We start from the raw sequence: 56555 nt of genomic DNA on the forward strand, positions 1-56555 counted from the left end.
AGTATCAAAACTTGTATTAGTTTTTGTATTACTTCATGTCTTGCACTTTACAATTGACTGGTAACTGGTCTAGACCCTATAAATTGACTGGTAACTGGTCTAGATGCATTTCTTTTGTATTATTATTATTCTCAAACTTTAGATAAATGCAAATATTATATTTTGTGTATTTTTTATACCTGGCTCGCAAGCTTAACGAGCCGAGCCGAGCTGGCTTTCTGGCTCGTTAGGATAACGAGCCGAGCCGAGCTAGCTCGTTATCTTAACGAGCCAGAACGAGCCGAGCCCAAACGAGCCGAGCCGGCTCGTTATCCAGGGCTATATACATGTGTGTCTCCTTTTTCTTTTTGCTCCATCTTCCTTTCCTCTTTAGCGATGTTATATTATTCCTTATTTGCCTATATCATATTCATATAAAACTTATCATCTATACCATTTTATTTAATATGGTATAAATGTTTTCACACATTTTGGATATGTCAAAATTGGTGTCAACAATCTTAGGGCTGGATTCAACCAGATCCGATTGTCCCCAGGCGAAGAGCACAAGACTGCGTTTCAAATGCATTGGGGACACTTTGAGTTCACTGTTATGGCGTTTGGATTGACCGGGGCTCCCAGTACCTTCCAAGGCACCATGAACTGTACCCTCGTCTTCTCTGACGACATCCTTGTCTACAGCAATAGTCTGGAAGAGCACATTGAGCATCTCAGGCAAGTATTCAGCCTCCTGGCAAAAGACAAGTGGTTGGTTAAGCTGTCCAAGTGTCAGTTTGCTAAGCAGCGGATATCCTATCTCGGCCATGTTGTAAGCGCAGATGGGGTAACGACCGACCCGGGCAAAATTCAGTCTATCCAATCTTGGCCGACCCCGACTGATGCCAAGCAGTCGCGCAGTTTTCTGGGTCTCGCCGGGTACTACCGTAAATTTGTGCAGCATTTTGCCATTATTTCCAGGCCCCTCAATGACTTGCTGAAAAAAGGGACAGTTTTCCTTTGGACATCAATCCAAGAAGAATCCTTCCAGGCTCTTAAACATGCTCTGGTTACCGCTCCGGTACTTGCTCTGCCTGATTTCTCTAAGGTTTTCCAGCTGCAGACGGATGCCAGTGATTTGGGAGTTGGTGCAGTTCTTCTCCACCTTGTTTAGTTTGGCGAAATTTTTTGGAAAATGATACTGTAATACTTTCGTTGTTATTTGGCAATTAGTGTCCAATCATAGTCTAATTAGGCTTAAAAGATTCGTCTCGTGAATTTCGTCTAAACTGTGTAATTAGTTTTATTTTTTATTTATATTTAATGCTTCATGCATGTATCCAAAGATTCGATGTGACGGGGAATCTTGAAATTTTTTGCAAAATCCAGGGAACTAAACAGGAAGATGGCCATCCACTGGCGTTCATCAGTAAGGCCCTCGGTCCTCGCACCCGAGGCCTTTCCACCTATGAAAATGAGTTTCTGGCCATCATTGTAGCTGTTGAGCAGTGGCAATCCTATCTGCAGCATGCCGAGTTCGTTATCTTTACCGATCACAGCAGCTTGACTCATATTGCCGATCAGCGACTCCATACCCCATGGCAGTTGAAGATGTATACCAAGTTGGTCGGTCTGCAGTATAGGGTGGTTTACAAGCCGGGAAATTCAAACACTGTCGCTGATGCCTTGTCCCGCCATCCATCTCCTCCAGCACAGCTTCAGGCCATTTCACTTTCAACTCCTGAGTGGTTGCATGCTGTAGTTGACGGATACTCTCAAGACCCGCCGCGTCGTCTCTCATGCAGGAGCTTTCAGTGTCTCCAGACTCCCACAAGCCCTTCACGTTGAACAATGGAGTCCTTCGGTACCAGGGCCGAATATGGATTGGTGCGAACCCGGCCTTGCAGATTCGCATCATGCAAGCGTTGCACTCTTCACCTCTAGGCGGCCATTCTGGGTTTCTGGTCACCTACAGCCGCGTGCGCAAGCTGTTTGCGTGGCGCGGACTCAAATCTTCAGTAAAGGAGTTTGTCTCCTCCTGCACAATCTGCTTGCAAGCTAAACCAGAGCGTTGTCGTTACCCTGGTCTTCTGTCCCCCTTGCCTGTATCTTCGAAGTCTTGGCAAGTGATATCGATGGACTTCATCGAGGGTCTTCCGCGTTCCGGATCAGCGAACTGTTTGATGGTAATTGTCGACAAATTCAGTAAGTTCGCCCATTTTATCCCTCTGCTCCATCCTTTTTCTGCCCAGCAAGTCGCACAACTTTTCCTTGATAACATCTACCGATTGCATGGCCTTCCCACCCATATCATTTCAGACTGCGACCGCATCTTCACTAGCACCTTTTGCCGCGAGCTGTTCCGCCTTGCTCAAACCACCCTTTTCTATGAGCTCTGCTCACCATCCTCAATCGGACGGCCAAACTGAGCGCGTCAACCAATGCCTTGAAACCTTTCTTCGCTGCTTCGTGCATTCTTGCCCCAAACAGTGGTCTCGCTGGGTGTCCCTTGCGGAGGATTGGTACAATACCTCTCCCCATTCCTCCCTTGGCCGTTCCCCCTTTGAGGTCTTGTATGGCCATCCACCTCGCCACTTTGGCCTTACTGCTGATTCTGCAACTGATTGCTCCGAAGTCGAGTCCTTCATCTCGAAACGTGCCACTATGCTTGCTGCTGTTCGCCAGCATCTTCTTCGCGCTCAGCAACGCATGAAGTCCCAGGCGGACAAGAAGCGCTCTGATCGTTCATTTGCTGTTGGCGACATGGCGTATCTGAAGCTTCAGCCATATGTGCAAAGCTCTTTGGCTCCCAGGTCCAACCAGAAACTCAGTTTCAAATATTTCGGTCCCTACAAGATTGCTTCTAAGATTGGAGAAGTGGCTTACAAACTGGAGTTGCCCTCAAGTTCGGCGATACATCTGGTTTTTCATGTTTCACTGTTGAGGCCAGCTCCTTCCCCCAAGTATCAGGTATCTACCAACCTCCCTGAGACTGACTTTGGCCTTCAGATTCTAGAGCAGATCTTGTAGCGGCGCCTTCAGCCCGCCGTGATGGTTCTGTTGCACAAGTGCTGATCAAGTGGTCCGGTCTAGATCGTGAACTGGCTACTTGGGAGGATGCTGAGGCTCTGTTCTAGCAGTTTCCCAATGCGCCGGCCTGGGGACATGCCGGTCCTCAAGGGAGGGGGGTGTCAGCGCCCACCATCCTGGTGATACTCAAGGCGAGCACAGGCCCAGAAGAGGTAGACGTATCCGGCCCAAGAGCTCCAAGGTGTTCGGCCCACAATGGGCATGTAATCAGCTGTGCCTGTGTGCCAGCCAGGATAAGTAGAACCTGAGTGAACGGAGGAGATCATCCATGCAATGAACCCAGTTATACTTTCGTAATATTACCAATCCTGCCATCGTCGGCAGGGAGACCTCGTGAGCTCTCTTCTTCTTCTCCAGACTACTCTTCCTCTCCCCGATCTCCGACCACCGCCGCCGCCGGGGCTAACAAATACCACCCAGCGTGCATACACCCTATAGGTCCCTAGGCCATAATCTAAGCTAAAGCTAAAACTCCTGCTGAAATGTGTTAAATCAGCAACCCACCGAAGCACACCCCCTTGCTTTCTGGCTTCGAGACGTGCGCTCGGGACTACTACTGGAATGACCAAACCGCCCTTAGACCATCCGCAGAGTGTGCGTCGAAGCCGGTTCTATGCATTTAATGTAGGTATAGGATCCGGTACCATACACTGTGGGGTTGTTTCGATGGAGGACCAGCTTCTAGGTATAGAACCCGCCCCTTGTGCAATAAAAAATATACTACTCTAACACATGACACGGCTCCAATTGCCATGAGCGGATGAGCATTCAGATTTCAACGGTCAAGTGAAATGCAGAGTCAAGTGAAATGCAACGTCACTTGACCGTTGCCTTCAAAAAAGGAGCCCTAGCCTGCTTCCTTCCTCCCAACAATCCTCCACTGCCTCCTTGTTCCCAGCGGCCTCCACTTCTGCTACCAGCAATCTTTCCCTGCCTCCTTGTTCCCAACAGCTTACGTAAAAATAGAGAAGCAAAATCAAAACAACTCAATACTCATATTTCTTAGTTTACATGGAGCCCTCGGAGGGAAGTTTTGGTAGGTTGCTCGCCACTTATCCCAGAAATCCAAGAGCAGATAACACAAGCTTCCAACACATGCCAAAATTCGTACCCAACACTTTCAACCAGACTCAGTTCCCCACCCCACCACCACCATTCAATCACTCCCATTATCCCCAACATAGTCAACCTACTCATGCCATGCACAACTTGAATCCCTTTGGTGGTGTAGGCAACCTTCAACAGTATGCCCAGTTTTCACCAAGTTATCAAGGTTTTCAACCACTACCCAACTTTGGCTTCCTAGGTGGAATGTTTGTAGGTGCTGGTGGTGGTGCATCTTCACATGGCTCAGATTCGGCAACCCCACAATCGCAAATAAGAGAGCGGGAGCAAGATGAAGAAAAGGAAGATTCAAGCGCCAACAACCTGGATGAAGGAAGGAGGGCTGTGAGAATTAATTACACTGAGGACGATAACCTACACCTTGTAAGTCTTTGGATTAAGCATTCAGTAGATCCAATTCGTGGCACAGATCTGAGCAGAGAGGCCTACTAGAACAAGATAGCAGAAGCGTTCAATTCGGGCCTGCTGAAGGTTCAAGAAGAAGGTCAAAGGGACAGCTCAAAGCCATTGGGGAAGAATTAATGCAGTTGTTACCAAGTTCAATGGGGTCTATGGTCGAATGACCTATTGTAGTGGGGAATCTGATGACATGCTGATGGACAAAGCACATGCTGCATTCAAAAGAGAAAACAAGAAAAAGCCATTTACACTTGAATATGTGTGGAACATTCTGAGGAAGGAACCTAAATGGTATAGAAGTATACATGGTATGGATTGTTCAGAGGAAAAATAAAAGGACAAAAGTAGATGAATCTGGAGCATACACTTCATCTTCCAACCAAGACACAGACGAGGGGGAGACATTCAAAGAAGTGCGGCCAGAGGGGCAGAAGAAAGCAAAAGCTAGGATGAGAGGAAAAGGAAAGGGAAAGGCCATACCACAATCTCCCCTAGGCTCGCAGCCAGATGAAGACATGGTTTTGTTTCACGATGCTATGTTGAAGAGAGCAAGTGCACTAGAGAAAACAATGGAAGCATCAAAGGAGCAGGATAGAATGGACAAGATAAAAAAAACTACATGCAATAGTTGGATAAGGATACTTTGAAAATGAGTCCAGCAATACTGAAGCTGCATGAACAACTCTTACAGGGTCTAGCCAAGGAGCTATTTCCATCTTCAGACAACTAAGCAGATCATTATGGATCAGTGTGTATTGTATGTGTTGTAGTAAATGTATGTGGCACTACCATTATGTATTAGTGCGTGGATTTGTTTTGTACTAAATGTATGTGGGACTACCATTATGTATTAGTGTGTGGAATTTGTGTTGTACTAAACGTATGTGGCACTACTATTATGTATGATTTTTCATTATTGGTAATATCAATATTGGTTTGTACCTGTTTATGCAATGTGCCACCTGCTCTCCTTGTTCTGAAGATCTGAAAAAAGGAGACATGAAACTCAGAACTAGCTGTTGGAGAAATATTTAATGCACAACTGACATGAAAGTTGCAGCAACTAGCTGTTGCAGAATCTAGCTGTTGAAAAAACTAGCTGTTGGAGAATCTAGGTGTTGGAAAAACTAGCTGTTGGGGAATCTAGCTGCTAGAAAAGCCAGCTGCTGGAGAAGCCATCTATAAATACAATCTGAAGGACAGCTAACACACAACTCATTCATTCGCATATGCTACACTTCCTTCTACTCCATCCACCAAACCAGACCTCTACCAACAAATGACTGAAGACTTTGAAAACCAATCCATCACTAGTGAGGACCTCCAAAAACTCATGTTGGAGGAAATCAATGACCCAATGGTGGATCGTGTTGTGGCAAAAATGCAAGCTCGGATTGAAGCTAAACTTCAAGCTCGGTCAGGCAGCAACATCAACTCACGAAGGTACATTAATAGGGATCATGAAGTTGGTCATGCAAAATTAGTTGTTGAATACTTTGCTGAGAATCCTTTGTACACTGAGTACCAATTTTGTAGAAGATTTTGGATGAGAAAGCACATATTTTTGCACATTGTGGAAGCATTAAAAAATTGATCCCCGTATTTTCAGTTAAGGAGAGATGCATTCGGTAAGGTGGGTCTTTCACCGCTGCAGAAATGCACGGCTGCCCTCCAAATGTTAGCATATGGATCACCAGCGGACCTTATGGATGAAGCATTTGGAAGTGCTGAAACCACAGCTTTAGAGTGTCTAATCAAGTTTGTTCAAGGTATTAGACACATATATGGGGAGAAATATCTTAGAAGACCTAATGATGAGGATATCCAACGGTTACTCCAAGTTGGAGAGGCACGAGGGTTTCCAGGGATGTTGGGAAGTCTAGATTGCATGCATTGGCGATGGGGAAATTACCCAGTTATATGGAAGGGACAATTTACCCGTGGTGGCTACAAGGTACCCACTATCATGCTCGAAGCTATTGCCTCCTATGACCGCTGGATTTGGCATGCCTTTTTTGGCACATCTGGTTCCAACAATGATCTAAATGTGTTGAACCAATCACCATTGTTTACACAAGTGCTGCAAGGGAGAGCCCCAGAAGTTAAATTTACAATTAATGGTTCAGAGTATAATATGGGTTACTACCTAGCTGATGGAATTTATCCTGAGTGGGCAACATTTGTAAAAACAATTACTTTACCTCTTATTGAAAAGGATACACTCTTTGCTCAGCATCAAGAGGGAGCAAGAAAAGATGTGGAGTGCACTTTTGGGATTCTACAGAAACGATGGGCCATTATACGTCATCCAACATGTCTATGGGATAGGCAAGAGCTAGAAGATATTACGATGGCATGTATTATTCTGCATAATATGATAGTTGAGGATGAGAGGGACTCCTATCAGTTGCATCTGGACACCACATATGAAGAGGGTTGAGCTACCAGACCAATTGAAGGACTTGACTATGAACCAATTAATGGATTTACCAGAATTCTAGAGATCAATGATATGATTCATGACAGAGAGACTCATAGACGTCTGCGGGCAGATCTAGTGGAACATATATGGCAAAAATTTAGTGGTCGGCGACCTTAGAACATGTAATCTGTAGATGTCCTTTGCATGTATCTTTGTTATTTTTAGTTTTTTGTATTGTTGCTGTGAACCTAAATCAATGAAAAGGTCTATTTGTAACTTCAGTCAGATGTTAGACAGAAACAATAATGCAATGCCCAAAGCTACTATCACACAGCACCAAATCTATTAGACGGGGAGAGACAAACCATGCCGCAGATCCCGAAGGTGACGCAGCACGCGACTTCCACGCACGACACCATGGACGCCCACGCCGCATGTCCTCCTTCGCGCTGCCTCGTCCTCCTTGTTGCACGCCAACGTCGCAGGGCTAGGGAGGGAATCCCGCGATGCGCGATTCCGGAGCAGATCGGGCGGCGCATGACGAAGAGGCGGTGGCGCACGACGCGCAGAAGGTGGCCGCCACATGAGGGAGACGAGGCAGCAGCGGATGGGGAAGTGCAGGGGGCACCACACGATGCTTGGATTGGCCGGATTTGGTGGATCGACGAACTCGGACGAGGAGCCGCAACAGATCGGCAAAACGGAAGACGAATGGGGAAAGAAGCCTGACGAAGATATTGGGTCCGGCAATCGAGCCGGATCTAGTTCTATCCACTATGAGCTGAATAGCAAGACGCGTCATGTCGTTTGTGGAGCCCGGTGCTCCACACTGTGGACGCTCTTATTCTTCTCACGCCCACACACGCGCGCCCAGTCCCCTGCTGTTGCTGGCACGTTGTACGGTTCTAGTGTAGCCCCGACACCAGCCAACAACACCCAACAGCTGTCGGATGGCCGACTATCAACTGTCAACGCTAACTGTAAGCTACTGCGCTCGTACAAAAAAAATATATAATTTTACAGCGTGTTCGTTGGTCGGTGCTGGTGCTGGTTTGGGTTGGTTGGTGCTGATTTTTTGTGAGAAAAAAACATTGTTGGCTGGTTGAATAAGCCTGGCTGAAACCAGCAAGCGAACAGGGTGTTAGTTTAGAATCAAATCAAGTTTTCTTAAATTTAAGAACAGTTACTAACAATGAAAGTTTTCATTTGAATAATTTTCTATTGAGATGCAGGCTGTGGTCACGAATAATGGTGGGTGCATTACACTAGATATAAGTTGACATTGAACAGGTCGTCTCACGAAGTTTACAGCACAAGTTTAAGGGAAGAACAACATGCTCATCGTACAACGAAAATGCATAGTTTCATTACCAAGTTCTCGTAATTAAGTACCTACAAATCCATTCCATTTTACTATTTTAGAGATTCACCCATTTAACGATACTTTTTATTGCACGGGTCTACAGATCTGATGATCTTCAATTGTTAATGTGACTGCACCGTCCACCCTGCAGTACGTACGCCATCTTGCACACTCAAGTCGCAGGTAGGAGGTCGAATGCTAGCTGAACGTACACATCCTGCTTTCTCTCCGCTCGCACAAAAAAAAAGGCACACCTGATTTTAATAACATAAAACTTAACGAGCTAATAATATTTTTAATAATTTGTAATGACAAACAATGCTAATAATAATAATGAAATACGTAGCAATGGCTGCAGCAGCGTCACAATGACAAGGAAAAACCTTTCAAAAAAAATGACAAGGAAAAAGGAGCCCATACCAGCAAGCTTCTTGCAAGTAATGTTTTGTTTTCTCCTAAAAAAATTAATTTCTGTTTGGTCGTAGAAACATTGATATATATGTTACATATAGTTTCTAGCTAGTCCGTGATCAAGCAACGCAATGCAATCAAGCTACTCAATGGCACGATCGATATATGACGAACAACAAAGTCACGTGTTAGTTAGGCGTACAGCACTCATGTGTAGGTAAGTGGGTAATGAGTACGTATAGTCAGTGGGTAATGTGTAAGCAAGTACACGCGACTTCTGTAGCACTGCACGTTCCTGTACAGACTTATTCTTGGTACATGTATATATGTATCTATACACTGCATGTGCATATATGTTTATTATATCTTGCTAAGTTCACTATAGCACATATATACTCCCCTTTTATTTTCACATGTTGTATTAGCTGTCTTTAAATCAAACATCCATCTTTGACTATTAATTTCAAGAAATCTATATAGTTTCACGACATGTAGATTGTATATATTATGAAAGTATTTATCATGGTGAATTTAAAAATGCAAACCTTATGTTAGTTAACATGTATACTTTAAAAAAAATTGATTGTCACAGTTAGAAATGTTTGACTTAGGACAAACTAATATGACATGTAAAAGAGAACTGGGAGTATGCCTTGTTAACGTTAAATATTTTTGTGTATTAGTAAGTTCACTTGTACGTACATGACACGCTTGTTAAGTTCACCTAAACATATACGATACGTGTTCATGTTAAGTCCACTTTATAAACATAAAAAATGATATTTCATCTTGTTAAGTCTACTTAAATATAACGATACTTAAGCTTCCTTAGTTTATTAAACATAGGTGATACTTAATCTTGTTATTATGTTTCACTAACATGTTTGATAGATTCACTTTGAGACATCTGTGACAACTAAACTTGCAAGTACACTAAACACTTAGATTTGTTATATTAACTTAAAGTATATGACACTTAAAATTATTAAGCTCGTTTAAACACATATATGACACTTAAGCATATATGTAAATTACATTACATTTGTTCTTCCAAAAAAAAAACGATAGTTCTGCCAGATGCTCAAAGAAAGAGCTTCATAATACCCCAGACCCAATGTTCACCAAAATGAATATCCCGAAACTAGTAGTAACTAGTAAGAGGTGAATAAACATGTCACGCAGGGAAAACAAACTGAGTGTAGCATGTCTCAATTCTACATGCAAACAAATCAAGAGTGACACCTGCATAGCATCTACCACATAAACAGGCACCAGGTAAATTCCAACGCTCAAGAACAACCAGCACAACCGCACAGAGACAAGCATTAGGTTTACAGGGTTGTTGTTATTAATGCGAACGAAATATTTACTTAAGGCTGAACACCATAGCAGTTAATCCTCAGAAAACTTGGCCTAAGAGTCAAGAAATGAGTCGAGGGGATCAGCTGACTGCTGACCCATGTTGGCATATACTACAAAGAAAAGATGTATGTGTCATGTATCTATAAACTGCATGTGCATGTGTTTATTATGTCTCTTTTTTTTTTTGGGAACAATGTGTTTATTATGTCTCGCTAAGTTCACTGTAACACGTATATAGTACTGTATGTCCCTTAGTAAGTTAATCACTTGTACATACATGACACTTGCTTAAAAATATATGATGCATGCACTTGTTAAGTTCACCTAAACATAAAAATGTCATTTGAGCCTGTTAAGTCTAATTAAATATGGGGCAATTATGTATTTGGCACCGGAACAAATCAGTCTTCTTTATTTAGCACTAAAAATTTTGAACTTTCTTATTTGGCATCGAGTTAAAATTTTCATCTATAAATGGCACTACCGTCCATTTAGTGCATCCATCCATCAGTTGACTGCGTTGACCTGTCATGTTTCCTTCGAAAGTACCAAAATGCCCCTCTATACTCGCTCGTGGCCGGCGGCTCATCTCCTGCCCAGGAGCTCGCGGAGGTGCGGCGGCCTCTCGCGCCGGACTCGGCAAATCGAGGCGCGGGGAACGCGCCGGGAGTTCCTCGCCGCCAGTGCTGATCCCGTGCTCACCCGCGAAGTCAAGCATCGCCTGGCACTCCCCGACGCCGCCGCCGGCACTCCCGGCCACACACTTCCCGCCCGTGACGAGGCCGAAGGCGGGCACCTCAAGAGGCTTGCTCGGGAAGCCCACGACGACCATCTGCCCCATGGGCTTGAGCAGGTCCAGCAGCGGCACGACAGGGTGGTCCGCTGACACCGTGTCGACGATGCCGTCCATCGTGCTCGCCGCGGCCTCCGTCTACGCGGGGTCGCGGCTGACTAGGAACGCGTCGGCGCCGAGGCGGCCGAGCACCTCCTCGCGCTTACTCAGCGACATGCTGATGACGGTGACCGTCATCCCGAACACCTTGCTGAACCTGACGGCTAGGTGGCCGAGGCCTCCGAGCCCCCACAATGCCCAGGTGCTTGCCGGGGGCGTTGAGGCCATACTGCACCAGCGGGCTGAACACAGTGACGCCCGCGCACGCGGCCCCGACGGGCCGTAGGCTGGACGGGACCCGCACCACGTAGTGCTCGGGTACGACGAGGACGTCGGAGAAGCCCCCCTGGGTTGTGGCGCCGCCGTCGTCCAAGCCCACGCCGTTGGAGGTTGGCACGAGCTGCGGGCAGTAGCTCTTGTACCCCTTGCTGCAGTTGTCGCAACCGCGGCACGAGTCGACGAAGCAGCTGCGGCGATGCGGAGGGTGCGACAGGGCGAGCTCCGCGACAGCCGTTCATGCACAGCGTGCGTCTCGGCGAGGAGGAGGACGTCGTCGAGCAGCTTCTCTGTCCAGAGATGACGCGATGGCGCTGGAGCTCGACGCGACGCCGGTCATGTGGCTCCGGGCGTGGACGAGCGGCGGCTGTGCTGTGCAAAAACGCGGCTTCTCCTGCGCGCAGCAGCAGCACGCGGGTGAGCGGAGCTCGCGGCCTGGGCGGCGTGCGGAGGACGCGGCCGGCGTGCTGCTGCTGCTCGCCCGCATGACTGTGCTGCATGACGTCGGAGCTCCCAAACCGACGTGCTGCTGCTTACCCGCATGGCCATGTGGCCGCCGCCGCAGCGGCTCGCCAGCTCGCCCGCTCCACGCCGTTCGCGTGCTCCGTGCGCCGCCCAATTCGCCCGCTTCACGCAGGCCGCGTCCTCGGCGCGCCGCCCAGGCCGCGAGCTTGGTGCGTCGCCAATGCAAGCAGCAGCAACACGTCGGGTGAGCTCCGCGCACCGCGCGCCCAGGCCGCAAGATCCCCGGCTGCTGCTCCGCGCGCTGCCAAGGCTACGAGCTCCGCGCGTTGCCCGGGCCGCGTGCTCCGCTGGCCACGTGTGCTCGGCGTCAAACACCGGCCGAGCCATGCACAGTGTGCTCTGCTCTTTAGCCATGACGTTACGATGACGGCATATACTCTCCTTTTCTTTTAGAAAACTAAAAGATAAATACTTTGAAAATATAAGTTACGTATTTCAACCAGCAGCCATCCTGAGCCATGCATCCTTGATCTGTGGCCGAGATGAAAGGAAGAGTGAGGGGCATAATCTGTACCTGCTATTACCAATTTGAAATTTATTAATTATTTATTTGCAGTCTTGAATTATCAAAAATCCACATTTTAGTTCAAAGTATATTTATGATATTTATGATTTTCTTATTTGACAACCTGTGTATTTTTTTTTCCCTATTTAGCACCATGGACTTTTGCTACAATCTAGGGCATTTATGTCATTTTGCTAGCCACTTGACACCGTTACTGGTCTAAATAGACGGCAGTGTCATTTACGAAAGAAAATTTCAACTCGATGCTAGATAAGGAAGTTCAAATTTTCTAGTGCCAAATATGAAAGACCGATTTGTTTTAGTGCCAAATACATAGTTTTCTCATTAAATATAACGATACTTAAGCTTCCTGAGTTTATTAAACATAGATGATACTTAATCTTGTTATGTTCCACTTAAACATGTTTGATTCACTTCGAGACATCTGTGACAATTGAACTTGCAAGTACACTTAACACTTAAATCTGTTATATTAACTTAAAACGTATATGGAACTTTGGCCCTGTTTGGATGCTCTTTTTTTTTTTTTGAGTTTTAGATCAATACCGTAGTTTTTTAAAATACCCAGGTATCTGAAAGAAAGAAGGTGTTTAGATGTAAATAATTTGGAGTTTTACAAACTACGGTATTAACAAAACCGTAGTTTTTTTTTTTTGGAGTCCAGAAAAACTCCGTCCCAGACCTCTATATTTTTTACAGAGGTTCGGCATGCGCGCGACGCGCGTCCACCGCGTGTCTCATTTTCCCTTCGCGCCCTTTTCCTTTCCATGCGCGCAGTCCTTTTGTTTCCATGTTTCCCTTCTTCGAACCAGGAAACAAATTGCCCACCTTTGGCTTCCATGGCAAGTGGAGACAAGGACAGCATGACTAGTAGGAATAGAAATAATTGTGATCCGTGGATAACCTTACATGGCAGTTGCAGTTGCAGTTAAGCCAGATGCATGCATTAAGGATCAAGTTTGACTACTCATAGTTTCATTATTTTTAAATAATAGGTTTCTCTTGCTGTATAAAGAGCAGATGCTCTTATATTTGTACGTCGCCGGCAGCCGGACCATTTGAAATTGTCGGCAACAATACTTAAAACAGAGAAAAACTCTAGTTTCTAAATACTATGGTATTACATGGTTGTGGTCTTTAAAACTGTGGTTTCTAGATACTACAGTTTTAGAATACTACAACATCCAAATGGGGCCTTAAAATTATTAAGCTCATTTAAACACATATATAACACTTAATCATATATGTAAATTAATAGTTAACTTTAATAGCTAAACCACAGTTTTAATGTAACTTTTGAATATACACACACACATTTGCCAGGTCCCTTGCATAGAAAACATCACAATAATAGCTAAACCATAAAGAGCAACACATACTAATCCACAAAGACACATGATTTATAAACAGAATATAGGTTTTCCACATGTTGCGACCTCATCCTAACAGTGAAGCAATGCCAAACCGAGTACCATGGCATGGGTTTGGCCATGGAGGCCTGCAACTGCAATGTTGACTTGGATACCGTGGTTCGGGAGCAGAGTGAAAGACATACCCCTCCCCAATGGACACAGTGAAATAGTGTGAGGTCTCAGATCGAGTGACCTCCATTGAGGACTGGTACAGGTACTAACCACCTATAGTGGTTGGATGAGATCATTTGTTTTCTAATAACAATAATAATGCCGACGACAAATCCAGTGACCTGCACTGCACAACTTTCCCTGCCTATTTTACTTGCCTTTCCCCTAGTTTTCCCTTTTTCAGATTGGCATAGGGGAAAAAACAGATCTGTATAATATCTCAGATTCCTTACATTACATTTGTTCTTCCAAAAAAAAAACTGCGAGAGTTCTGCCATATTATGCACAAAGAAAGAGCTTTATAATACCCCAGACCCAATGTTGACCAAAATGAATATCGAGAAACTAATAGTATCTAGTAAGAGGTGAATAAACATGTCACGCAGGGAAAACAAACTGAGCTACACGCAAACAAATCAAGAGTGACACCTGCATAGCATCTACCACATAAAAAGGGCACCAGATAAATTCCAACGCTCAAGAACAACCAACACAACCGCACAAAGACAACCATTAGGTTTACTGGGTTGTTATTATTGCGAACGAAATATTTACTCAAGGCTAAACACCATAGCAGTTAATCCTCAGAAACTTGGCCTAATAAGAGTCAAGAAATGAGTCGAGGATCAGCTGACTGCTGACCCAAATTGGCACATACTACAAAGAAAAAGAAGCCATTCCACAGATATAGCTTGAAATGACAATTACGGAAAGTCCTAGTTTAGAGCAAACTCAGATCTGTCGCCGCGCAATGTAGCCACTGTAACACCGTGCAGAGAGAACAGTATCTGTTAAAGAAAATACTGCTATCATGGAATGAAACGGAACAGGGAGCATTGTCTTCATGATGTAATTTAAAGTGCGATTGTACAGGAAAAACTCTCTTACTTCAGGTCAAGGATCAGCTCAACGATCAGCACTGCAATATTTACATGGTGTCCAGTGGCCACAAAGCTTGTTACCTACCTACAAAGACACTAGATGAGGCTACTAGCATGCAAAACAATATTGAGATTGAGAGAGGGAGGGGGTTCACCTTCTATACAGAGCTTTGATATCCTGGCGGCTTGCTTTAGTATCCAATAGTTTGTCCCCAGAGTCATCAATATCAACTTGACCAAGCTTGAAGTCTTCCGTAGTACAGTGCTCACTCCATTCAAACCACAGCTTCGGTATGACTTCTTTCTTGAATGCTGTTTCATGGACCTTTTCCTCGTCTGAATCGGCAGCTACAAGCCTGTATACAAACACCTTCTTCTGCTGTCCAGGCCTGAATGCACGCCCAATCGCTTGACGGGTGACAGATGGGTTCAGGTGTACATCTAGAATGACAACTCTCGATGCACCGACGAGGGAGATGCCCTCTCCACATGCCTTGATAGAACCAAACAAAACTTTTGCATCGGCAGAGTTGTTAAAATGGTCCACTGCCACTTCTCTGTCTTCTTGACTAGTATCACCAGAGATCATAAAAATCTCTTTCCCCACATGCCAGCCCTTCATCTTAACCAGCAGCCTTTCAAAAAATTTCATGGGAAGGATATACTGACTGAAAGCAAGTACTTTCTCTCCTGCAGAATTAGCAAGTGACAGGATATTCATGAAAAAATTGGCCTTCACACCATCTTTCACATTGATAGAATCCAGCAGACTATCAACTAAATCATCTCTCAAGGTGTTAGCCCTGTTCTCAGCATTAACCTCTGAAAGTTGTGAAAGACAAGGATGAATGTACAGTGCAGTCCCTACTGCACTTCTTTTGAACCTGTCATGTGATTCTAACTTGTTGCGAATAATGTCTTTCTGCTTGGGTGTGAGCTTCAAAAACACGCTGAAGTCTACTAAGCCAGGCAGTTCATCTAAGATATCGCCCTTATAATAGTGAAGCACATCCTTTGTTAGTTCTCTAAGACCTCTAATAACATGTGCTTTTCTCTTGAAGTTTTCATCATTCAACAAGGTTCCTTCAACTGCCTCAGTGAATGCGGCATCAGCAAACCCTTTTGAACCTCTACCAGATATCTCAACTTGACTCATTATACGCCTGGCAATAGGGCGGGATGATTCCATCCTGAGAAACTTTGGGCGAACAAGATTCAAGATATTGAAGACCTCCTCAACGTGATTCTGGAAAAGTGTACCTGAAAGAACCACTTTGCGTGGTGTTTCCACTCTATTTAGCGATTCTAGTACATCAGTCTCCCGATTTCTAGGTGTATGACCCTCGTCAAGTATCAGAAGGTTGGGAACCTTAAGCAGCCTGTCCCGACATGCAGCTGTGACGTTGCTGCCCCCATCATCAGTGACGATTGTGGCGAACTGCTTGTATCCAAGAAACAGTATACTCATCTTGTCTTCCCAAGATTTGAGGATTTGCAACTGTTCTACTCTTTTTTCAGCCTTAACAGAGTAGAAATCATACAATGGTATATCCTGCACTTGCCATCTTTGAATTTCTTTCTTCCATATACCTAGTATCCCTTTGGGCAGCACAACAAGGGGCCTTGCAGATGGATACCTTGCCATGAAGCTCTGAATGAAGCTTATAAGCATAAATGTTTTCCCTGAACCTGGGGCATGAGCAAGAATGCAACCTCCAGGCTTGTCTCCAATCAAATTCTTAACCAAAAAGTTGAAACCTTCCAACTGATGCGGTTTCATTGTCTGAGCATGTCGAGGATGAATAGCAACATCTGCGATTATAAAATCTTCAGACAGTTTAACAGTACCACAGTCTATCTCATCAGCATCCTTTGAATGTCCTCCATAGCAATTCGTTTTTCTCCTTGAAGCCTGAAAAAAAAAGTAGTCATGAAAATCACTCGCTTTCTCCAATTCTATTCAGACTTTACACGCATGAAGTTTGAACTTCATGATTATAATATAAAATTGAAGTTACTTTATGAAGTTGCCAAACAGTTGCTCCTGAGCCAATACTAGCATGTTGTATATTATGTCATAACTCATGTACATCTTGACAGTAAAGCCATAACATCGACGAAAGGACAGCCACTATATCATACACAGTAACAACCATTACCCAAACAAGAGACAAATGGTAAAATATCCCCGATTGCTAAAGAGTAAACAGTAATAACAAGATCAAAGAGATAATAGCAAAACACACCCCCTTAAGTTAGCAAGTTATTCAGGGGAGAAAAAAAAACACAAGCGCTCCTGTAGTCTCAGGCTTCCAGTAAAATGCCCTAATTTCAAGGTTAATCTGCAAGCAAACATTTATTTAAAAAACACTGAGTTAAATCCCAATAGTTTTCTATTGTTTGATATTAGTTGGCATTGCCGACGATGATGGTTTTGATATTCTCGATAGTTTATATTCACAAGCTTTCCATGTGCATACAAGGTGAGGATAACCAAATTATCAAGGCAGACTATAGAACTTGTGCATATCAAGTAGAATAGGAAGATAAGCTAACAGTGTCCAAAAGTTAAAACTGTAAAGAGTATGTGAACGAGTATGGAACTAGTGCATATCACATGAAATGAGCAGATAGGCTAACAGCACAGGTGTTCAAAACTAGAAACTATAAGGTGCATGAAGTAGAACTAAAGAATTAAAATTAACTACCAGACATTTTGCCAAAAAAAAAAGAACACCCCAACTCGGTGACTGTGCTTAGAATTTTCACATGGCAAAAACTATATGCATGTATAAAAAAAAACTTTATTGCAAAATGAACTAGAGCTGGAAAAGCCTCATATATCTTAAACAAATTACAAACCTTTTTCCACTGATAATCAATTATTGAATCAGCTCTTCTCACAATCATACCACACACACGGCACACATGGCCCAAATCTTCATGAATCCGAATGTCATGATTGCAGTCGGTGTCCTCCATCTTTCCATCATCTTCCTTTTCATTTGCCGCCTCATCAACTTCGTCAAGCTGGACCAATAAATATAACCAAATCACAAACAGTACAAACTGGTAACCAACAATTGAACTGAACAGTAAGGGATGCATTTTTTAACACTTTAGCCAATGAATCTCAGTGCATTATTTAAACACTTAGCTCTTGTATAATGAGATACCCCCTTTTCTTGGGAATTATCATTTCACAATACAAGTCACAGTTGTAATCAAGGTGTAGTCGTTGTTACGGTCATCCATGAAAATTACCACAATACCAACAGCCAAAAAGTTCTTGGGATCTTTTGTTTACTTGCAGTTACACATGGTTGACTTGACCTTACATTGAAAAATCGAGTGTATTTCTTGCCAGCAAGCAGGCAAAATATGATGTATTAGCAAGAAAATGCTCCACAGAGATCAGTGTTCAGTCTTCAAAAAAGATACAACATGTACTCACAAGCAGAACTAGCAGTCAACTGGGGGAAAAAATTAAAGATTTTCATGTGGTGCTGCAATATAAATCAAATTCTGTGGTTGACACTCATACCTTTGTGCTTTCAACAGCCAATGCAAAATCTTTCCAATAATCCTCAAGACCATCACTTTCATTTTTATGTTTCTCTTCTTCCTCTATAGCCATGTCAGGTTCTGGTGATGTAGCAGTTTGTTGTAAATCCAATGACAAATCAGCTGCTGCTAGACCTGTGTCACCTTTTCTTCTTTGTTTAGGGACAAATGAGTCGAGCATCAGCAAACTGAGGTCTGATCTCTTTCGCTTTTTCTCCGTAGGAAGTGAAAGGAACATTTGTGTTTCTGCTCTCTTCTCTGCAATGCTAGCAGCCTAGAATGAGAAACACGAGTTAAGAGTTGGAATGCAGAGTCTTTCATCATGGTACACATATAGTAGAATAATCACAACAACAAAGATTTATAGAAGTTAATATTAGTTTTTTTCTCAAACACGTAGAAGAGCTGCACATCATTATTATTAAGAAGTAAAAAAGATAATATTAGTTTAACAAACTGGAATTGGAAGGTCATACCACAAGATCTTGCATTCGCTGCTCCTCAGGCCTTTTCTGCAACACAACTCTCTCAAACTGAATAGATGGTTGCCAACTGGTTTGCAAAGGAAACTGATTCACTAAAGCAGAACCTTGACCATATGGAACAATCTGCGTGTTCTTGTCTCCATAAGCATCAATAGTTTCAAATGCTTGGCTCTTATTAGACGCCATCCTTTCTGTGATATTACTAGCCACTTCAGATGTTCTGAGTTCTTTGTTCACCCCAGATGCCAACTTATTGTATTCTGAACTGTTTCCATCCTCATCATCTGAATCAAGAACTATTATGTCACCCTTTTCTTTTTGTTCAGTTGGCTCCACGATTTTGCCAGCTAGTGCAGAATTTCCAGAGGCGCTTTCCAGACCAGCAAGGAAGTTGACCAATTGAAGCTTGCGGTGACGAATGTTGTCCCAATCCTTCTTCGTACTACCAAATACCAAATTGGGGCTCCTATTTGCATCAGGAAGTGCATGACCACCGGAATACATTGCAGCTATGGGTGTAAATACACTGCTACTGCGCTCAGAAGGTTTCCTCTGCCTGCTGTAATATATGCCTACAAACACAGAAAGTTGGTTACATATCAGTATCACAGGAGTATTTGTTTTTCCATACACACAAACACACACAATAGGGGACAACCCCTCCGGTTTCCTCAGAGAAAAACACATCATGTCATAGGAGAGAAAGGTCAAGAAAAACTATTGAATATGCAGGTAGTGATTGTGCTGATCATTTATTTTCTTATATGACAAGCATCATCAATCTAAGTACCAATTCTGCCAATTTGTCATTTCACAAAGAGAAGAGCAGGCATTGTAATAAGTTGCAAATACAACAGACTTTTTGTTCGCAATGTCCTAGTGGTTAAGACAATCTAACAGCACTTAGAGAAAATATTTGTGCTTAAAAACTAGAAAACGAAAAAGCTACACTTAGAGAAGATGAAAGTTAAGACATTCTAACAACATGACGTCAGCCAATTCAACCCACTGCCTACGTAGCAAAAGGAATGACCAAAGAATAAAAAGGTGAAAACAGGAGCCGACCAAACAGGAGCCTACGTCAGACAATCTAACATATTCCATGCATATGTTATTAATTCTACTTAGTCTAGCATAATAACATGGAAATGGTGAAAACAGGAGCCGACCAAACAGGCAATCTGCAAGTGATGAACGTAGTCACATTACTGCTTAGTGCTTACACTGTTGCTAAATTCATGTCAGTACTTCAAATTTGCGGTAATGAAACCAACCACCGCAAGATTTGCGGTAATGAAACCTCAAAAACCAACCACCACAAGATTTTTGTTTTGAAAGAACAAACCACTACAATGACCAATGCAGCTAAAGAAAACTACGTACAACACAACACACGCATAAAACAAAAACCATCGTAATCTCTATTTCATCAATTTCAAACCACGCAGATTCAATCCTTACGAATCCTAAAAAACTGTCTGCAATATCAAACAGATAAATGTATATTCAAGAGTTGCCAGGGCATTCATCTAGAAGCAGATAACGGATACCGCACGCGGTGACAATTCCGTTCCGACATAAGCGGATAACGGATAGCATCTGCTAATTCACAGGCAAAGTATCAGGATCAGGAAGTCTGCACACAACAGATGAAACTCTAGCAGGCTCTCTGAATTAAACAGATTTCTTCAACCCTACAACATGGAACATGAAAGGGGATGAATAAGAATTCGACCTAGCCTGCATTCTAGCATCGATGGTCTCGATTCCTGATGATGGCTAAATACATACATACAGAAAGCGATGCAATCAAAAACTCTTCACACACAACGGCATATTGGCATGGACGAACCGCTTCCAGATGAAACAGAGACGAGAAACGGATTCTCGGTCGCTCCGGAGACAGGGTTTTCTAATACCGGGTATTCCCGAGACCAAAACCTCGAACCAATCGATCTACGCTTCTGCATTTGCCAAAGCTCCACGATCTAGACCCCCCCCCCCCCCCCCCCCCCCCCAAAAAAAAAAAAAAATCGAACACATATTGGTACTGATCAACATCGGGGTAAACATACCTTCGCGTCCTCCCGGTGACTGAGACATCGTGGGTTGATTCCCGTCCTCTTGCCTGCGTCTTGCGGTTGCGGCCACACGTTCCCGTCGCCCCGGTGACCCGGCGTCTGCGGCTCTGAACTCCCACTCTCCCAGGGATGGGGGCGACGGTCGACGCCGGGACAAGGGCGGGTTCCGGGGGGGCTCAGAAGTCGCGCGGGCGCACCGGCGGCCTGGAGTAGTCGCTACCCGGTACCCGCCATGGCGATTAGGGTTTAATCGATTCGAGGATTGGGGATTTTAGGAGGAAATGACGAGCAGACACAGCAGAGAGAGTGAGTGCAGATGCTTGAGAAGAAAAGGAATAATAACAAGGTGCAGAGAGCGAGCATACCTCGTGACTCGTGTGTCGCGTCCTCGGGACAAGGTGCCATCTGGGCCGAAGAATCTGGGCCGGATCCGAGCGAATCTGGGCCGGTCAGCACGGGACCGACTAGGGCGGCGCTGCGGGATCGAACGGGCCTGCTCGTGCTCGTTGAGCTCCCGCCTCCTGTGGCTCCTGCTTGCAGTTGCAGACGGGCGGGTAGGGACTGTCTCGCGGGCCCGGGATGGCAGAGAGACAAGGAAGAGGAGACTAGACTCTACAGGCACTGGGCAGCTGCGCGCTATGGGCCGCGGGAGGTGCTCGAGGAAGAGAGAGGCAGGGGTGCGAGGCAGGCTGGGCTGAGGGAGGCGGCTGGGCCTCGCGGGCCACGGGCAGAAATAGGCCGGAAACAAGGAAGGAAAAGAGGAAAGGAAAAGTTTTTTTTTCTTTTAAAATAGAGTTTTACCTACTTTTCCAGACTATTTAAATCTGAAAACTCCCAAACTTTTATAAATTATTTTTGAATGCACTTTTTAAACATGTTTCAAATATTTGGCCCTTTATGGACGTATTTTTAGAAACCTTTTTAAAATATGTTTTGAGAAATAGTTTAAAATATCACTTTTGGAATATATTTTAAACTATATCTTCAAAACACACTTTATAAATCTAGCTTCCAATGATCATTTTCAAACAATTTTTAAATCAATTTTATTTGACTTTATTTTTCAAGCCAAAACAAACTATTTCTTAAATATTTTTGAAACTAAAGTTTGTAACAAATTTGAGCTTATTTTTGTTACCGGTCTTTAAACTATTTTAAAATTTTAACCCCTTTTTTAAATATTCTTTAAAACATATTTAAAATATAGCTTTAAAATTTTTGCAACTCAATATTTAACATATTTTGAGAACTATGTTTGGAAATAAAGTTTTGAAACTTTATTTTTTAAAACAACACAAAACCTATTTAGGGCATAATAGAATTTTAGAAGTCTATTTCCACACTATAAAATAAGTGCAAAGGCATGAATGCAAACAAACAAATTACATTGACTTTTTAAACTTCTATAAACCATATCTTCACTCTTTGAATTATCAACCGACTAAATAAATTTTGGAAATTTTATTGTATCACTGATTTCATTTAGAGTTTTTTATTCACAGCCTAAAATAGGAATTTTGGGATGTGACAATGTGGTGACTACAGAGGTGAGCAGTGGCGGGGGCGGAGCGTTCATCGGCGTGGAGTGGGTGGCGGCGGTAGGGGCAGAGCACGGGCTAGTCAGCCATAGTCCACAGAGACCCAGAGAGAGAGAGATGGAGGGAGAGGAGGGGTAGTTTACATGTGAGCCCCATATATATCAGTATGTCACATTCTATTAAGCACGGATTTAGACCCGTTTGGAATTCCTGATACGCCATCAAAACATATACTTATCCTCCCTTATATGTCATCGAAAACTCTTTAATACCATCATTTTTTATTTCTCTCTGCTTATTACTAGGGTCTATATTTCTTATATATATATATATATATATATATATATATACAGAACAATATACCATCGATAAGATATACTCAAATGACTGAAGCCCATCAGCTGATGGCCCATACATATTATTTTATATATGCTTCCTTCAGCCCACCTGTTGAATGTGTGGTCTAGTTATATCCAACGAATTGGATTATCCAATCCACACATATTTTACTTTTTTTTAATTAACAGATATAGGGTAGAACTCAATCCCAGGAATTATCTAACCCACACATATTTATTTATTGCTTTTCTAATCAAAAGGTGGAGCATTGGATTGTATATATCGCTTGTGTTCATATTCATTGTTCCATTCAAAATATTTTTTGTAATAACTACTCTCTCCATTCCAAATTATAAATCGTTTTGACTTTTTTGGTACATCTATTTTGTTATACATCTAGAGATAACGTATGTCTAGATGATCGGATGTATACAACTTTTTTTTTAAGTTGCGGACAGCAGGCGGAGGAGTTGATGAATAAAATCTTTTCCTCTCCTCATTGACACTGTTCTTTGTTTTTTTGCGAATATCTCATTGAGACTGTTTCGTTAGCAATTCTCATCAGTGATAAACATATACACACGTCCAATCAACTTGAATACAGAATTCGATATTCTATTAGTTATAGTACTATTATTAACATATATATATATATATATATATATATATATATATATATATATATATATATATATACACACACACACACACACACACACACACACACACACACACACACACACACACACTAGTAATTATTATGTACATGGCATTTACACCATGCATGTGAAGGCTTACAAACTAGGTCGTCATATACATGGTGTTGCATGCCACACGCCCACACATATGTGCACGACTCTATCTCATCCAAACCATCACATATATAGACGACACGTCACACACACACACGCATGCATGTAGTAGTACACACGCGCGCGCTATCTCTCACGAAGAAGAGAGATAGCTTTATTCCGGTCCGATGATGCATATAGATCCTTGGTTCTACAATACGTTGATAGTAATCTGTATATATGCTTCTTCCCATGGTAGTTTTGGTTGGTTCCTGTCTTAATCATATCGTCGTCGGCAACGACTGGCGGCTGCCGACGCCACGATCAGAACAGGTACGCCGTCGGCGCGAACGCTGGCATGGACGACGCGCTCTCAAGGTGCCTGTGCAAGCAAGCATGCATCGTGTTCTCATATTAGATCGAGTCATCGAGAGAGAACAGGGAGAAATAGCGTCGACAAAACTTATAGAAAATGGCTGCGGAGAGAAAATCAGTAGATGAATGTCCGTCCTATGCCGTGTCCGACGATGCAACTGACGATAATCTTTCATCGATCATATGCGTTTTGGACGGGTTCCAGAACCGCCTTGTCCAATATTTAGGGTAGATCATTCGATTCGTATGGACTGCTCTCTGGTTCCAATGTTCGACAAGAATCTGTAGAGCATCGACTGCATCGAGAAAAGCCACTAGAGAAGAAGATTGAAGAATTTGGATGTAATATTGTACCTTATTTGTTTCATATATTTTTCATGTGTAATTTGGGTGCTGAAGTTTAAAATACATATAATTGAGAGAATTCCTTATTTGACACTGGGAAAATGAGTCATTCCTTTCTTGGCTCTGAAATTTTCTTCGTTCCCTATTTGACACTCACTTCAACTTTCATCCCTAATTTGACACTACCGTCAAATCCGTTAGCTAACGGTGTTAACTGGCTGTTAAAAAGACGTTTTTGCTCCTAGAAAAAAAGCGGCGAAACATATTTGAGAGGAAAAAAAAACTGCGCCTTTTTTTTGCAGCTGGGCGCATGCATCAGAGGCGGGCGCAGTTTTTTTTCCTCTCAAATTTGCTTCGCCGTTTTTTTTCTAGGGGCAAAAACGTCTTTTTAACAGCCAGTTAACACCGTTAGCTAACGGATTTGACGGTAGTGTCAAATTAGGGATGAAAGTTGAAGTGGGTGTCAAATAGGGAACGAAGAAAATTTCAGGGCCAAGAAAGGAACGACTCATTTTTCCAGTGTCAAATAAGGAATTATCTCCATATAATTCCCTCTTTCTTTTGGAAAAAAAAACTCATAGGAAATGGTGTAGTGTCATATTTACCGGTATTCATCGCTGCGAGCGCGGGGCAGCACCCGGGCGACGTCCCAGGACGCCGCCTTCCTGGCGAGACTGGCCCTCGCCGGCCTGCCGGCGGCTGCCTTGGCCGCGTCGGTGCTGTACTCCTCGTAGATGTCCCCAAGCGAGGGGCGCCACTGCGCGGCACCCACGGCGGACCTGTTGGCAATCCTCCTCCGGCGCCTCCTCGCGGCGGCGGCGTCGTCGTCTCCGGCAGCAGAGGCGTGGTCCTCGGGCGGCGCGTCGTCGACGGGTCCAGCACGGCAGCCAAAGGGCACGAACGACAGGAGCCTCATCAACTTCCTGCGCACGCTCCCTGCCTCTATCTTGGGCCCCGGCCCGCCCTCCGATCCCCTCTCTCTCTTGCCTCTCTTTCTTGCTCTATATTTCTCGATTTTGGCCAGTTTAATTTTCTCTCGAGAGAGAGCGCTGCGGCGGCGGCGAGACCTCGTCGGCGCCTACTGACCGGCCGGAGGAACGAACGAATGCCAACCGGCAATGAGTGGCCCAGAGAGCTGAGCGACGAGCGAGCTAGCCGAGCGGCTGTGTGTGCGGGGATTTCACGTGTTCAGGTGCTGCTTTATAGAGTTCTCGAACGGGGTTAAGATGACCGAAATGCCCTCAGATCCTGTGGGGCCGCCAGGGTCAGTTTTGGGATCGTGAAATCTGCTGGCGTGGCGACGATGAAGACGACCACGGACATGGATGACATGCAGGGCAGGGCAAGGTAATACATTTTTGAGGGAAACTAAACAACATTTATGCGCGTGAATATACAATATCTGTAGGTGATTCGCTTTCCTAAATCATGTGACGCAAACAGTGTTACACGTCGACCGTGGGGCCCGTGGCATGGGCATTGGGTGGGACCGTGCATGCGTTTGAGGTGTAAGGCCAATGTTAGCACTACAACGCTTATATACGATGGTTCACTGGCGACCTTTTAAGAAATCATCGTAGAATTCTGTCGTCTATTACGGTTCATTTCTAAACTAATGTTTAAAATCAAATTAATTATAACACCCTAGGTGAGACTCCGGAAAACCCAAGGAATTAAAACAATTTCATAAATGGAAACAAGAAATATAATTACATAGAAAGAGAAATAAAAATTAAAAAGAAAAGAAAAAAACACACCCGTTTACACGCACATCTCCTCTGATGACTTATATAATATCTAAGATATAAAAAAAGAGCAGTTCAAAGAAAAGAGAAAAAGAAAAGAAATAATAAGAAATAAAAAACACATAGAGAGGAGGATACATGTCGACACCCAAATTCTCCATCCCCATCAAAGCCCACGAGCTCTCCCTCACGCCTGACTCCCTCTCTCCCTCGGTCTCCCTCACAGTGCCGCCGCTCCTTGCTCCTCCCTCACACGCCGTCGCCTCCGCCTCCGACCGCCGCTGGCGCCCTCCACGTCGGTCGTCGCCCAGATCCAGATCCAGATCTGCCTAGAGGTGATAGGGTTGCAATGGCGGTCGAGAATGAGCACGCAACCAGAGGAGACTAGGGCGTGGTTGCGACCGAGAACAATCCCACACCCGGTGGTGGCCGAGAACGAGCATGCGGCCGGAGGTGCGTGCAACAGCAGGCGACATCTTCCGTGATGAGCGACCCAGGGCGGCAAACTGCGAAAGGTGACTTTGCTACTAGCTACCGGTACTATTAGGTCAAGAATTGTGTTAGCATCATTGTTTTAGTATCGTTTGTTAATATGAAACTTTATATTTTCCTGGTATAAATTATTATCTTTACAAGGCAACTAGTTTTCTGAAGGAACGTCAGCTAGTTCCTGTAATTGAGTTGCACGTGACTTTGCTTGATGAGTGGCTGCTGAACTTGGACATAACTATGCATTTTTACAGATAACATGTGGTGTCCCTTTGCTACAAGTAGTGCAACCCCCCCCCCCCCAACAATTTTGCTGCTGCAGTGCTCAAGTGAGGCGCCCCTATAGTTTAGGATCCCCACAATAAATCAATTGCGGACTGCTAGAGCCCAAACGTCCGATCCGGGCGCTAGCGTCCGGACGCCCCTCAACGCTCGACCACCCTCATCCGCTTCCCAATCCGCACTCCCCAAGCGCGCGCCCCTTCCCAGTTCCGCACGCCCCCCCAGTCCAGTCCGCACACCCCCAGATCGCCCCGCAGCTCGTCGCGTCCGCCCCACGCCCGCGACGAGCATGCTACATGCCCAGCGCCCCCATTGCCACAGCACCCGCGTCCGCCGGCCCCAGCACCTCTGCTCGCTAGGCCTCAGCGAACCACGCGCCCCCGTCCGCCCGGTTCGCCCCTCCCCGGCCGAACAATATAGAAAGCTAGAATAAAAACACGTGCAACAACGCGAAACAACTACTGCAACATTATACTGAAGCAGCTAAAGCGCCATGAACATATTATTGCAACAACACGGAACAACTGCTGCAACATTAGGCTGAAGCAGCTGAAACTCCATGAACATATTATTACAACATTGTGGAACAACTGCTGCAACATTAGGCTGAAAGCATATGAAACAACACTCGAATAAAAATACTTGCAGCAACATGGAACAACTACGGCAACATGATACTGAAGCAACTGAAACATTTCAAAAAGTATTGTTGCAACATTTGTTAATCATATGAAACATCCAGATCAGAATGATTGCAACATCGTCTAAAAATAAGTAAAACATTTTGAACACAGTGCTTGCAACAAAATCTTTGAAAATCTGTTGAAACATGGGCAAAACATCCCCCAAATCTACTTGTGCAAACATCCTTACGATTCAACTGCAACATACCTCTGAAGCGCCTGAAACAACTAAAAGATACAATTGCAACATACAGGGGGGAGAGTGCCCTACACAGGGAACGTCATGGCCACCAGATCTGAGGGCGTCAGGAGCTCCCTATGGGGGAGGTCACCGGTGTCGGGGAGGGGCGGTGCCAGGGTGGGGAGGAGGGAGCCAGGGTAAGGGAGAAGGACGCCGGGGATGGGGAAGGAGACATCGGTGTGGGAGAAGGAGCCACCATGATGGGGGAGGACGTCGGTGTCGGGAATGGGCGCTGCCGGGGTGGGGGAGGAGGACGCCGGAGTGGTGGAGGACGGGCGAAAGGCGGAGAGGAGCGCGGCCACCGGATCGCGGCGCTGTGGAGTGCAGTTGGGGGCGCGTGGAGCTCCTAGATCCATGGGGGGAGGAGAGGGAGAGGAGAGGAGGAGCAGTAGCGAACGTGTGGACGAGCTGTGAAATGAACTGTAGTGCGAGTGGATAAAGCCGTGAGAGACGAGTAGAGGAGGACGCGCGGCCGTTGTATCCAATAGTTATCTGACACGCATCAGGAACCGTCGGATGTCAGAGTCATAGCATTACCGAAATCAACTTGGACAGAGCTTGCCCAACATAGATTACAAGCTGTTTTGCGCCCCCCCCCCAATAGCTTCTGTTATGCACAAGTGACACTGACCTACAGTGTAAGATCCATACAGTAAATCAATTTGGATAGGAGGTGATGTTTTGTGATCTACTTTTGCTTGTTCAAAGTGCCTTCTCGCTGTCCAGTGGTTCACAATTATAGATATATATATAAGCTATCTCAATGCTCCATGCTTCCATTCGGTCGGTTAATTTTGACAGGGTGCTTTGGTTTTAAGATCTAGTTCTATGCTTTACAAGTTCACTTCGCAGTAATGTAAATGAGCTATCGCACTGACAAACAGTTCCTCAATTACTTTGCTTACTGAAAGTGTTGCCTTTTGATTGCCAGCAAATGATGGGGCGACCATCCTGAAGCAGATGGATGTTGACAACTAGGGCCCTGTTCGCTTGTCTTATGAGCCGTATGAAAGGATCAAGATGCCCAAGAGGGGGGGGGGTGAATTGGGCTAATTCTAAATTTTCTTGCAATAATCAAATCCTACGGATAGCCCAATTAACCCCTTGTGCCTAGAAAAGTGTTTATATCAAACTAATGCACAACAACCTCTCAATCTAAGTTCCAAACTTACTCTAGCAAGCAATTCTTATGGAAATGAAGACAAGTATTGAATTGCTCAAAGTAAATGCTCAAAGTAAGTGCTCAAAGTAAATAGAGAGAGAGAGAGAGAGGAACGCGGCGATGTTTTGCCGAGGTATCGGAGAATCGCCACTCCCCACTAGTCCTCGTTGGAGCACCTGCGCAAGGGTGTAGCTCCCCCTTGATCCGCGCAAGGATTAAGTGCTCTCTACGGGTTGATTCTTCGACACTCCGTCGCGGCGAATCACCCAAAACCGCTCACAACTTGAGTTGGGTCACCCACAAGCTCCGCCGGGTGAACACCAAACTCCCAATCACCACCAAGCCGTCTAGGTGATGGCGATCACCAAGAGTAACAAGCACGAACTCTCACTTGACCACGCGAAGCCTAATGAGAAGATGGATGCACACTTTGCTACTCTTGATTTGCTAGTGAGGCTACTCTCTTGGATTCTCAAATCACAAACACCTCACTAGGACCTTGCTCTTCTTGGCACTCACAAACGTGTTTCTCAGCTGTTGGAATGAGCAAAAGATGCTCCACTCACGAGTGGAGCTTCTATTTATAAGCCAGCCTGAAAAACGAACCGTTATGAGCTTCTGCGGGATGACCGGACGCTCCGATCGTGATGACCGGACGCTCCGGTCAGTTCAACCCGCGAACCAGTTTTCAAGTGATGACCGGACGCTGTCAGGGTCCAGTCAGTACCGACCGGACGTGTCCGGTCGCTCTTGGATGCTTACTATAAACGACCGAACGCTGGATACACAGGGTCCGGTCACACTGACCGGACGCGTCCGGTCACTCTTTTCCAAGTCTGGACCCTTACTGGAGTCGACCGGACGCTGGCCCTCAGCGTCCGGTCACATGACCTCCCAGCGTCCGGTCACACCAGACTTGATCTTCTCGGTCAAATGAACTGACCGAACCCTGCGGCCAGCGTCCGGTCACACCGGAGCCAGCGTCCGGTCAGTATTTGACCCTCCATTCACTTCCAACTTCCGAACATATGTGAATGAAGTTTGCTCCAAAAGATCTTAGGCATTCATAGGAGCTACCTAGAGCTAGTTTTAACAAGTGTGCACCACACCTAACTCACTAGACTCAACTAGGTCAAGCTACCCGTTCATACCCCCCTTCATAGTACGGCCAAAGGAAAAACAAAGTCCTAAACTACTCTAAGTGTCTCTCCAACTCCAATCGACACTTAGAACTAGTTATCCTTAACCTTGTCGTCCATCCTTTGAAAACCGAAACGATTTCCATCGTAGGGGCATGACAACCTCGATTGCCCAATCGATCTCTATTACCATGACCTAACTTAATTGTCTCTGCAAAACACACATTAGTCATAGTAATCTTGTATTGACATTAATCACCGAAATCCAACTAGGGGCCTAGATGCTTTCAATCTCCCCCTTTTTGGTGATTGATGACAATACCACCTCGAGTATGTTATGGAGTGAGGTTTTTGACGGGCTTGGTTCATATAAGCTTTTGTCAATAAGAACAAAAGAGTTAGTCAAGCTTATATGACCCAAGCCAAAACAATGTACTCAAAGGATATGAATTGAGCATGAGTACCAATAACAAAGCTCATTTGCTTCGAAGTGTAACCGCGGAAGCAAAAGCAAATGAGCATTCCACAAGTGATATGACATAGAGATAAAGCAAAGTAGAAGTCACACATGTCAAATATCACAACCACGTAGATAGCACTATCACATATAAATAAGAGTATGCATGAAAGTAAACACACGAATGCATAAGTAATAGTGTATCACACAAATAAAACTCCAAAAGTATATAATAAGCTAATACTAGATAACTAGCTCCCCCTGAAACTCGCTCCCCCTAAGTCTACATACTCAAACCCTCTCCCCCTTTGGCGTCAAACACCAAAACCTAGGGGTCGGACGGCGGGGCTGCAGCGGACGAGTCGGGCGCTGAAGTACGTGGAGCAAGATGGAACTGGGCGCCATCATCATCTGACCCTAAGCTCTGAACTGACTGACCCTCTGAAGCAGGAAGTATCGCTGAAGCGGTCTGGGTCTGAGCTGGTGCTGCCTGTGAAGCTGCAAGTATGTCTGTCATAGGATCTGACGAGGCGACAGACGAGGGGAGCCGCTGAGTAGTCATGATAGCTGGAGCGGCTGTAGACGGACCGGCAGTATGCATGTGAGGCGGGGTAGGCATGCCGGTCAACTCACTGAAAGATGCTCCAAGACTCCTGGAGACTGACGACTCAGGCACGAATAGTGAGGACGTCTGCTCTGGTGAGAAACCTGTGTGATAAGGAGTGAACTGCGGGGCTACACCAGGTGAGACTAACCACTGGGACACCTGTACAGGAGGTGAAGGAAACTGAGCTGGAGGCTGTCCCTGACTCTGAAGCCCGATAGGCTGTACTGCTGGAGTCATCGAAGTGGTAGGAGGCTGTGCAAGCTGGGGCGAAGTCTGTGGCAGTGGGATCCCAATGGCTGTCACTACATGCTGCATGAATCCCATGAGCTGCTGCTGCATAAGTAACTGTTGGTGCTGAAGGAGCTGCTGCTGCCGCTAAAACTCGTCCTGACGAGCCTGAAACTGTGCGAAGTTTGTAGCAGTCTCCTGTGCCTGTCGTGTCTGATCCTGCTGCATCCACTCAAGAATAGCAATGAGAGCGGGGTCTGTCTGTGGAGCTGGTGGAGCAGAACTGGAGCTACCTGCCTCTGCATCGTGTCTGCGTGGAGGCATCTGAGGTATAGGCTGGTAGTCGTCGTCGGAGCTGTCACTGTACTCACTCACCTCCTGCTGTGCCTCTAGCTCCGCCTCCTCAGTGGCTGCAATCCCTCTGATGATGTCGTCCTGCTGAGCTACGGACTCTGGCACGTCGAGACGACGGCTAGGCTGTCTGGGTGCCAGAGGAGTGGCGTGTCTGTCCTCTGTGACAGGTTGTAAGCTGGGAACTCCGTAGTGGCACCTGTATACTCATCCATCATGCCAGGGGGCTTATCAATCACAACTCTGCGGATGAGAAACATGATCCAGTGAGCATAGGGAAGCTGCCTGCGACCCTTGAATCCCTCAGCTATAGTATCCTCCATCTCTAAAAGAAGGAGGTCCTAGATGTCAAACATTGTCATCTGCATAATGGCATTGAGAAGCCAGAGCTGTAAGCGAGTCAGGCCCTCCCTATATCCCAACCTGGGAAGCAATGTCCTCCTGATGATGGCCTCTAGTATCCTCGCTGTAGGAGTCAAGTCACTGGGGTTCCTGCTCGACCCCTCACCAAACGGCTCCTTGAAACAATGGCGCACTAAGTCTGTAGGGGGCACCAACCCGCCATGAGGACGCCTGGGAGGCTCCTGATGTCCATAGCAAACCTCATGCATCCTTACAGGCTGCTCCTGTAGTCTCAGTATCTCTCTGGCCTTGCTACTCGTCACTCTATAGTCTTTGCCGTTGAAGGCAAAGTGAATGAATCTGTGATGAGGATCGATGTAGAGCGAGGCATAAAACTGACGAACCCAAGAAGGTACATATATCCCTATCCGTCCAATCAGATCTGATAGTCCTGGCAAATATGACAAATATTGCCGAATCCCCTCTCCGGCTGCTGCCACAATGGACTCTATCGGACAGACCCTCTGTGATCTGAACACTGCCCCACTGTTTAGATATGCATTGTAGAAATCCTCCTGCAGTGGTGTGTAGAACCCCTCAGCTGCTCTCTCATCCCTCCTCGGAGGAAACCAGACCTCAAACTCAACTAACCGCAGCTGCTGAACCTGCCTGGCTGTAGCGGCCCTCAAGTCGAGGTGAACCACTGGAGGCGGACCCTGTGGTCTGGGCGGAGGGCGTGAGATAGGGCGCGTGGAGGCGGCGGCGCTGGTTAGGTCAAGGCGGGTGACAGAGGACGCGGGTTAAGTAATCCCCCAAGACGTGACAGAAAAGAAAACGGGGAAAAGAGTCCTTAAGACGCGCGAGATCCACTGACCGAACGCTCCGGTGGTAGCGACCAGACGCTACCACCCAGCGTCCGGTCGATTCCAGAGAGGTCCAAATCCTCTGGAATCGGGACCGGACGCGTTCGGTGGTCCATGACCGGACGCAGGCAGGGTCCGGTCAGTACAATTTGATCTTCCTCCAATCGACCGGACGCTGAACCCTTTCTGACTGGACGCACAGACGCAGCGTCCGGTCACTCCTTCAATAGCAGTTCACCTCCTGTGAACTGACAGGACGCTGGACAGCAGCGTCCGGTGCAGCGTCCGGTGCACCTTTTCCAGTAAATCTTCAAACTTCCTTCGCGCTGCCTGTTCCCAATCAAGTCCCAACTTGAATAAGATCCAAATAAACACCAATTGGGACTGATGTGAGTGACCTCTCTCAAACCCTCATATTTTTCAAAGTATTTTGCCTTAGGCTATAATTCTTTTTAAGAAAATAAGCAACAAGAGGGCAAATGGAACAAAACGACAAAACAACAATCATGCATATGTAATGCTTGTAAGTAAATCTAGTTGCTTGTCAAGTTTGATCCAAAGTTAAGCTTCTTCACACGCTTTTTGGCGGTTATCTTAACCATGTTAGACAAGCCCTATATGCATTTCCATAAATTAAACATGTTGTATATTACAATGAATACAAGGGACAACACAAGCTCAATTTTTTGTGAAGTTACTAAAATCAAGTACATTGAGCTCGTTCCGCAATCTACAAAATGTAGCTTCATCTAGCGGTTTAGTGAAGATATCCGCTAATTGATCTTTGGATCTTACATCTTCTAGTGATATATCATTTTTAGCCACATGATCTCTTAGAAAGTGATGGCGGATATCTATATGCTTGGTGCGAGAGTGTTGAACCAGATTATTTGCAAGTTTCACGGCACTTTCATTGTCACACAAAAGAGGTACTTTCTCTAGAACTACTCCATAGTCTAGTAAAGTTTGTTTCATGTATAATATTTGTGCACAACAAGCACCCACGGCAATGTATTCCGCTTCGGCGGTGGACAAAGCCACACTATTTTGTTTCTTGGAGGACCAAGACATAAGTGATCTACCAAGCAAATGGCACCCTCCGGATGTGCTTTTTCTATCAACTTTGCATCCGGCGTAATCCGAATCGGAATAGCCAATTAATTCAAATAAAGCTCCTTTGGGATACCAAAGGCCAATGCTTGGAGTGTGCTTAAGATACCTAAGGATTCTTTTTACGGCAATTAAATGTGTTTCCTTAGGATTAGCTTGAAACCTAGCACACATACACACACTAAACATGATGTCGGGCCTAGATGCGGTTAAATATAACAAGCTACCAATCATAGAGCGGTAGAGAGTTTGATCAACCGAGTTACCTCCCTCATCTAGGTCGAGATGTCCATTGGTAGGCATTGGGGTCTTGATTGGCTTATATTCATCCATCTTGAATCTCTTGAGAAGGTCTTTTGTGTATTTCTCTTGAGAGATGAAGATGCCTTCTTTCATTTGCTTGACTTGAAAACCAAGAAAGAATGTAAGCTCACCAATCATTGACATCTCGAACTCCTTAGACATCAATTCACCAAATTCTTTGCATGAGTCTTCATTTGATGATCCAAAGATAATATCATCAACATATACTTGACAAATGAAGATATGCCCATCAAGCTTCTTGGTGAATAGTGTGGTGTCGACCTTCCCAATGGTGAAGCCCTTCTCAATAAGGAAATCCCGAAGGCGCTCATACCAAGCTCTTGGGGCTTGCTTAAGCCCATATAGTGCCTTGGACAACCTATAAACATGATTAGGATATCTAGGGTCTTCAAACCCGGGAGGTTGATCAACATAGACTAGTTCATTAATAAAGCCATTTAAGAATGCACTTTTCACATCCATTTGATATAGTTTCATTTTATGATGTGATGCATATGCAAGAAGGATATGGATGGCTTCTAATCTTGCAACCGGTGCAAAGGTTTCTCCAAAGTCCAAACCTTCAACTTGAGAGAACCCCTTTGCCACTAGTCTTGCCTTGTTCCTCACAACAACACCTTGATCATCTTGCTTGTTGCGGAACACCCACTTTGTTCCAATCACTCTTGCACCTTTTGGTCGCTCTTCAAGATTCCATACTTCATTGCGAGTGAAGTTGTTCAACTCTTCATGCATGGCATTGATCCAATCCGGATCTTTTAGAGCTTCTTCTACCTTGGTAGGCTCATAGCAAGAGACAAAAGAGTGATGAGCAATAAATGAGGTAAGTTTTTGAGATCTAGTCATCACCCCCTTTGTTGGACTCCCTATGATGAGATCTTGTGGATGATCTTGTAGGAGAGGAGTATTTCTTCTATTGGCCACTTGAGGAGGAGGTTGTGGAGCATCAACATCTTGTGCTTGTACCACCATTTGCTCATGGGAGACATGAGTATCTTCATTTTCTACTCTCCCAACTTTTTCACCATCTTGTGGTACATTTGATGAAGAAGGTTGATTAATGACTTGTACATCATCTTCATCATCTTTTGGCTTGATGTCTCCCACCGAAATATTCTTCATAGCCTCCCTCAATGGTTCATCACCTACATTATCAAGATTCTCATGTGCTCCTTGGGAACCGTTAGATTCATCAAATTCCACATCATATGTTTCTTCAACCAAGCCGGTGGCATGATTAAATACTCTATATGCTTTGGACTTCAATGAGTAACCAACAAGAAAACCTATATCACAACGCCTTTGAAACTTCCCTAGGTGTTGCCGCTTCTTGTAGATGTAGCACTTGCAACCAAACACCCTAAAGAAGGAGACGTCCGGCTTCTTCCCATTGAGCAACTCATATGGTGTCTTGACAAGGAACTTTTGAAGAAATAGGCGGTTGGATGCATAACATGCGGTGTTGATTGCTTCCGCCCATAGAGCTTCGGGGGTGTTGTACTCATCTAGCATTGTCCTTGCAAGAGTGATCAAAGTCCGGTTCTTCCTATCAACTACACCATTTTGTTGAGGAGTATAGGTTGCGGAGACTTCATGTTTGATTCCAACTTCATCACAATAAGCTTCTATGTTTGTGTTGTCAAACTCTTTGCCATTGTCACTTCTTATCTTCTTGAGCTTCACTTCAAATTCATTTTGTGCTCTCTTGGCAAACTTCTTGAAACAAGATGCAACTTTGGATTTATCATGAAGGAAGAACACCCATGTATATCTTGAATAGTCATCCACAATCACAAGATAATAGAGATTTCCTCCCAAACTCTTGTATGTTGTTGGTCCGAATAAATCCATGTGTAGGAGTTCTAGCACTCTTGTGGTTGACATGAAAGCTTTGGTTGGATGAGTGTTTGCAACTTGCTTGCCGGCTTGACATGCACTACAAAGCTTGTCCTTCTCAAACTTCACATCCTTCAACCCTCTCACCAAATCATTCTTCATAAGCTTCTTGAGTGAGCTCATCCCAACATGAGCAAGCCTTCTATGCCATAGCCACCCAAGTGTTGTTTTGGTGAATAGACAAGTCTTCAAGTTTGCATCTTCGAAGGTGAAGTCAACTAGATATAAGTTGTTGTATCTAAATCCATTGAATATCACTTGATTGTCATCTACCTTAGATACAACCACCTCCTTCTCGGTGAACAAGCATTGGAAGCCAAGATCACACAATTGACCAACGGATAGCAAGTTGAAACTCAATGAAGCAACATAGAGCACATTTGAGATGGAATGATCATTTGATATTGCCACTTTGCCCAATCCTTTGACCTTGCCCTTTGAATTATCTCCAAATGTTATTTTCTCTTGTCCATCTACCTCTTCATCTAGTGAGGTGAACATACGAGGATCACCGGTCATATGTTGTGTGCAACCACTATCAATAACCCAATGACTTCCACCGGTCTTGTAGTTCACCTACACACAAGAGATTCAAGCTTTAGGGATCCAAGCTTGTTGAGGGCCCTTCACCTTCTCAACAAGTGACTTAGCCACCCAAATTTTCTTAGGCCTACTCTTGTTGGGGAGACCTAAGAACATGACTTTCATCTTTCCACTCGAATCTTTTCTAAGCATGTAGTGAGCATTGAAAGCAAAGGGTCTAGCATGCTTGGGCAAGGGTTGTGGTGGTGGAGTTTGACACTCATGAGCAAAATGGCCTTCTTGTCCACATTCAAAACATCTCTTTGGCTTTGGCTTTGGCTTTGATTGTTGGTGTTGAGCTTGAGCCTTCTTCTTCTCTACACTTGCCATATATCCAATGCCACTTCTATCCATCTTCATGACGGTATTCATGAGTAGCTCACTTTGGAGATGCTTGCCTCTAGCAAACTTGCTCAATCCCACCTTGAGATGCTCTTTCTCCATCTTGAGCTTCTTGTTCTCTTCTTTGAGAATATCATTGTTCTTTTCCTCCTTGAGTTTCTTGATTTCTTCCTTTAACTTCTCATTCTCAAGGATCACCTCTTTGTCATGATCAAGAGTTTCTAGCACAATGGTGTTGTGACTTTTCATCTCTTCAAGATCTTTCATGAGCTTCTCATTGTTACTCTTGAGCTTTACATACTCATTATAGTCATTGCATTCAACCACTTGCTTGCCCTTGCTACTAGATCCATGCTCAATGCTTTCATCAATTAAATCATCACATGAGGTAGCTATATCAATCTTAACAACATGGTTAGTAGCATCATGTGGCTCATTTGGTAAGAATTCTTGTGCAATAATAAGGGTATCATAATTGATCTTTAGAGTTGCATATTCATCTTTTAACTTATTGTGACTAGTGATAAGCTCATTGTGTACCCACTCAAGTTTATCATTTTTATCTTTAAGCTCTTTCTTAGAAGATTTGAGCTCCTTGAGTTTGGATGATATAGAATCATTTGTTTCCTTGAGCTCATCATTAGCCTTTTCTAATGTATCACACTTAGCTAAGAGTGAATCATTTTTAGCATCAAGCTTTTCATTTGTAGCTCTACTCTTTCTAATGATCTTAGTATATTTTCTAAGTATTTTGACAAGATCATCATAAGTAGGTGAGTCATCATCATCGCTATCACTATTATCACTAGCATGTTCATCATCACTACTATCATCACTCTTAGTTACCTTGCGTTCACCTTTGGCCATAAGGCATGGGTGTGTAGAGGATGATGGCGATGGTGGTGGTGAAGATGCAAGATCAATAGCAATGGCGGCCACCTTTTCATCATCACTATCATCATCGGATGATCCACTTGATGAATCAATGTCCGTGAGCCAATCACCGACAATATAGGCCTTGTCACTCTTCTTCTTCTTGTAGAACTCCCTCTTTTTGCCATCTCTCTTCTTGTATGGCTTGTTCTTCTTCTTTTCATCTTCATCACTTGAATCATCTTTCTTGCCCTTGTTCTTGAACTTGTCTTTCTTGGGCTTTGTGCATTGATGAGCTAGATGACCAAGTTCGCCACAATTGTAGCAATCCATCTCGGAGATTGGCTTTCTTCTTGAGCTAGTGAAGAACTTCTTCTTTTTGCCATCAAACTTGATGCCACTCTTGTTTAGCCTTTTTAGCATCTTGGTGGTCTTTTTCACCATGAGGGCAAGGCTTTCTTCATCATCTTCATCACTTGAGCTTTCATACTCAAGTCTTGCTTTGCCCTTGTCTTGGCTAGCTTTGAATGCTAAGTCTTTCTCTTTCTTCTTTGTAGAGGATGAGCCATCTTGTGGTGTGATGTGCATGTACATCTCATGAGCATTGATCTTTCCCAAGATTTGTGTCGGTGTAGCGGCGGAAAGATCACCTTGATGTAGCACGGTCACAATGTGCCCATATTTGTCAATGGGGAGGACACTCAAGATTTTTCTCACAACGTCGGATGGTGACATTTGAGTGAGTCCAAGCCCATTGACTTCCTCTACAAGAACATTTAATCGAGAATACATCTCATTAGCACTTTCTTTGGGAAACATCTCAAAGGAATTTAGCTTTTTAATCACAAGATGATAGCGTTCCTCACGCTCACTCTTGGTTCCCTCATGAAGCGCACAAACATCCGACCATAGTGCATGGGCGTCTTTGTGGTTCCTTACACGATTGAACACATCTTTGCAAAGGCCTCTAAAGATGGTGTTGCGAGCCTTTGCATTCCATTTTTCATAATTAACTTCATCGCCGTGAAGTTGTGCGGCATTCCTAGGTGCGGGGAACCCTTGGGAGGCGGCTCTAAGAATTCCAACATCTAGAGCTTCTAAGTAAGCCTCCATGCGGATTTTCCAATATGGAAAATCATCTCCCTCAAAGATAGGAGGAGGACCGTCCCCGTGAGACATCTTGCTCTAAGCGATTAAGCTTAAAAATGTGAGCACGAGGCTCTGATACCAATTGAAAGGATCAAGATGCCCAAGAGGGGGGGTGAATTGGGCTAATTCTAAATTTTCTTGCAATAATCAAATCCTACGGATAGCCCAATTAACCCCTTGTGCCTAGAAAAGTGTTTATATCAAACTAATGCACAACAACCTCTCAATCTAAGTTCCAAACTTACTCTAGCAAGCAATTCTTATGGAAATGAAGACAAGTATTGAATTGTTCAAAGTAAATGCTCAAAGTAAGTGCTCAAAGTAAATAGAGAGAGAGAGAGAGGAACGCGGCGATGTTTTGCCGAGGTATCGGAGAGTCGCCACTCCCCACTAGTCCTCGTTGGAGCACCCGCGCAAGGGTGTAGCTCCCCCTTGATCCGCGCAAGGATCAAGTGCTCTCTACGGGTTGATTCTTCGACACTCCGTCGCGGCGAATCACCCAAAACCGCTCACAACTTGAGTTGGGTCACCCACAAGCTCCACCGGGTGAACACCAAACTCCCAATCACCACCAAGCCGTCTAGGTGATGGCGATCACCAAGAGTAACAAGCACGAACTCTCACTTGACCACGCGAAGCCTAATGAGAAGATGGATGCACACTTTGCTACTCTTGATTTGCTAGTGAGGCTACTCTCTTGGATTCTCAAATCACAAACACCTCACTAGGACCTTGCTCTTCTTGGCACTCACAAACGTGTTTCTCAGCTGTTGGAATGAGCAAAAGATGCTCCACTCATGAGTGGAGCTTCTATTTATAAGCCAGCCTGAAAAACGAACCGGTATGAGCTTCTGCGGGATGACCGGACACTCCGATCGTGATGACCGGACACTCCGGTCAGTTCAACCCGCGAACCAGTTTTCAAGTGATGACCGGACGCTGTCAGGGTCCGGTCAGTACCGACCGGACGCGTCCGGTCGCTCTTGGATGCTTACTGTAAACGACCGGACGCTGGATACACAGGGTCCGGTCACACTGACCGGACGCGTCCGGTCACTCTTTTCCAAGTCTGGACCCTTACTGGAGTCGACCGGACGCTGGCCCTCAGCGTCCGGTCACATGACCTCCCAGCGTCCGGTCACACCAGACTTGATCTTCTCGGTCAAATGAACTGACCGGACCCTGCGGCCAGCGTCCGGTCGCACCGGAGCCAGCGTCCGGTCAGTATTTGACCCTCCATTCACTTCCAACTTCCGAACATATGTGAATGAAGTTTGCTCCAAAAGATCTTAGGCATTCATAGGAGCTACCTAGAGCTAGTTTTAACAAGTGTGCACCACACCTAACTCACTAGACTCAACTAGGTCAAGCTACCCGTTCATACCCCCCTTCATAGTATGGCCAAAGGAAAAACAAAGTCCTAAACTACTCTAAGTGTCTCTCCAACTCCAATCGACACTTAGAACTAGTTATCCTTAACCTTGTCGTCCATCCTTTGAAAACCGAAACGATTTCCATCATAGGGGCATGACAACCTCGATTGCCCAATCGATCTCTATTACCATGACCTAACTTAATTGTCTCTGCAAAACACACGTTAGTCATAGTAATCTTGTATTGACATTAATCACCGAAATCCAACTAGGGGCCTAGATGCTTTCACCGTACTATTTCAGCGAACGAACAATGTTTTCTCTCACAACAAATCAGCGAACAATACTTTCAGCCATGGCTTTTCAGCAAAGTGAACAGGGCCTAGATTGCAAAGCTGATGGTGGAGCTGTCCTATAGTCAAGACTATGAAATTGGGGATGGTACCACCGGGGTGGTAGTCATGGCAGGAGCAATGAGGAGTTTTCTTTTCTCTGTGAGTGGCTGCTGAACTTGGACATGACTATGCATTTTTGCAGATAACATGTGGTGTCCCTTTGCTACAAGTAGTGCAACTACTGCAGCTGCCCTTAAGCAAGTATGTCATGTGAGCTTTGCTGAATTATTACTGCTTGTGCTTCACTACGTGAAGTTTAATGAGAATTTGAGAGTAGGTATGAAACTGAATTAATGATTCCTAATACCATCTAATCTACTCTTGTTGTGATGAATATGAACTTGGTTTCCTTTGACACCAAATGCTAACTGCTACTTAGTTATTATGAGTTTGGTTGTGAATTGATGTTGAGATTCTCATCCTTTACTTGTTGGGCTCTCAAAAATATATACATTGAACTAGTTAGTTTCAAAGTTTCTCAATAAATAGATGCATTTCTTTTTAGAATCATTGCTAAAAACTAACTTATCTTATATTCATTTTGATTTTTAGGTAGCACATCTTATGGGTAGCGAGCCAATTGAAGTGCTCGTGGATACTAATGTTTAGTTATTTTAGACTCCCTAGAGATTGAATCTTTAAGTTCAAACTTAGTTGTTCAAATTATATGGCTGTGAGCTAAACCAATTTGTAGTTTGATAAAATGTGACAACAGTGGGATAAATGATCAATGTTTGTTTATATGATTGGTGTAACTTATGAGTTGTGAGGTATGTTAATGTAGTGATGATTAGGCACTAGTTTGTGATGTTCTTTTTTGTCACTATGGTTTGGATCTGGGCTGGTTATAAGATGCAGACAATTATTCTATGATGAACATAAATTCCAATATGTGAAGGCTCAATTTGGGTCAACAAATGTGTGACACGAGATACATGACATTTTTTTTTCAATCGTCATGGTGAGTTAACTGTGACGCATTTTCGCTTGTCTGTGACCAAAGTGAACCATGATGTATAAGGGTATTTTTTGTAGTGTAGTGTGAGTTTCATATGAATTTCATTTACATTAAATAGGTTGTCACATAAGCATTTTTATAACATGACAATGCATTTAAGAAGAGAGAAAAAAATAGTTGATGAAACTATCTTGATACAATTACCAACTCTCTGCGAGTCATGTAATTAAATGTACAAAACTATAGAATGAAACTTTACATTGAGAGTTGATGTTTCATCCAAGTTTCATTTTATTCTATATGACATGGTAGGTTTGGAAACAACGCCGTAAAACTATGCACCGATATTGGCCTAAGTCGAGGGGGTGTATTCCGTCTATATACATGATATACTCATGTATATGCAAGCATGCGTGAAATGTCAAGTTCTCAAATTAATTGACCTTGTTTCTTTATGCACTTCTATAAGAGCATTTGTAACGTCAGGGATCTAAACGAGGTCATTATTCTTTTTTTTGGTTCTAGAAAAAAAATCTTATTAATTCAAGAGTCCCAACTCAAATGCCTACTTTATAGAGGCTCTCAATTTTTTCTCCTCGGCATCATCTCTTAGGATGCATAGGGAATTTTCCCTACAAACTCCCTACCACACTTTTTTTTGTGCCGACTATCTTCTAAGCTGCCACCGAATCCAAGCTCACCCCTTCCCATCAAGGTCCTCCTCCCTAGCAAGCCCCTCGTCCCCCCGCCTATCTCCTCTTAGCAAGCCCCTCGCCCCGCTAGGCGGGGACGGGAGCGGAGGAGCCCCTCAATGAGCAACCTCGTCCTGCTAGGCAGGGACGGGAGCAGGGAAATAGGAGATATTTTCTTTATAAAAAAATATGAGTAATATGACTAAAAAGTAGGTCAAAAAAAAGTAGAGACCTAAAATTGAGAGCAACTGCTGGAGTTGGGCCTAGTAAACAATGCCCTTAAAAGTAGGAAAAGCTCTAAAATCCCAAGTAGATGTTTTGTTTTAGGGGATCATTGTTGGAGTTGCTCTAAACATATGCTACTAAGATTTGGCACACACGAAAACAGTATCCATACTTTCAAAGCATTATATTGCCATATTAACCTAAATTTGCTAAAAGTAGCGATCAAGAATGTAAGTTCCGATACTGTATCTTCTCCTACATGAGAGAGTAAAATGAAAGGACACCTTTAATTACCTTTTTGTAGTGATATACATAGTTGTTCGATCTAGAAGCATTTGTGGAAGAGGTTGTGGCATTGGTTTCTTCTTGTGTTTAGCATAAAGCACCAGAAAAGGTTGGTTGATCATGTGCAGGAGTTCTAGTTCAGGGATTGGGAAGATCCAATGTGGCAATGTTGATGATATCAACAACTTTGCGCTATTATTGTGCACCAAATCACTAGAGTTTTGGAACACGTGGTCAAACAACTTGAAGTTTTGATCTATATACAAGTATCCTCCTTGTTTTAGTTATGCCAAAGTGACCGTGTAAACTAATAAGAATCTTGTAATAAATACTCCATTCATCCCTTCGTCTAGAATGATAATCTTCTTTGCATCAATAGATTTGTATTCAAAGTTCCTCCGACGCTGAGACGATATTGGTGGTTTAATAACTAACAACATATCGTAAGAGAAATCTATTTTGTATGTCTTTTCTATAATTAAAATACGTTTATCATTTGATGACGAAGGAGGTACCTCATAGTACAAATAAAGATAATGAATTCTACAGAATTGCAGCTATTCATGGGTACTATTCCAAAACTGACGAAAGTGGTCACTACTACATATATCATTTGTAGGGGCGGCTCAAGACCATTTGTAGGGGCGGTTTGGCCAGCCGCCACTACTAAACCGTCTCTACAAATCATGCATTTGTAGGGGCAGTTCCTAGACCGTTCCTACAAATCGATTTGTAGGGGTGGCTGATAACACCAGCCACCCCTGCAAATTAATTTGCAGGGGCGGCTGTAGTACCAGCCGCCCCAATAATACCTGTTTGTAGGGGCGGTTCCGTCTAGAACCGCCCCTACAATATATTTTTCCGCAAAAAAAATCAAATTTACAATTCAAATTCGACCAGAACCGTCCTGTTTGTTTCCGCACATTCCCGCGTTCGTGTTGCGAGTGAGAGATCAACGTTCCGAACCGCGTTCGCTCAACGTCCCACCGAACAGCCCGCGACCAACGTTCTGAACCGCGTTCGCTCAAGAGTATTATATAAAACTACAAGCACAAGAGTATTATATAAACTACAATTACAAGTCCAATTCACAAGAATATATACAATCCATCATTAAATAGACATAATTCACAAGGTAAAACCAATGTCAAATTCCATACACGTTGTTATCAACGGCCTAGAGCTAGCCTTTCAGTCTCACGAAGGTGTTGGTACTGAGGATTTCTACCTAAGTCAGACTCTCGGTCATGGTAGGTGCCTTTGACGTGTACAATCTGATCCAATATGAAGTTGCAAAGGTCGCCGACGAGCTCTAAGAGTTGGTCATCCTTGTATGGGTCTTTTTTCATTTCTTTCTCTTCTTTCCACTACAAGAGAATAAGTTTCGGTTTAGTATTTCATACCATGTATGAAGTTTTTATACTACGGATGAAGAGGTTCAAACTTACCCTTAAGGGGTGTCTCCTGTAGGCACCGGTGTTACTCATCATAGAACATATATAGTATCCATAATGTACACTCACACGCTTCTGCTTGAGGCACTGTGTGTTTTGCATATAGAAATGTTAAGTAATACTTTTGACAGCCATGTAATGGAGTACTGAAGAAGTAAGTTACACTTACCGCATTTAGTGTTTTTATAGCCAGCTTTTCTTTCCTTACTGGATCATGCCTTCCGTGATGATTAGTGACATAGAACCTAAATGCCCTGTTCGAATTATTTTAGCAAATACAACTTGTTAGTATCCAAAAGTGAACGTTACAAGTACGTATACAAACATATAAGCTAATGAGGATTGACGATATGTATACGTCTTGAGAATCGATATGAAGTCTTTGTATGTCATCGGGTCCGTATCTATTGAATTAAAGACCCATGCCATGCTCCTCCCGACATCGACGCCTATACAAATCTAGTGGTTGTTGCATGGATTTAATCATAGAACTAGATAAGCTCTTTTGCATCGAATAAAATATATCTTGTATGGTAGCCATATAGTAGAGTGCTGTTGGAGAATTTAAAAAGCCAGGGCAATGTATGCCGAAATCTTAAGGGACTCTTCCCTTAGTTTCTTCGTATGAATGTGCTCTTTCTCTCAAAGGGTCTTTCTAGCAGCTAGCTCTTTGTCATACAGTTTCTATTATTTAGGGTAATTAAAATTTGTTTGTGCTATAGCTTGAGGGTCTATATACACGGCTTTCACACTTGACATTTATTTTACAATGTACACTTGCATTCTACAAATCACGGCGTGGGTTAGTTACAACAAAATCCAAAGACTACATTCATATCATATCGGGAGGATAAGGACTTACAGGCACGACGTGTGAATTAGATTCATCTCTATTGCTCCGAAGTGAAAGCATGTCTGCATGTCATTGAAGTCAAAGACAATTTTCCCAGCTGGGCTTCCAAATGTGCCGGTGGGGAAGCATGCTTGTACGAGGTCTATGCTCGTTGGGAGAACACGCAAGTACCAATCATGGAACCTTCTCATTCCAAGTGGTAGGCGCTGGATGTCCCAGTTTGGTAGGAAGGGCTTGCCTCTTTCATATGTTTTCAGGCAATCCTTTGACTATTTGATGGCATCAACATTTGGATACTGCTTTGCTGTTTGGTGGAGTTTGCTAGTGACGACCTCCTCAGAACCCCATGATGGGACTTTTTTAACTTGGTTCTCAGGCTTGATTCTGCACGTATCGACTTAGAACCGATATGAACCACTCGTAGGACCACATTTCATGCAAGTAGCAAGGGCCCAGCGCCTGTATCTGATGAACCATATGAATCATGAGATGTGGCATTATATCAAAAAAAGCAGGAGGTAAACACATCTCTAGTTGGTTTTGTGTCTCCACCACAGATTTATGTAGATCACTCAGCTCTTGCTTGCCAATCATCTTCTGTGAGATCTTTGAAAAGAAGTAGCACATGCGGGTGATGGCCATTTTCAAGAACTCTGGCTTTATAGCCCTGATTGCAATAGGTAGAAACACTATCAGCATCACATGACAATCGTGAACCTTACAGTGTGTTATTGACAAGTCCTTCATCGACACTAGCTTCTTCACATTTGCTGAAAACCCAGTCAGGATTTTGACTCCCCTTAGGAAAGTGCATATAGCTCTCTTCTCGTCTGGTGTTAGGTTGAAGCACACCACGGGTAGAGTGTATTTTCCATTAGCCTCAGGTACCGGGTGAAGCTGTGGCATCACGTTTACCAGCACCATGTCTTTCTGTACTTTTAGACCATCCTTTGACTTGCATGTGTCCATCAAGGTAGCAATGAGACTCTCAAAGACATTCTTCTACACGTGCATAGCATCAATGGCATGGGGGACTTCCAAGTCTAGCCAATAAGGCAGATACTAAAAGAAGATCGATTGTTTCTTGAAAGGTACGCATTCGACAAGAGGTGTGCTTCTATCTCTGTTTGTCCCATCCGAATTCTTCTTTCCATAGACGACGTGTATGTTTTTCACCATTTTGTACACGTGTTCTCCGTTATGACGTCTCTCCAAAGGGGGTTCAATCTCCGGGATGTTCTCATAAAATCTAAAGAACAATTTGCTGCAGTACTTGTGACTTGTCTTTAAGAAGCATCGGTTCCTTAGGTAAACTATCTTCTTGGATGCATCCAGGTACACCCATGTAGTACCATCCAAGCAAACCAAACATCCCATCTTCCCTTGATCTGTCCAGACAAAGCAAACAGCGCGGGGTAATCATTGGTAGTAACAAATATTATTACTCTACATATGAAGTCCTCCTTTCAAAACGCATCGTACATCGGCTCCCCTTGCCTCCATAGCCTCTCCATTTCTTGCATCAAAGGCTCGAGGAACACATCTATATCAATGCCTGGTTGTTTAGGGCCAGAAATAAGAATAGTGAGGAGAAGGTACTTTCTCTTCTGACACAATCACGTTGGGATGTTGTACATGGTCAAGATCACTGGCCAAGCGCTCTGGTCGCTCATCCTCTCATTGAAGGGATTCATTCCATCTATGCTCAAGCCAAACCGTACATTCCTTGGGTCATCGCTGAATTCTTTATGCTTCTCATCAAACCTTTGCCATTGACTACAATCAGCCGGATGTGCAATCTTATCATCATCCACCTTGCACTCATCATCCCGCCATGTCATGAGTGCGGCTTCTTTAGGGTTTAGGAAGTGTGGCAGAACCGCCTAATTTAATGCCTCACAGGAGTGCTTGTCTTCCATTAGACACTAGGCACTCAGGGGAGAACACTAGATTACTCGGTTCCGTCGGACACACCCCAGGGGAGAACCCGAAAATCCACATTTTTGCCACCAGGATCACAAATGAGAGAATAAAGCTTACATCCTTCTTAACCATTTCTTACATCACTTTACATGCACATCAGAATATAATATTTATTAATATAACAGCGGAATGAAATCATATTATCAGAGTTATAAATAATTTAATTGAACAGCGGAATAGAAACATGTGATCAGAATTATAGTGGAAATAAATATCTAATCATGGCATGATGAATTATTGTTATGTAAATTATGACACAGTTGTAGTACTTTCATTCATAAAAACATTTGGTGAGAGTTATAAATGACAACTACGATCGCAGCGTAAAGGAAATCCTCTCTAAGCCCACCAGGAGGAATCCACACACAGAGGTCAACTCAAGCGTCCACCTGTCACCTGCAACAAGGGAAGTAAAACCCTAAGTACTCAATTGTACTCAGCAAGACTTACTCGACAGGAGGAAAGAAAAGACTCCAAGGATATGCAAGGCTATCTGGCTTGTGGGTTGCATTTGCAGGAAGCATTACTAAGCGTGCGTCCTTATATTCGGTTCTTTATTAATAGCCGCATTGGTTCATTAACTAACCATTCTATGTAAGCACCTGTGCTACTTTCAAGCAGGTGGTAAACAATCAGATTTCCTTTGTCCATCTTCCATCTTCCATCTTTCATCTTTCATCTTTCAGTTCTTACTACGATGCTAAACCGTAGACAAGCCGTACCGGATAGCCCGGCGATTCACGAATCAATGCCCCCAGCTGGGTATTGATGAGGACATCACTCCTTTGGATGTACCAGCTGATCCTCCAACCGTCATGCAAGGTCCAATGACCCAGGCTCGAATGCGTCAACTCAATTTACAGGTGAGCTCGTTCTTAAGCGATCCTTTTCATACTTTTGAGAATAGACTACTACCTAATGATGTTATCTTGCTTAGAAATATTGGAGAGGGTCAAGAGGGACTAAGAGGACGTGGAGGAGGTGATGATGACCAGCAAGGACGTCCAACACAAGCCGGAGGCCCAGTCCAACACGAATTCGAGTCTGCCTCGGCCTCCAGGACCAGTCTTCCTTAAACTGGTCGTCCAGGACGCATCCGGACTCCGTTTTCAATGATCCACATATGGATGGAAAGCTAATTTGATAAGGAAGCCAATCCAAGTGGTTTCACATCAAAAGCTATTCGGAATCAATGGGACTTGTCGAAACAAGTCAGCGTCCAGAATCTGCCAGGGTGCTGCGACACCGTCTTTTGGTCCGTTGGACCATGTATCGAGTTTGGGCCCATTAGGGGCGCGTCCAGGGGTCTTGCACGACCCTAGAGTCTTTATAAACAGCCGCTGTCCCTCCATTAGGGTTTGGGTTTTGCTTAGATTAATCTGTTAAGAACAGTTTCGCCGTTCATCAGTTTGTGAGTTTAATTATTCATCTGCAAATTAGTTGCGTTCTTTCTTGTTCTTGCTTGTGTTCTTCATTGCGTAGGCAGAGATTAGCCTTCTTGGCGAGGTCAACTTGGTCCATGACTCGGTTGATAACCAGAGGAGCTGTGGTGCTAAGATTGCAGGGTTCGATCTTTCGATCTAAAGCCGGATCGGTGTGTCACTCTCCGCCACAACGATAGTTACCATCACCTGACGGAAGATCGGGATCCCCGTCCCCATTAAGTGGTAATCAGAGCTAAGGTATACCGTCAAGTTCACTTTTATTCCCTAGTTTGAGTGTTTCATATTCGTCCCATAGTCCAGTGCCATACTCGTTTTTCCTATCCTAGAACCTTTCGTGCCATAGCCTTTGCATATTTCAGTTTCAGAGTCCGTCGTGTTGAGTTTGTGTCCTGGTTGAGGTCTTGTTGCTGGTTAGGTCGTGTTAGAGTCCAGTTCGTGTGTTTTCCCCTATTGTTTCCATCAAATCTTGGCTGTTGTGACTAATTTTGCACACATTGTTCCCGTTTTGTCCTCTAATTCGGAGCCAATTCTTAAAACTGGTCCAGTTTTCGCATACGAACTCCGTTTTTGACGTTCCATATATGTAAATCGATCAAAAAAAATTCGGATCCGTCCATCCCTGCTTTGTCGGGGTTTGAAATTTTTAGATTGGCCAAAGAGTGGTCACAAGATCCTCATTTTGTGGTCACAAGGTTTTTGTCGATTTTCATCCAGTTTTCTAAAAATTCCACAGGCCATGTCTTACACTTATTTGAGCTCATATTTTCTATGGTTACTGCTTTTGTGCTCCTAAGTAAAGGAAAAATATCAAAAAAATAAAATAAAAAAGATCAAATTTCCCAAAAAAATAACGACAACCCAAAAATAGAAAAAAGAGAGGGGCAAAAGAGGAACAATATTTAGAGGAGCACATAGAGAAGCCCAAAGTGAGCTGTGTTTGCGTGTGCTGTCTGGTTCCTTGTTTGTGTTGCTGTTTCCATCCACCATACTTATTTTTCTCATACCAATCACCTTGCTATCCACCATACTTTTGTCACAACCTGGTACTTGCAACACTTTAGACCAGCAACGAGAACGAGTACTTTGGACTATAATTCAGCATTACTTTCTGTTACTGACTTGTGTGCCAGATATACATATTACTCTTTATTTGCCTTCCAAGCTCCACAAATTCTTTAGATTAGTACAGACAAAGGGCCTTGCAATCTTGGTACCACTACCTCACAGGTATCACGAACCAGCTGCCGGTTGTATCGGCCACTACTTGCATTGGTAAGAACTTGGTAAGAGCTTGGTAAGACGCTTCCACTTGCTATGAAAAGTGACACCACTACACCCACGTAGTCATTTGGTAGGGATAACTTTCACCTGTTTGTTCCTATTTTTGTGTTTTCAATGGCAGGAGGTGAACAGACTACAGATAACAATCCTAAGGGTTTCAGCGAGTGTGTCAGCCAAGAGCAACTACAAGCTGTTGTAGAGGATGCCCAAAAAAGGATGAATGAGGCCATCAGGAAGGTCGTCACTGGCGCACTCATTGAACTCAACATTGGCAATAGCATGGAGAGATTGGACAAGCGAATTTCCACGCTAACCGACAAGGTTACTGAGTTGGAAACCTTTGTGGCAGGCAACAACGACGTTTCTGGCAGCAACACCGATGGTCAAGACACGGTGCATGATGCCACTGGAAACATAGGTCGAGCAGCTATCCGACAAGAGAGATTACGGCAATGTCTTCGCCGCAACACGACAGGTATGGGTGGTGCCCACCACCACCACCGTCAAGGTAATAATCACCGTGTGCCCGATGATCCTTATGCTAAGATTAAGTTCACAATACCATCTTTTTCGGGTCATTATGATGCTGAGGGATATCTTGATTGGGAGATGACGGTAGAACAAAAGTTTAGTGCCCACCTTGTACCTGAGCAGCATAGAGTTAGACACTAGTGAGTTTAAGGATTTTGCCATTATTTGGTGGAATGGGCTAGCTGCACATGATGCTTTACCTGGTACATGGGAAGAACTTAAGGTAGCTATGCGTGATCATTTTGTTCCTCCTTCTTATCATAGAGACTTGCGTAAGAAATTGATGCGTTTAGAACAAGGAGATAAATCTGTACATGATTACTATGGTGAGCTCCAAAAGGGATTGATGCGCTGTAGTGTTGTAGAGGGAAACGAAGATGCTATTTGTCGTTTTTATTCTGGTTTGAGGTGTGACATTCAGGACATTGTTGATTATAAAGAATTTAACACTGTCAACCAGTTATTTTAGTTTGCTATGCTTGCAGAAAAGGAATTGCAGGGGCGTGAACAGCAGGGCAAGAGCAAGGTCAGCACCAGCACATACACGCCATGCTCGGCACCATCTTCGAGCTGACCAAGCCAACCACTTTTTGGACGCCTCCACTAGCGAGCAAGCGACCAACAGTCTCTAGAGTTTTAGCTACACCTAAGACACCTCCTGCACGACCTTCAGATTCAGGTAAAAATTCTTTGCAGGTGCCTACCAAGAGTTCCTCATCTGTTGCATCGACGGGACACACTTCGGGTATTCAGTGCCACCGCTGCCATGGCATTGGCCATGTGTAGAAGGACTGCCTAAGTCAGCGGGCATATATTGCTACAGAAGATGGTTACATCAGCACCTCTGACATTGAGGATGAAGAAGACCAAGATGCAGATGAGGAGGACGGCGAAGTCCTTGGTGACGAGGCCACGACGTCCTATAGGAGCATTATTGTACAGCGGGTGCTCAGCTCACAAGTCCAGCAACCTGAGAAGCTACAATGCCATAACTTGTTCTAGATTTTCTTCGTCATCAGCGACCGTCGAGCACGTGTCATTATTGATGGAGGTAGCTGCAACAATTTAGTGAGTTCTGATTTGGTCAAGAAGCTTAGCTTGACCACACGCCCACACCCACGTCCATATCATATTCAGTGGCTAAATGATTCTGGTAAAGCAAAGGTAACACAAACTTGCAGAGTTTCATTTTTCATTGGTTCTTATGCTGATTCTGTTGATTGTGATGTGGTACCTATGCAAGCTTGTTCACTTTTATTGGGTTGTCCTTGGGAACATGATAATGATGCTACACACCATGGTAGAAGTAATAAATACACTTTTGTACATAAAGGAAAGAAAATTACTTTGGTACCTTTGACCCCTGCTCAAATTATTCAAGCTGATAGAGAACGCGCTGCTAGTTTGAATGATGTTCAATCTGAAAATCAGCAAGTTGCTAATTCTATTTTCCCACCTAAAAAGGATAAGTCTACATCTATTTCTAAGGCTGAGGGGATTAAATTGAAGGGTGGTGTTATGCTTGCAACAAAATGTGACTTTGCTGAAATTTCTGATGATGATATTTGCTATGCTTTGGTATGCAAACGAGCTATGTTTTCACTTGATGATATTGTTAGCTTGGTACCTCCTGCTATCATTAACCTTTTGCAGGAGTATGAGGATATTTTTCTAGCTGAGATACCCCCGGGGCTGCCACCTATGAGAGGGATAGAGCATCAAATCGATTTGATTCCGGGAGCGACCTTGCCCAACCGAGCTGCATATCGAACCAATCCTGAGGAAACTAAGGAAATTCGGCAAGTCCAAGACCTTTTGGACCGCGGGTATGTACGTGAAAGCCTTAGTCCTTGTGCTGTTTCTGTACTTTTGGTTCCTAAGAAAGATGGAAGTTGGCGTATGTGTGTTGATTGTAGAGCCATCAATAATATTACTATTTGGTATCGTCATCCTATTCCTAGGCTAGACGACATGCTTGATAAGTTGTGTGGTTCTATAATTTTCACTAAGATTGACTTGCGAAGTGGCTACCACCAGATTAGAATGAAACTTGGAGATGAATGGAAAACTGCATTTAAAACCAAATTCGGGTTGTATGAGTGGTTAGTTATGCCTTTTGGTTTGACAAATGCACCTAGCACTTTCATGCGCTTAATGAATGAGGTTTTAAGAGTTTTTATTGGTCATTTTGTGGTAGTTTACTTTGATGATATATTGATTTACAGCAAGTCTTTTGATGAACATATGGATCACTTACGTGTTGTTTTTAATGCCATACGTGATGCACGTTTATTTGGTAACCTTGAGAAGTGCATTTTTTGCACGGATCGAGTTTCTTTTCTTGGCTATGTTGTAACTCCACAGGGAATTGAGGTGGACGAGATGAAAATTGAAGCCATAAAAAGCTGGCCGGTTCCCCAAACCATCACACAGGTGAGGAGTTTTCTTGGTCTTGCAGGATTCTACCGCCACTTCGTCAAAGATTTTGGCACCATTGCTGCCCCATTGCATGAGTTGACGAAGAAAGGAGTGGTGTTTCATTGGGGAGAGGCACATGAGGAGTCCTTTGACACTTTGAAGGACAAGCTTACACACGCACCATTGCTGCAACTTCCAAATTTTGGTAAGACTTTTGAGCTAGAATGTGATGCTAGTGGAGTTGGCATTGGTGATGTTTTGATGCAAGATGGTAAACCTGTTGCTTACTTTAGTGAAAAATTACATGGTCCTGTTCTTAATTATTCCACGTATGATAAAGAATTGTATGCACTTGTCCGTTCTTTAGAGACGTGGCATCATTATTTGTGGCCTAAAGAATTTGTTATTCATTCTGATCATGAATCGCTTAAGTATCTTCGCTCTCAAAATAATCTGAATCATAGGCATGTTAAATGGGTTGAATTTATTGAGTCTTTTCCTTATATTATCAAACACAAGAAAGGGAAGGATAATGTGATTGCTGATGCATTGTCTAGAAGATATACATTGCTGTCTCAACTTGATTGCCGGATTTTTTGTCTTCAATCCATTAAAGAACAATATGCGCTTGATCCTGATTTTAAGGATATGTTGCTTAATTGTAGAGAGGGACGCACATGGAATAAGTTTATGATCAGCGATGGGTTTTTGTTTAGAGCTAACCGCCTATGCATTCTAGTTAGTTCCGTTCGTCTTTTGTTGTTGCAAGAGGCACATGGAGGCGGATTGATGGGACATTTTGGTGCCAAGAAGACGGAGGAGGTGCTATCCACATACTTCTTTTGGCCTAGGATGAGGCGTGATGTGGAGCGGTACGTGGCTTGATGTGCCACATGTCAAAAAGCTAAGTCGCGATTGAACCCACATGGTTTGTATATGCCTCTTCCTATTCCTTCTACTCCTTGGGCAGATATATCTATGGATTTTGTGTTGGGATTGCCAAGGACTAAGAGGGGGAGGGATAGTATTTTTGTGGAGGTTGATCGTTTTTCTAAGATGGCACATTTTATTCCTTGTCATAAGAGCGACGATGCTATTCATATTGCTGACCTTTTCTTTCAAGAAATTGTTCGCTTGCATGGTATGCCTTCTACTATTGTTTCAGATCGTGATGCAAAATTCTTGAGTCATTTTTGGCGCACATTGTGGAATAAATTGGGGACCAAGCTGCTGTTTTCTACAACATGTCATCCCCAAACTGATGGGCAAACTGAGGTTGTGAATCGAACATTGTCCACCATGTTGAGGGCCATTTTGAAGCATAATTTGAAGATATGGGAAGAGTGTTTGCCGCATGTGGAGTTTGCATATAACAGGGCAGAACATTCCAGTACCAAGGTAAGTCCTTTTCAGGTAGTGTATGGTTTTAACCCCCGTGCTCCTATTGATCTTTTGCCTTTACCTACCACTGAGAGAATACATAGTGATGCTAGAGAGCGTGCTGATTTTATTCGTAAGTTGCATGAAACAACTAAAGCTAATATTGAAAGCATGAATGAAAAGTATAGAATTGCTGGTAGTAAAGGTAGAAAAGAGATTAAACTTGAACCAGGTGATTTGGTTTGGTTACATTTAAGAAAAGATAGATTTCCTGAGCTACGTAAGTCTAAATTAATACCAAGAGCAGCTGGTCCTTATAAGATTATTGAGAAAATAAATGATAATGCATACAAACTTGAGTTGCCACCCGAGTTCGGGGTTAGTCCCACTTTTAACATTGCAGATTTGAAACCTTATTTGGGAGAAGAAGATGAGCTTGAGTCGAGGACGACTCCAATTCAAGAGGGGGAGGATGATGAGCACATCACTCCTTTGGATGTACCAGCTGATCCTCCAACCGTCATGCAAGGTCCAATGACCCGGGCTCGAATGCGTCAACTCAATTTACAGGTGAGCTCGTTCTTAAGCGATCCTTTTTATACTTTTGAGAATAGACTACTACCTAATGATGTTATCTTGCTTAGGAACATTGGAGAGGGTCAAGAGAGACTAAGAGGACGTGGAGGAGGTGATGATGACCAGCAAGGACGTCCAACACAAGCCGGAGGCCCAGTCCAACATGAATTCGAGTCTGCCTCGGCCTCCAGGACCAGTCTGCCTTAAACTGGTCGCCCAGGACGGACCGGACTCCGTTTTTGATGATCCACATATGGATGGAAAGCTAATTTGATAAGGAAGCCAATCCAAGTGGTTTCACATCAAAAGCTGTTCAAAATCAACAGGAATCGTCAAAACAAGTCAGCGTCCAGAATCTGCCAGGGTGCTGCGACACCGTCTTTTGGTCCGTTGGACCATGTATCGAGTTTGGGCCCATTAGGGGCACGTCCAGGGGTCTTGCATGACCCTAGAGTCTTCATAAATAGCCGCCGCCCCTCCATTAGGGTTTGGGTTTTGCTTAGATTAATCTGTTAAGAACAGTTTCGCTGTTCATCGGTTTGTGAGTTTAATCATTCATCTACAAATTAGTTGCGTTCTTTCTTGTTCTTGCTTGTGTTCTTCGTTGCGCAGGCAGGGATTAGCCTTCTTGGCGAGGTCAACCTGGTCCATGACTCGGTTGATAACCAGAGGAGCTGTGGTGCTAAGATTGCAGGGTTCGATCTTTCGATCTGAAGCCGGATCGGTGTGTCACTCTCTGCCACAACGATAGTTACCATCACCTGACGGAAGATCGGGATCCCCATCCCCATTAGGTACCCCGAAAACACATGCCCTGCTTGTGCCCCAGGCACAAGCAGGACCAACCCATCACTCTTCTATCCCGGGTGTCCAGGTCTCCGTCCAAACTGGGACCGAGTCCCAGACTCAGTGCGGTGCAAGGACCTCCTCCACCAAAATAAAACCCTGACAGTCGGTCCGGAAAGAGCTGGATCCGCGATAAGAGAGCAACAAGTCTTCCAAGCGCCCATACACAAGTATGTGCTCAGGATAATAAGTCTGTGACCTGCCTAGAGTCATATGCAATGATCGGTCCTTAACCGACCAGACAGGGAAAAATAGTGTAACCAAGCTATGCCCCGTGTCTACGGCGACACAACTCCTTACACTCACCAATACCCAAACCATATCCCTGCCCGGTCACCATTTTCCTTTCCACCATTTTATATATTCCAAGTGATAATCATATAGTAACATATTTCCTATATCTCGCGAGTGACAGGCAATCACTCGACTTCTACCGGAGTTCTATAGCATAGCAATCTACACGATCCTGTCATACTAGTAAGACTCATAGGATAAAGATATATATGCACGTGGGTTTCATTTAACTCCTTGAAACTTAATGCACAAATATAATTTAAACTACAGAAAGGTAGGGGTTATGCACCGGGGCTTGCCTGGGTAAGATATATTAAAAGTTAGTATCTGCATCTTCAGATCATCCGCCATC

The 56555-nt window shown here is 44.0% G+C and overlaps 2 protein-coding genes and 1 pseudogene across 5 annotated transcripts; all 3 read right to left on the reverse strand.

Moving 5' to 3' along the window:
* Positions 1-10569: 10569 nt before the first annotated feature.
* On the reverse strand, positions 10570-11803 carry LOC136499465 (probable cinnamyl alcohol dehydrogenase 8A; annotated as a pseudogene).
* Positions 11804-14453: 2650 nt separating this feature from the next.
* On the reverse strand, positions 14454-21930 carry LOC136501390 (protein CHROMATIN REMODELING 35-like). Of its 2 annotated transcripts, none has more exons than XM_066496903.1 (7): positions 20956-21930; positions 18872-19452; positions 18376-18669; positions 17694-17861; positions 14987-16743; positions 14839-14912; positions 14454-14738 (listed from the first exon to the last, which is right to left on the reverse strand). In XM_066496903.1, exons 1-6 carry the CDS (start codon positions 20981-20983, stop codon positions 14909-14911), a joined length of 2832 nt encoding a protein of 943 aa, XP_066353000.1. In that variant the 5' UTR covers positions 20984-21930; the 3' UTR covers positions 14454-14738; positions 14839-14908. The 2 variants fall into 2 exon arrangements, with proteins under 2 accessions (XP_066353000.1, XP_066352999.1); XM_066496902.1 differs by having other exon boundaries at positions 14839-14916.
* A 1832-nt stretch (positions 21931-23762) lies between these two features.
* On the reverse strand, positions 23763-25519 carry LOC136501391 (uncharacterized). 3 transcript variants are annotated; one of them, XM_066496906.1, is made up of 2 exons: positions 24955-25519; positions 23763-24011 (listed from the first exon to the last, which is right to left on the reverse strand). In XM_066496906.1, the coding sequence occupies exons 1-2, from the start codon at positions 25263-25265 to the stop codon at positions 23954-23956; spliced, it is 369 nt and encodes a 122-aa protein (XP_066353003.1). In that variant the 5' UTR covers positions 25266-25519; the 3' UTR covers positions 23763-23953. The 3 variants fall into 3 exon arrangements, with proteins under 3 accessions (XP_066353003.1, XP_066353002.1, XP_066353001.1); XM_066496905.1 differs by having other exon boundaries at positions 23763-24300; XM_066496904.1 differs by having other exon boundaries at positions 23763-24318.
* Positions 25520-56555: the final 31036 nt, after the last annotated feature.

The sequence above is a fragment of the Miscanthus floridulus genome, chromosome 13, assembly GCF_019320115.1.
Source record: "Miscanthus floridulus cultivar M001 chromosome 13, ASM1932011v1, whole genome shotgun sequence".
NCBI classification, from domain to species: Eukaryota; Viridiplantae; Streptophyta; class Magnoliopsida; order Poales; family Poaceae; genus Miscanthus; species Miscanthus floridulus.

What these genes read in the sequence shown, in the direction of transcription:
- LOC136501390 (XM_066496903.1), bottom strand. Translation starts at nt 20,983, where the DNA reads ATGTCTCAGTCACCGGGAGGACGCGAAG. An exon ending in GTCACCGGGAGGACGCGAAG is followed by an intron (nt 19,453 to 20,955) that starts GTATGTTTACCC and finishes CTGTGTTTGTAG; the next exon opens with GCATATATTACAGCAGGCAG. An exon ending in TGGCTGTTGAAAGCACAAAG is followed by an intron (nt 17,862 to 18,375) that starts GTATGAGTGTCA and finishes TTATTGGTCCAG; the next exon opens with CTTGACGAAGTTGATGAGGC.
- LOC136501391 (XM_066496904.1), bottom strand. Translation starts at nt 25,265, where the DNA reads ATGAGGCTCCTGTCGTTCGTGCCCTTTGGCTGCCGTGCTGGACCCGTC. An exon ending in GCTCGCAGCGATGAATACCG is followed by an intron (nt 24,319 to 24,954) that starts GTAAATATGACA and finishes CTTCTTCTCTAG; the next exon opens with TGGCTTTTCTCGATGCAGTC.